Genomic DNA, 71,039 nt, shown 5'->3' with positions numbered 1-71,039 from the left:
CACAGACATGGACGCCGACGACTCTATTTTCTCTGGAAACCAAAAAATACCTTGATGAGTTTTAAACCGTGTGAGAGTGTGAAGTGGCTTTCTTTGTGTGATGGTGTGAAATGAGTTTAATATAGCCTCGACACAGTTGATGTGTCAAAATATATGTCAAAATGTAACTAGTAGTCATTTAGGTAAACAACAACATAGATGTAAATGCATCTCGAAAGTTAGAACCAGGGGAATGGTCATTTATCAAAAAGTCATAGCAGATCCAGCCGTTAAAGTAGACGTTATTTTTACTTTATTGACTTCAATATACAAAAACAATACTTTACGATCAATAAAATCACTCAATATTACATAAGGGCCTTCAATTTTGTCAGCACAGAGAAAAGTATTGCTATGAAATCAAATTTTCATGAGACATAACTGCACATCAAGTCATTGCAACGACGCTAGTGTACTAACATTTTAGCAATAAATGGGTGAATGTGGATAAATTCATGAATGTAGAAAGACAATAAAAGGGGTATGAACAAAGATACCAGAAAGAACTTGAACTTCTTGGTACGTTTAGAGATCAGTCAGCCTCTGAAATGACAAACAAACGGGTACAGCTCGATTCAAACAATGTTAGCTAGCTAGCTAGCTACTGTCGTTGCTGTACACACCTAAAATACACAATAAACACACCTCAAGGCAATAGTTTGACATTTTGAGGAAAAAAAGGTATTCCCTTTCTTTCCAGGAGTTAGATGACATGGTTGATACCGTTCTGTCCTTTAAATATATAATAAGAGCGGTGAGCTAAGCTAACTTAGCTTAAAGACTAGCAGCAGGGGGACCAGCTAGCTGGCACTCTTCAAAGTTACGAAATATGTTTCACAGCAGCTCTGAAGCTCACCAACACATCATATGTTATCGGTTTAATAAGCACAACAACTAAAATGTCAAAATGACCAATTGTGTGTTTACATGGAGTTATGTGGAGTAGCCTAACTGCTTTTTTTGGCAACCAGCTTTCTTGTTTACACTTCTGTTTGTGTGTGGGTTAACAAACAAGATATCACATACAGCAGTGACCTTTGGAAGTGTTGGTAGATGTATTTTTAACTTTGAGCAGAATCAAGTTAGGTGTTACCCCCTCCCCCTCTTGTTTACAGCCTTTGGAGTTGTGTCTTTTGGCTCAACTAACAGTTAAACTTGCTGTATCTTGGCTTAACGCATCATATGAGTGGTGTCAATCTTAATCTTTTACTTTCATAAGTCTGGGTAAGAAAGCAGCCTTTCCAGAAAATGTCTAAAATTAAGCTGATTTTTTACACACATATTGTGAGTTTGAGGTCAGGTTATGAGGATACCTATTCTTTGAGTATTTCCATATTGCCAGTTACTTTTCCAAAATATGAATTAACTACTAAATCATGATGTATTATTATAAATGAAGCTACCCAGCAGTAGTAATATAGTAAAGTAATTCAAATTAACTCCACTTTTACGAACTAAATAAAAGTGCATCATCAATTATAATCCAGTTCTGCTTCATGAGTAGTTTTACATTTGATACTTTTAGGTGTTTTTCTCTGTTACCGCTGTTGTATGTTCACTCTAAGTACGAATGCAGGGCTGAGAGTATTTTGTAATCAATTGAGGGTTGATCTGCAGTAGATTGACAGTTATTTAGGGACTTATAGATTCCTTTTTTTAATCTTCTTGGTCAGTACTGATGTAGTTTGTATCTGCAAATCGAGCCAAATCTTTATTTTATGTGGGGCTCTGCCATGTTTTTCCTCAATAAAACATGTGCTGACGGAAACACACACATTGCCAACGTCAGGGGTCTCGTTGAAAGTCTTTCTTTCAATGTTTGATAGCCAACAGAGTCACGCTGTACATATAGCATATAGCTGACAGTGTTCTGGGATGAATTCCAATCACTACGCCGTCATACGTCCAAATTAAAAAAGCAACGCAAGTGAAAAGCTCAGCAGTCACGGCCATGACAGGGCCTGTGTCTTAACGCCAGGAATGAGCATGACTCACTTTGATATAGTGCCTTTGAAATACAGAGCGGTTTAAATCTATACAATGTGTGACAGCTCTGTATACCGCGGCTTGTTCAGCGGCATAGGGTGCGCTATAGCTGCATTACATTCACTTTCAGTTGTATCATCGCTATTTGTGACTTGGAGCCAAGCCTTTGATTAAAGGCCGCTGTTTAAATTCACTCGGAACTTTATAGCCTTTTACTGTGCCTTACAGTACAGAATGTTATTTTAAGAAATCTTTTCAACCCAAACAAAGTGATGGGTTTAAATGAAATAAAAGTGCCTAGCAGGGTACGGAGATCGCTGGAGCATGATTCCTGGAAAGTGCTTTCCCATGTGTGGGCGGGCAGATCAGTTGGACAGGAGCAAGTAGCAGCCTGTGCTGGTGTTTGACTTAGGAGAGGGCATACTTTTGAACACACTCATGCCAAGTTACAGGCACTCAGAGACCTCCCACAGCTGTCTGCCTCTTTTTTTTTTCTTCTTTTTTACAACAAGCCTGGGAACGCAGGGTTAGCCGCTCACCTGCAGCATGTCTGGACACTTTTTTAATCTGCACACTCCCTGCTCCAGGGAGTTATGGGAAGTATTGTACCTGTGAGATCCAAGCAAAATGTGGGGGGAAAAAGAAGATAAATGAGATAATCTGTAGTGAGGGCGGCTGTATAATATTACTTGATGGGGAGATAAGAAAATGCAGCGACACACAAACATAAAGGTACATGTGTGCACGAACATTAATGTAGTCAACGTGGACCAGATCTTTTCGATAAAAGGATTAAATGACTGGCGGTCTGAGCATTTACTTTAATTGAAGATTTGCTGATGAAGACATACTAATGCTTAATGGGCCTTTTCTATTTTCATCTCACCACAACCTCACTGACCTTAGTAGTAAAATACTCCACCAGAGTCACAGAAAACTGAATTACCTACTCTAATACCATTAAGTAAGTCAGTTTTGTCCTCTGAAATCTTATCTATGGAGCCACAGTATGGAAAATACTGTTGCATACTGTATGTGGCTACACTATCTTAACATTCAGGACTCAATAGATAAAAAGAAATGCAGACACAATGATTTGAAGATCATTGGGTAAAGAACATGTTTTGCTTTGCATGTGTTTTACTTGCATTTTCACAGTAATGAAAAGAGAAAAAAGTGCTCTGTTTTGCCTCCGTGTTCATTTTACGAGCTGCAAGTTATCCGCCGGGCTGAGTATCAGAGGTGCCACTGGGTGCTGTCATGGGTTCACAGGGTGCAAATTTGTGAATGAAACTCCTTCCATTTATGGTGCTGGTGGAGTTGTCAAGGCAAGAGGAACTTAACGTGATGGTTTCCTCTCTTCGGTTTCAGCTGTTGTGTGTCTCCTTGTCAATGAATTGTAAAACCACTGTAACGACTGTATTCATGATTCAGCTGCTCACTGGGATAAAGCAAACACATGTTTCATGAATGTAAATACTGAAGAAAGTGTGCTTTTCTCGAAGCTGCTTAAAAGTGTTTGACCACATTTTCACTTTCCTAACTCTTCACACCGTTGGGTGCCGCCCTTAAAACTGTGATCACAACCGTTTTTTTTTTCAGCATTTCCTGATTAATTTAAAAACTGGAGGTATGCATCGTCAGTGAGTACATCATGGTTTCAGGTAGTCTGCGCTTCTCATGTGATAGAGGTTTCAAATTTGAGTCAGAGAGGAACTTTTCTTCTCGAGGTTCAGTAAAACCAAACTGTGAGAAACCAAAGTGCAGGTTGTTTGACAACAAGCTCTAGATTCCTTAAAGTCTCTCCAATCCAACTAGAAACCAGTGTTGTTTCATAATACTTTTGGGTTATTGGATTAAAACAAATCTTCTTTTGGGTGGTGTCCTACCTGTAGGTCTTGTGTGTCAAATTAACCCGGTGTGGGGTTGATGCGAATCCATAACAGCGACTTTTAGTACGTATAAAACGACAAATCCTTCATATATTATACCGAAAAAAAGCAATTCTGCTCATATTTTTTTCCATTAAAAGTTGAACTTCTGGCACCAGGTGCGTCCTGCGTCACCTGGAGGTCCATCATCCTCGGTGTATGTTCACTGGAGGCTTCAAGCTGCATCTGCAGGACCACGACTGGCTCGTTGACGTGTCACACATCATGCTCACACTTACTCAGATTAACGCTGAGTGCGAAGGAACTTCCCCTTTCAGCAAATGAATGTCAAATTTGACGTAGTCCAGCTTTCAAAATATTGTTTGTTCCCGCTGGATGGAAATAACAGCCGATAATATTGATAACATTCAGCTGCGTAAACAGGACTGAAGGGTTTTAGTAGCATTCGTGACGTCAGTGAAAAAACCCACGTTGGATTTGAATGCAGGTGAGAAGTCACCTGACTTCTGCAGAATGCACTCTGCGGCCGGTCAAGAGGTGTGAACGAGGCCGCATGTTTCTCACCTCTTGGTGTAAAATGCAAACAATGCGGCTGCTGCCCAGTCAGAGAGAGCGAGAGAGAGAGAGAGGGATTTAGCAAGTGTCAGATTGTTGAATGGGAGCGAGCAGACCTCTGGCGCTGGTGAACAAACAGAGCAGCCACATCAAAAGGCCGAGGGCGTGAACCCAGGCCGGCCCAGTGACGATGAGGTCAGACAGTCGGGACGTTTTCTGACACTGAAAAGCTCTGGATGATGGTGATATGAATATTATTAACCAGCCTATGATCAATCTGAATGAGTTGTCCCATCTATCCATCCATTACGGATAGGGCCGCAAAATGTTTTCATCATCAGTGATTTGAAGCTGTAAGATGATGAATTTAGTGGAACATATAGTTGATAATAACATGTATTTGAAAAATATTTGAGATTTTCTTTTGTGGTTCCTATTGGGTTGTAAGATGTTGGATAAGGGTGCGAAATAAAACAATTGATTGTACACACAATTACAAATTTCTTCTCATCTTTATTTATGAATTTAAACTATCTTACGTTCTCAAACGCTCAAATAAAGTGAGTTTTTTTTAGTTGACCAAGTGATAAACCCATAAATATATGAAACTACATGGATTTAAAGGGTCTAAACCTGAAAAAAACATTTATGCTTTATTTCAAGAGGTCACAAGCCCAAAAAGTAGAAAACTAAATCAGAAGATAACAATGTGACTTATGGGCTAGTATTGTCTCTATACGGTAAAAATACAAACTAGCGAACAAGACGATAAAACACAAACCATGAACGCAAACATCGAATTCATATTTTAAGGCTTGAATTTTTGGGAAATATGCTTTTTTTTTCGTTCACACTCCTATATCTGGAAGGTAAATATGAATCTACCGCCAACTGGTATGCTATCTTATCTTAGATTAGCATATAGATTGGAAACAGGGGGAAACAGCCATTGTTAGGCAACCAGCGGAGATTTGAAGCACGAACCACCCATGACCAAGAAATTGTGAAATTTGTGAATTTGTTTTCACATTTTGGTTTCGGTTCAAACAAATCTGTCCATTTTTTTTAGACGCTGGTGAGCAAATTGTGCGACCTTTGTAGGTAGCAATGCGAGCTGTTTCCCATTGTTTCCAGTCCGGCAACGTGCTGCTGGCCATATCTTCCAATTTAGTGTCCAGAAATGACTACATTAATCTATTTCACCAAATGTCTAACTCCTCTTTTTCATAATGAAGGTGATACCTTTTATTGCTCTCTCCTCTCACCTCCACTCGCTTTATCTTTCACTTCACCTTGCTCCCTTTCGTGAGCCAGTAAAGTGAGAGAATGACATGTCAAGCTCAGTTAAATTGACGTTTAAAGGGGTTTATTGGGCCGTAAAGGACAGCAGCACATTGCCAGCACATGCGACGGCTCCACAGGTACCCGTCATTAACTTCACTTTGTCACACAACAGAAAGCACTCGGTTTCCTAAGATGTCATGTTAAAGTCACGGAAATCTTGTATTTATACATCATAATGACTAAATAAGCAAATCTCAACAATAAAGGTTACAAAAAAAGCTTTAGTCATACTTTTCCTCTCAATATTTCAGCTAATTTGCTTTTTTTTTTTTGAGGCGTTTGATTCAAATGTCGCTAATCTCTGATTGGTACCTGGAAATGCCGTCACACGTCCAGCCCCCTTTAGAGTAAGTGCCAGAAGACAAAGAGACGTAAAACGGACATTTCTCATGTGAAATAACTGTTGAAACTTAAAAACAGTTCATGTAGGATTTCATCGCTCCGAGTAAGAAACAGTCTTCAGTGCCTTTAAACGACAAAACAGTTTATTGCAAACTTAAGGAAATGGAGTTCCCCTTTTAAAAGTTTTACATTTCAGCGACTGTGCATGATAGATAATGCAAATTATGATAAACAGTTTCTGTTTTTAGTGCAGACAAGAAAAACTAGACAGAGAAAAAAAAATCCCTGAACCACTTCACAGAGATGAATGAAGGGCACATTAGTTGTGTGTACACATGCCTCACAAGCGCGTGTGTGTGTGTGTGTGTGTGTGTGTGTGTGTGTGTGCGTTAAACCGTCCTGTATGATGAGGTGACACAGTGGTGGGAAACTCAATCATTCTTGACTGATCTGGGAGTGAGAGGGTTTTGCAGTTTCTCTTTGTTTCCTGGTTGCTGGGTGGGCATCCCCCGACCGGTTCATTCATTACCTGAAGTCATGTAGTAATGTGTGTGTGGGATGTGAAGCACGGCACGCTGCGTTCCTGTACCTCAGGGAAGAGAAAAAAAAAGGAGTGGGAGTTGACAGAGGTTTATTTTAATGAGGTTTGTGTTTGTTTAACCTCCTCGCTTTTTCTTCCAGATAAAACCCTGGCTTCACATGAAAGTGAGCGTAACGTGGAGTCAGACAGCTTGACCCGGCACAGTCGTAACCTTATGAGCCTTATGAGCGTTTGAATGGGAAGACGAAGGGGGTGAAGGGAGGAGAAAAAAAAAATGAAAAAGTGACGGTGGCAGAAGGATCTCCAGTCCAGTGAGCATGACTAACCGCTCAGCTGACCACATCCAAAGGTTTCTGCTGGGCAAACAGAAGTGAGAGGGATGTAGTGTGAAGTCCACAACACCAACCAACACCTGCTCACGTGGTCAAACCCGGAGACTGAACTGAACCCCTGAGCAAGGCACTTCTCCACCTGCTTTATCTGCCGCCAGAGTACTGTACCGTCTGTGTCTCAGGTCTGTACGGTAAATATGACGCTATAGCCGGGAGAAGGTTAGCTTAGCTTAGCATTAAGACTGGAAATAGGGGGAAATAGCTAGCCGAGCTTTGTCCAAAGGGAATACAACTCAATACTTAACTTACTATATCTCATCTGAACAAAAACTAAAGTGTGAAAACAACAAATTGCTTTTCAAGGAGGGTCATTCACCACATTCTTGGCCTCATGCATTAACTTCCTTGACTCTCTCTCTCTAATCAATAACATGTTGATGAGTGAACCTTAAAGGTGCTGTTGGGCTTTAGTTGCAGTTTCCAGTCTTTATGCTAAGCTAAGGAGAGAGAGCTAAGTTTATCAAAGCGTATAAGATTTAACACAACATTTTCCCAAAATGTGTGAGCGTTACTTTAATCTTGATTCTATGCAAACTTTGAGGCAGTGTTGTCAGATAAGACATGAACACCACGCCCAATTCACAACCTTTCCAGAAACCTGTGTAAAACAATAAAACCATTACGTGCAATATAGCTTACGGCATGAACATACAACGCTTCATATCTGCATCAAATACCCAAAGATAAAATGTGAGATAAAGACTCAACAAAGAGTGCAGTCAGACAACCAAACACACACATGAGGTGAGTTGATCATACCGATGATCTGATACAATACAAGTCAATCAAATATAGCTAAAGGAGTCAATAATATGAGTGAGTGGACACTTAATTGAAGGTTGTATTCGTTTCGGACCATTAACTGGCAGCTTGTTTGGTAATATTCTTAATAGTTTCTAATGCAATAAGTGAAAATTCTGCAGGAAAGCATCTTATTAATAAGGCGACACCTCTGCGTTGTGGTTAGGCTTTTGTAATAAGTGAAGATTTATTGTCTTGTGTGTGTAATTGACCCTTGGGAGAAGTGTGAGGAGCTGTACAGATTAAACACTTTCACACCCTGCAGCTGTAAACAGGGAGCGGCGATGCAGAACATCCAGCAGCGGCTTCATTGTAATGTGGACGCTTTACTTGCATGTTGGACTCAAAAGAAACACACACACACACACATAGTGGTAATGAAATATTTATTTAAGCACGTGTGCAGCTTTTCAAAACATACAACAGCGTGAAGTAAGAGAAAGGACAGTCAAGGTGCACGCTAGATACGCAAGCAAAAATGTACATGGTTCTACTCAAGTCAATTCCTCTTTCAACTCGCTTATTTACACTGAATCACAAATTCTCCTGATATTCTGGACCAAATTCTCATGAACCAAAGCAATTATAGATTTGTCAAGTTTTGATTTGAGTAGACTTCTCTATTTTCGTTTTCCCAACAGAATTAAGATTTAGACGTTTAAACCGAAAATATATGTATATCCAGAAGATATCATCGTCCTGATGAGTCAGAAACTGCAGTTTTTAAATGCAAAAAATACCCTTCTTCACCGCTAAACTCTGCACAAAAAAATTGCTCGCTCACTATTATGCCGACATCTAACACATCCAGTTATACAGGTGATCGAAAAGCTGAGACAGAGACACACACACACACATATACATACATACACATATATATATACACATACATATATACATACACACACACACACACACACACACACATATATACATACACACACACACACACACACACATATATATATACATATATACACACACACACACACATATATATATACATATATACACACACACATATATATACATATATATACATATATACACACACACATATATATACATATATATACATATATATACATATATACACACACACACACACACACACACACACACACACACACACACACACACACACACACACACACACACACACACACACACACACACACACACACACACACACACACACACACACACACACACACACACACACACACACACACACACAGCACTGTCCCTTTAAGCAGACCAGCATGGCAGTTGTAACACTAGGTACTTCCCAACCACAATGCAGATCGCTAGGGGCCCATTCAGGGTGTATCTATGTCCTTTCAAAGAAAGGGGGAAGTAGATAGTATTAAAAATCATGCAGTGTGTGTGTGTGTGTGTGTGTGTGTGTGTGTGTGTGTGCTTCATCAGGACTCAGTGAAACTGAATCCAACACTAACTGCATCCACCTTTGCATCCTTTCCCATTCAAATCAGTATCTTCAGTTGTCCGACAGCTGCTGCAGGACACGGGCCTGCATGAGGTCTGCGGTGGCACTCCGCCTGCACAGCAGAGAAAGGAGATGTGTTAGTACTGAGTTGACTGTCTGTGAGCTAACTTTTGTCTCATAATGCAAGTAAGACTTTCAACTCTGCAAATGAGCCGCTCCTTTCATGATGAGTTGTAAATTTACTGGGGAAGTCAGATAAGAGCAGGGCGGGAAAAAGAGACATTCATGTGTATTGTGAAGTCCAACTTCAGAGTAAAACACACATTTACAAGTTAGTGTAAGTTGGTTTATCTGATCAATAGGTCAAGAGAAGATAAGAAAGAAATGAAGTATGGCGTTCAGTGGGTCAAAGTTATCACAGAGGTACAAATAAATATATTTTTTTCTCTAGATTATCGCATAAAGTTGCTTTTAATTTCTTCTTTAAACAATTTACAAGTTGACATACAGTTTCCTACTTTTATTTAGCACTTAAGTAGTTTTAAAGCAAAACTTTAAAGTGACATAATGCAAGCCCTGAAGGCATGAGAAGCACCGCTCCATCAACTCACTCCAAAGTAAACTCCAAAAATCTACATCACTAGATCAATTAAATCCAGGACTTTCATCCAGGAGACCACTGTTCGCATCACGTGTGAAACAAAGAAAACATTAACGTATTTTACCTTTTGTTTTGTTACGTAAATCAGTGACGTTATGTCAAGAACGCCACAGTACATAAAGTCTACTAGCGTTAGCCTCCATAAGATGCTACTATTTAAGCTAAAAATGTCCCTACTGTGGGATTAATCTAATCTAGTCATACCAGACCAAGCTGGACCAAGAGCGCACACTTTACTTCTCATAAATTAGACTTTTTTTATTAAATGGGAGGACAATCATGTTTTCTCTCTTCTCTCAAAAGTTGTTTAAAGTTGGAAAAATCTCCTCACATGTAGACGTAGTTTAATAGGCAGTTTATTACGTACTATTTCGAGAGGTGTTGGTCAGACTGGTCAGTTTGGAAAATACTGAGAGCGGTTTCTAATATTGAATAACCTCAAGGATATACATGATGTGGACACGATATTAGAAAAACAACGACAGCATCCAAAACTATTGTACTAGACTGCATTAGCTTAGCTCTCAGCATAAGCTTAGCCTCGGCTCATCATTTAAGCCACGATGAGTTACGCGCGTCTCTTTTCAGATTCAGCCCGAGGTCTCTGGTGTCTCCCGTGTGGGCTTTGACACACACTGGTGAACCTGAACGTTGAATCCACGCTCATTTTAGCCGTAAACCACATGACAGTTCAGAGTTGTAAGGCCAAGGGCAACATTTCAAAGAAGCGCCGCTGACGTCGTTACCGGACAGCTCTGCTTTCAACTGGAGTTTCTCTACGAAGGCTGAAATCCTCCTCCACTTCCTGTCGCTGCACCGTAAGCTGTGTGCGTGTGTGTGTGTGTGTGTGTTTGTGTGTGTGTGCGTGCGTGTAGGGGAAAGTCACTCTGGAATGCGTGGATGCAAAACATGTGTTGAGTCGACTCAAACCACACCAGAGGTTTGATTGTAAGTGGAAGAAGCATAATAATGTTATTTATTACATTTCCTGTAAGCAAAAAAAAAAGAAGCTATTTTTGCATGACAGGGGTGTTTAAATAGAATCCTCGATCCACTTTAAAAAAAAATACAGGTATGTTCTGTATTTTAAGTATGATCTGCGTGGCTATTTTAAGTATGATCTGCGTGGCTTAAACCCAATGACATGACGCCAGGCAGTCATCTGTGGGAGCACATGAACACAGTTACTGGTGGTGGAATTGGCTGCGATGCCAGAAACATAAACGCTCCGTCTTCAGTGAGTGTCTTCCTGCAGCAGGGAACGCGTCAAAGTTTAGTTGCGTATGGACATTACAATCAAGTTTTGAATGCTCCGCTCCTTTAAAAGAGGCACTCCAGTGATTGAAGGACTTGTGAGGGACAGATTAAAAAAAAATTGACTCAAATGGGGAAAAAAAAGATCAGATATCCTGAATTTAAACAAACACTGGATCCTACATTTCCCATAATGAAACAAATCAGTGAAGGGCCCCTTGAAAACAGCAGCATTGTGTTCAAAAAAGGTCTTTTAGCTGCTGAGAGAGAGAGAGAGCTCACTGTCATATCATGGAGGCACTTTGTGGTCCACACAGATGATGACTTCATTGGCAGCTGAGTGGCAATAAAAAAGAAGAAGAAAAAAGCAGGGTAGCTATGTGGCGGGGAAATTGTATTTCCAGGGCCCTAACACCAAATTAAAAGACATGTGGGCGAGGTTGTAACCAACACGACCCAACTGGCAGCGCGCCTCCTCACGTGACCTCAACACTATTCGTGGAGGTTTGATATCCGAGCGCGGCCCCGCTAAAACTGGAGATGAAATCCTGCTCAGTCACATGGACCCTCATAGTGTGCGGCAGCACTTATAGCTGCACACTCGTATCTGCTCGGCACTTTCATTTATGCGCCGCTGCTATTTATACACGATAAGCGCGCGACCGAACTGACTGCTGCTGCAAAAGAAACTGAGGCATGCGGGAGAGCGCTTTCGTGACATTTCCCCCCGCTGTGACTTTGGTCTGCTGGTAGGAAATCCCGTTTCATCTGATGTTGATTAAACCAGGTCACTTGATAACAACGGCGCTCCGAGGGATAGTCTCGTCTGCGATAGGTCACAGGGGGGGAACCGGCTGGCTGCAGTCTGTGAAAAAAAACAACTTTAATGCCACGATGCCGGCAGGATTTCTTGTATTAGAAGCAAAAGTACAAAAGGTAAGGGAGGGGAATCTGTCCTTGTCTTCGGATGCTGCGTCCATGTCTGCGTGCTGGCTTCTCCCTCCGACAACTCACCCTCCCTAAATAAAGCAATCAATTACAATGTCTGGCTTCTCTGTCCACCACACCTTTATACACACACACACACACACACACACACACACACACACACACACACACACACACACACACACACACACACACACTGTAGAGCGTGTTCACACCCCCTGTATATTCTCTTCCTGCTCTCTGTGGTCACCGCCATTGTTTTTTAAAGCAGCCAAATTCACGACACGGTTGCATAGTTTTCTGTTTCTGTTGTCAACTTCAGACACACTACGTTACTACAGTCATTCACAGGTGATGAAACCCTTCTTTAGTTCAAATGAAGAGATTCACACACTCTGGAGGAACTGTTGTAGTCTGGACGGGGAGCTGGAGTAAGAGAGTTAAAGATTCATTTACAAGATTAAATGGCTCAGCGTAAACGAACTCCGCGTCTCATAAGTCATTCGGCGAAAGTCCTCCGTCAACGTCATTGGGAATAGGTCACGGCGGAGGACATGAGATCTGCAAAGAGCCGCTTCCAACTCGTCGAATGAAAGCGGCGTCAGCCCCTTTGAGTCACCAGTTACTAAACTCGTCGAACTCCAGCTGCTTCATATCTCGTCCGTAACGTGAAACCAGCAGGAATGTGCAGCGGCGACGATGCGAGCGCCGGCGGCGGCTGCTGCTGCTGCTTGGACGGTGACCTGCGACCCGTCTTCCGTCGTGAACAATCTCATTACCCCGAGAAAACCTCTTCAACCTGCACTGACAAACACGAGGGCGACAGTCGGCAGAAACAATCCCGTCCCGGCGGGGGTCAAAGGTCGGACCGGGATTGTTCTGGCTTTTTGGAAAGACCACCCGGAGCTCAGTGATCGCCACGATCTCCTGTACACTTAGTCAGAAAAGACTGTCAGTAAACAGCAGAGCCAGACATCCCCGAGCTGCAGCCGAAACGCACTTGTTTACAGAATTTATGTGACGTTCCTCAACGTTTCCCCCTCCTCCCAGCAGAGGGGAGCTCTCCGCTTCGCACAGCGCGATGCCGAGTTCAGGGCCGGGCCTTTCCTCAAGAGCTCCAGCCTCATTAGCGATCCGTGTTTCAGAGATTTACCCACTGACACGCTGACCGACAGCTGCTCCAAGAGGAAAGCCAGCGGGCGAAAAAAGAGGAGCCGCTCTGGTAATGGGGCACTTCCTCAAAATCAGCCCTTTACAAAAAAAAGCGGAGATTTCTCCTCGTTCTGAAACGCGGGCATCCAGTGGAAGTGTGCTACGTTCTTCTCTGCCAAACCAGAAATAAAAGTTGGCACAGATTTCTCAGCTAGCCTTTGTACTGAGTCAGCATTGCTAATGTTTCTCTTCACACAGCTGCTATGGCCTCGTAAAAAAAAAAAGAGAAAGAAAAGTCAATTTTTCTTTTGCCAAGGACCACACATGAAAAACTGGGGGGCATTTTGCTGGTTTCTTCCTGCCCGTCTTTCAGTCACATGAATAGATACAAATGAGACCACAAGGAGAAGTGAATGCACCTTTTTTATTTCCTTGAAATCAGTTAAATCAGATAGAAACTAACAGCTGATGCGGCGGCGTGTCAAATCAGGCTGCTATCAGGTTCAAGGTGCGGGGAGACCCCCCCCACGCCCCCACGCCTCCTCTGCAACGCCTTTTTCTGCACGAGGAGCCAGTGAAGTCATCACAGCTGCTGCGGCTCTCCAATAGAGGCCGAGTGAAAGGTCGTCCCTCCAGCTGAGGGCCGTAAATCCAAGACGTAAAACGGGGAAGACGTACGCTCCATTCAACAGGTGCAAATCCAGAATGAATGCTCGCGCGGTTTTCTCCTCCTCCTCCTCCTCCTCGCCCTCCTTTTCCTCTGAAGAAGCGAGGACAAAGAGGAGCGTGACGGGAGCATTCAGCCTGGAGAACTTACGACGCTTAAACGGCCTTGATTAAAAACAATGACAGCCCTTCATGAAACCGCCGCAAATTAAAGACGGGCGACAGCAACTTGGCTCCTTTCTGAAGCCGTAAGTTGTGAATGCAACGCGTGAGGAATGTAAACAATCGAGACACCTATATATCTCACGCGCGACGAGCACGGGAGATGGATAAAAAAAACAAACCCTCTTCGCGTCCGTTTGCGGCACCGTTGCACTCCTCAACTTCCTCTTTGTAAAAGATCTGTCACATGAGCATCTAATGAAAGTGAAATAGTGACGGCGGTTGTGTATACCTTCTGCAAAGACAACGGGGAGGGTGGGGGACAATGTTTGACGGCTCGTTTTCGAACAAATCTCGTTGCCGCTTGACAGCTCGGCCATTATCCTAAATGAGCGGTCACACTCTTGAGATATTGGTTTGTTCCGTCCTTGAAAAAGCACGTCCAAAGTGATGTTTCCCCAAGTTTATGTGAGGAGAATAGGGCGTGTTGATGTATTGCGGGGGATCTAACGCTGCAACGCGCCGAATAAAGCGAGTGGATTTTGTCCCTCGCGTCGTAAAGAAATCATGACTTAGCATCCGTTACTCTTTGGCCGCACACTAACACTCCCTCACGGCTCAAACACAAGACTCTCATTGATCTGAACTGCTCTATTCTCGTTCCTTTGCTTCCTCTGACAAACTCACTTTCACTAACTGCCTACCAGACATGATTCTCCTTCAATTACAGGGTCCCCCCCCCCTCCCTCAATATGCGTCTGTTCACGTCACGTGGGAGGCAGAGATACAGAGATGGGAGAGATTTATGACTTCCGGAGCATTTGAGTCACGGGAGAACTGGAGATGGTTGTGTTGTTGCAGAGTCGGTCATGTGAGCGCGGTATAATACTGTGCATTGACTGTACAGTAGGGGGTGACGAACCGATTCGTCGGATTATGCATTTCGGGTATTTTTTCCAATACTTTGTTCCTGCTTGGCAAATATAGGGATTTGCGGCTTGGCCTTTGTCTCACATTCTTTCACATGAAAGTTACTTTGAGGAACGCTATGAAACAGTTTGATACTGATGCTTCTGTTTGACCTAGATAAGTAAAAAAAATAACAAAAAAAAAGCTACATGAAAATGTTACTTTAGACTGTGGGAAGGTTTTTGGTCTTTCAGTATTTTCTAACCCGAAACAGACCAAACAATACAAATAAGTTTGTTTCACAACTGCAACTATGCCCTACATGTATACAATCTAGATTTAAGTACATTGAAAAGTACATTGTGTTTAACACCCTCGAAAAATAAACAAGCATCATCGAAAGAATGTGAGGTTTCAGCATTACGTCAAATCTGAATATGGATTATGTCATAGAGATGTGTACCAAACACGGCCCGGCCTGCGCTGTCATCTCATTTAATCCTCGAAAAGGTTATAGAGCTCACAGAGCGGTTAAGGAAGTGAAAATCCCATTCGTATTCACACATATTACGAGACAAAATGTTGAAACCATCAGGCTGTGAAACGGAGGTCTCTCCGGGTCACAAAGTAACCTGATAAAGCTCCAGCGTTGTCCACAATGTGCACTGTTACACCCACTTCCTCTGAGAATAAGTACATTTGTGTGAAATTAGTGGACAGCACAGAAACAGAGGGGCATATGATCCCGACACACAGATCGACGCGCTGATATGCGACTGTTCTCGGCCACATTCGTGGATTTTCACCCTGTTTTACTCTTCTTTCAACTTCCCTTCCAGCCGTTGAGAAACATCCCACACAAATCCAATCAGCGAACAACCGGGACTCGCATTAACATTCAATGTTGATTTCCTCTCTGTAAGAATGACACCATTATCATTCGCAGAGAACCAGGAAGGAAACTTAATTTGGGTCTTTCCACTTTATTTCCTCGAATTAGTTTAATGGCAGAAGCACAGAAATAAGTAAAAGTCCTAATTCGGTTGCATTATCAGGTACAAAAGCAGTTTAAGTGGAAGATTGTAACAAAGTACATTCAATTAAGTGTTGTACTTAAGTACAGATTTGAGGTATTTAACATGATAATTTCCTTTTTATGCTACTTGTACTTAAACATTGCACTTTTGTATTTTAGGGCTTTGGGTACTTTGCAAATTCAGATTGTTCAAATAGAAATCAATGGATGAATTATGATTATTATTATAAGAAAAGCTGCCCAGCAGTAGAGAGAGTAATTCACTTCACTGTTTCTAGCTGTAATGTTAAAGTGATGAACACATGAATGCATTACATTAAAGCTACAAAACACATTTCTGCATAAAGAGTACCACATACTTTTACTCCTCGGTTAAGTTTTGAGTCTGATACTTTTGTTCTTTTCCTTCAGAGTTTAAATGCAGACTTGTAGTAAAAGAGTATTTTTACATTGTAGTATCACTACTTTTACTCTGTGGTTTGAGTTGAAATGCAGAACAGAAGTGACACTTATAAAGTACAGAATAACGTGATGAATAAAAGTATAGAAATGGTGACTTCCAGTTTCACACGGGGAAGAAAAGTCTGCTGGTTTTAGACACGCATGTCCACCCTGACATACTTTCTCAAGCATCACATGGAGGTGCAGGAGATTTCCACTTAACCTGAGTGACTCTCCGAGCCGGTAAAGTGAGGCAGACGATGCATCGGGTATTTCAGAGGTATTAAAAACAGACGTTGAACATGGACAGAGCCAGAGCGCGTGTGTGAGGTTGGACATCTTTGTAAATCTTTAAATAGTTGAGCATCGGCACAAAAAGACGAGCTGTGAACCCGCCCCCAAATATCACCGTCAAGAGTTCAAAGTTGAAAAAAATATGTCTCCAAGAGCTTCAACTTCATTTCTTTTCCATTGACAGCTTTGACATTTCCCCTGATGTCCGTTCATCTGGTCGACCCGACGGTGAATCACCCGATGCTGCGGATAGACGTCCCATTTTTGCGAAATGCCACAAGAAATACGACGTCGTTCTCGAGCCCGGAGGCTTGAAGCTCTGCATGTGGAGGAAGAAACGGGGAAGATACCCTCCCCCCCCCCCCTCCAGAAAAAAAAGGGACACATGACAAATGAACTTCCCCAGAAGATGAAAAGGGTCTTCTTCACAAATCAATAACTCATCAGAGCTCGGCTCATCTTGAATAAACACAACAGAGCGGAAGGACATTTAAACTCAATAAGCGGTTCCCCTTTTTCTCGTGGTGTTTCTTTACATTAATCAAAATGAGGAAGTGGCATTGCATCACATCAACTCTTTCTCTCCGATACTTTGAAATATAATGTCGTGACCTTTCCGACCGGTCGAGACAGCGGACACCATTTTTTTCCACCGCCGCGTCTAAAAGTACATCTCCATTCTCACCCTGCGCCATGACCCCTCATGACCCGCTCTCTCACATATCCCAGCATGCCTCATTTTGAAGAACAACCAATAGCTAACCTGGCATTGCGCGTCGGTGGAGTTGAAATCCGAGGCGCATTAATCAACAACTGGCGGTGGGAAAAACTCTGGGGACAAACAGGAAGCGCCGGTGTCCTACATTAAGGGACAGGTTTGTGATTAACGCCGGCCCTTTCACAATGTGTAGGTTTAAGCTGTGAAGTTTCTTTATGGACATTTAATTCAGCTTTTTTTTTTTTATCTGGGTTGGAGAAGTTGAAGCATGGCCCCCCCTCCCCCCCCCCCCCTCCCCCACCTCTCCTCATTCATTTCTTCCGCCGCCTTTGAACTCGCTCAAACACAGAAGGCTAAATATTTACACGTCGGCTCTTGCTTGTTTAATGTTAAAGGCACACTCACACAGCAGAGTAAATGAATGAAAAAAAAAAAAAAAAGCTTTAGACAAAAACACCTCCAGCGCCTGATGAGTACCAGGCCACTGCTGCAGAGCCGGTCCCACAGGTTCAACCTCCTTTTCAGGGCATGGGAGGCTGGGACCCGAGGGTGGGGGTGAGGGGTGGTGGGGGTGGAGGTGGGGGGGGAGGGGCCCTCGGCGGAGAAGCACAGCCCCTGCTGACACTGCTGTCTCTGTGAAAAGCAGCGATCTGTGCATTTAGAGTTGGCTCGGGCCCAGAGAGATTAAACGGAGGTGGGCTGGAATACCATGTGAGGGTATTACGGACAAAGAGCCATCTGATCAGCTGCGAGCGCACCATTCAGCGTCACAAAAGACGGAGGTGTACAAAGACATGTAGTCGCAGGGTTTTTTTTTTTGTTCGTATTGATTGACTGTTCTCTAAACCCTCCCCCCTCCCCCACCCGCCAGGCAGCGATTGACCAATCACAGCTTAGCAACCGTAGCTATAGGCCTGTCAAGCGTTGGATTTCTCCATGTGTTTGAGAAAATAAATACAACGTGTAGCCTTTATATCCCACACGTGAAGATTGAGTGAAACTCGTCTTCGTCTTGTGATACGGGACTGACCGGCAGAAGGCGTTCACACTCTTTCTCCGGGAGGAATCCCCAAAGAAAAGCACTAAAAACGCCTTTTTTGTTTTGTCGAAAAACACAAGTGAAAAGTGACGTAGCACCATGTGTGTATTCATGTTTTGGATCTAAATCTCTACGTTTTGTTTGGTTTCAAGTCCCTCGTCTCACCTCCTTTGACCTCCTCAGACTTTGATTAAACTTATGTGTCAATTAAATTCACTTTATTTTGTACAGCCCCCCCCAAAAAAAAATCACAAATTAGCCTCGGCGTGCTTTACAATCTGTACACATAAGACATCCTGGTCCCAGGAGCTCACATCAGATCAGGAAAAACTCCCCGAAAAAACAGAAAAAAACCCTTTCACAGTGGAAAAAAAGGAAGACAATCTATTGGTGGTATGTGAAAGACTGTAATCCAGGAGAAAATATGTTCCCTTAAAATATAATTGACGGTACAGCTTAGTTATTCGGGAACAAACTCCCTACGCCAGGAAGTCCCCTTACTTTGGCTTATAAGATTCATAACTCAAGGGCTAACAAGCTTTACTGTAATTCAACAACAACACCGTCTCAGAAACATGTCAGCTGGACACATTATAAAGTAGGAGACCATGTGTTCAAACAACTAAAAGATGTAAAGAATTAACCTGATGAGTCTGAAGTCGATGTCGGCCTCCGAGGGGGAAAGAAAAAAAAAAGGTCAAATCGGTAAATCTGCCGACGTTTTCATTGTAAACTGCTTACGTGAGAACTATTAACCCCGTGGCCTGTATTTAGTGAACGCCAAATGTTTTCAGAGGTGTGAAAATCTGTTGGATTTTAAGCTCTAAGCCGCTTCCTCGCGTAGCCGCGCAACCAAAACTGCCCCTTCGACTTTCTTTGGCTCCCGCCAAAAAAAAACTGTCTCGCTACCAAAAATGCTGTGAAAGTTTTGGCGATATTTAAGATGCGTGCTGCAGGAACAACCGACTGAACCAGGGGTGGAAGAATAAAGGCTCGGGGAGCAGTTGAGGGAAAAGAGCAGCACTCTCTTAATCCTTAATCAGTTTACATTAAGAGATCCGGCTAATTCTCTCACATGCAGCATCTGTTTTACTCCCAACCGAGTAGGAAAAAAAGAGCCCGAGTTCAACTTCAGGAGGGAAAATAATCAGCGGAAGGAAGCGATTACTTTATGTGATCGACTAAAATCTGTCACAAATGCTTTGGACGCGGCCTTGAATCGATGTCACGAGACATAAGAGAGCCTTTCCTTTATATTCCAAACACGCATTTATAATGGGACCAACTATAAATGCCTCATGTTAACGTTACAAGAGGGAAACCAAGCGATCTCATGCCCGGGGACAGCAATCTAATCTGGCGGTGAATCAGCAGCAACTGAAGGAAAAAAAAAAAAAGTCCCGTCCTGTTTCTGCCTGATTGTGAAAAGAAACAACAGCCATCAGCAGGAAGTAGGAAACAATGTCCAATGTCACCGCAGAGGAGAGAGGAGAATGAGACACGTTCAACTCTCAACAAAAATATCTGAGGATTAAAACAAAAGGATTTGAACGGCAGTGACAATTAGCGGGGAGTTTTCCGAGACGTCTTCTCCATCCAAGATGGAGAGTTTTGTCTCGAGTCCGAGACAAACGGAGACAATCTGCTGTGTGAATGAAAAGCTCAGGAGACATGGCACAGACGCTTTTTTTTTTCTTCTTTCCCCTCAGTCTGGTGCTGCATTTGTCTCAGTTGGCAGAAGCTGGTGATTAGATTTACAAGTACAAGTGCAAAAGAGGAAGAAGAAAAACACACATTCTGGGACAAAAACCAGAAAATGTTTTTTAATTGGCTGTTTTACTTTTGGATCGGCCGCGTGCCGCTCATATCCGACAGTTTCTTCCTCGACACTTTGCTGCTGCTGTCTGAGCCGCTCCTGAAACATAATCCCCTGGAGAGGTGTCAATGGATTAAATGCATTGGATCTACATATGGTGGAGAGGTCTGGATGGTTTACAAAAGACGGTTTTGCTCATCAATTTAGCGTTTAAGTCGCGTTTTCAAACTAAAATATCCTCTGGTTTTAGCTTCTCAGATGTGAATATTTACTGAACGTTTCTTTGAGTTTGTATGCAATTTGAATTCATCAGGTTTTGCTTTGGGAAATTTTAATGCTTATTTTAGTGACTATTTTCCGGCGTTTCACAGGACAAAATTGAGACAAAGGAAATAATCCTTTGTTTAAACCCTAATTTGTATGATGACTTTACGATAGATCGTTGCAACTTTTTGCTCCTCTCGAACCATTTCTAACACCTCAGCTAAAAGCATCGGCGTCCCACGCTAATTAAAAAGCTGCCTGCAACAACACCGCGTCTGTGTGAAAGACTTTTATGAGGCTCGGGATCTTAGGGAGAGTTATACGACTGAATGAAACCACTGATAAACGATTGGATTTATGATGTTGACGAGTAAACGGCATGTTGGATTGATTTGATTTGTCATTTCGAAGAAAAAAGCAAAAAAAAAAAATCTACAAAAAAAAATCTAAAAATAAGCAATTCACAATTATATAAAAATAGAAAAGATGGTAAACCTTCACATTTGAGGAGCTGGAAGAGCAAATGTTTGATAAATGAACCTACATGTGATTTATTTCTTTAACTTATCCTTTTAACACTTACGCTAAATGTCCCCAAATACATCCAGGTTGCCTCTTAAAAACCGACATGAAATGTGGATTATAATGCTGTGGACTTGCAGTAGAACATCAGAAATACAATATACACAAGTCTGACATTACTCTACATTAAAGGACGGTGGCGTCCGGTCCGTCTTCTGGGACAGAAAGAGGAGGGACCGCCGGAGTAATGAGCCGTTGTTTCCCAGAGTAACTTTGGTAAAGAAGGACAAGTCACAAAGGTCACCTGTAGGTCAGGTGGCTGCGCTCAGGAACCTTTTTACTGATTAAGATGAAGGATGCCGAGCGCAGAAGGTGCAAACGAGCCGGGGGCCCCAGGGGGCCCATCTGTTGTGGGCAAATAAACGGGGGCTTCGGTGAATGGAGGAACAGCCCTGCTTTTCCCCTGCGAGGCCCAGCTGACAGCTCCATTAATCAGGAGCAGGATGAGCCTGCTGGGCTGGCAGTGACAAGTCAGCGGTGGCATAAAACTATCCTCCCTCCCCCCCCCTCCTCTTCCTCGTCCTCCTCCTCACACTGCATCTCCATTAGAGGCCGGAGGTGTCAGCTGGCTGCGGCTTCGGCTCCTCTGTTGTCACCGTCGATGTTTTCACAACTGTCCTTCAAGAATAACTTTGAGCAGCGACACTGGGAGGAGCAGGGCAGCGTTTACGGGGCGCCATTAATCCCCCCCAATAAACAAACATTTGTTTTAGCGGCTGGTTCAGCACTGAGTGACCAAAGGACTATTGGAAACTCTTAACTTAAATTTAAGATTGACTGTAAGAATGATTCAGTAGTGACAGATATAGTTTACTTAACATGACTTTATTAAAAATGTACAGACCTCTACAAAAGATAAGAAACATCTGAGGGGTCAGGAGGTCATCAAGAGAAGAAAAAACATTGAGACATTCCTCTAATTTGTACTATTTTTCTAAATCAACTCCTGAACAATTTTACCTGGAGTATCCAAAAAGGGAAATAGCATTTCTTGAGCACTTGTTGCAAACACGGTTTCATTTTAAAAGGCAAAGAGCTCCTACAGTAGAGGTCCATTACAAATACCTTTGCAACAAAGCATACGGTACGTATAAGAGCCTTTCAGATGAATCCAATAATAATAATAATAATAATAACAATAAGTACTGACTGTATACAATCCTGTCTCCTCGTCCTCCTAAACCTCTGTGGAGTGTTGCGTTTCATAAGCACCAGATGCATTATTAAAAATGGACCGTGACGTTGGTATTTCATCTTCTCACCGGCCGCTGGTCTATTTTGGATTTGAACGCGGCCTTAGCCCGAACTGGCAGCCGCGTCTCCTGGATCTCCGGCAGTAAGATAAGACATGTACCCTCAGAAAGAGAGGGAGGAAAAGGGGGGAGGCAGAGACAGCGGAAAGGAAGATGGAGGAGCACTTTAATAGTATGATTCAGCAGAGGTATCAATTCCCACAGATGGCAAGCTGGCTCCTATTGACTTACATAGGAGGGGAGCAAAGAGGCAATCAAACCCACCCCGGGGACAGACAGTCAGCACATCAAAAGAGAGCGGGATCAGTGTGTTCAAGGCGCTCCGGCAGAGAGGAAAGAACGCAGACGGAGCTCTGTGTGAATGAACGCGCTTCAAAAAAAAAGAAAAAAGGCGAAGCACCAAATCTTTAAATGTCACCGTAAACACAAACCGCCGTATTGAAAGTATCTCTCCCGTCACCAGGCGATGCTTTTGGACTCCCTCGGCTCTCTATCGACACAGACAGCAGGAGATCCTGAGTGACAACCGGACGAGGACCGCGGCGGCGGCGGCGGCGGCGGCAGCAGCCAGGTGTCAAGAGGACGTCCCCGCGACACCTCGACGCACCGATCAGCAGCCTGCAGACGTGTCGGCGTGCTGCCGGGTTATTTTAAGGCTGGCGGCTTTGTCACTGGGCCGGCTTTGAATAACACAACAAGAAAAGGAGGAGAGGTGAGAAAGTAGCTTCCACCTGGAGATGGAAACCACCTGAGGATCATCTCACCTCTGCGCTTGGAACGCTTCCTCGTTTTGGCGACAGCAGGCCGGTCTCGCTCCAGGACTGAAGCCACGTTAACCTTTTACAGGGACTTTTAATCAGTCTGATTAATTCTAGCAGACAGACAGCGGCCTGACCTCCAACCCCTGATGAGTGATGGAGGGAGATGCCACTGACAAGACACTATTAATATTTAATTAACGGTGCTTTAATGATCATTAAACTGCACCCTGAACTCGGCGGGTAGCATGTTGTCCTGTGTTGTTCCGTCTGCTTCTCTTTGTGATGAATAAGGAGGAATTAGCCTGAATTTACTTGTCTCGACACTAATAATATCGCAAATACAGCTCATGAATAAAAGTGAGATGAGAAAAAAACAAAGTGCTGTTTAACTGACATGGAGAAAGCTGCAGCAAAACAATTTGTTATGCATAAAAAAGGAAAGAAAATTGGTTTAATAAACCACTAAATGATGTGAATTAGCTTTAAGTTTCTGACATCGGCCTATAAAATGTCTATTCATTATATTTTTGTGTGGCAACAAAAGGGAAATTAAACAGAAGTTCTGCTTCATGCTGACTGATTATGCAGCACAAAGCTTTACGGCGCCGACGGCATCGGAGCAAATAGGGTATAGATGAGATTTAGCCTGATATTTTCACTGCATTTGCACTTTATTTCACATTACTCATAAGTGTGATTTTGCTTTGAGTTTGTGGTTTTGCTGTAAATATGACGACATTTTTATCAACTTAAAAGCTGCAAATGTGGCTGCAGTCAATCCACTCGAGGCCTTCACGACCTAAAACTTTGTCACAGTCGTCATATACATTTAAAAAAAGGCACATACGTGACATTTGACCTCTGCATTTAACCCCTCTTCAGCCTTGAGGAGGCCGTAAAACACACAGGAAGCAGCTTGGGATTGAGAATGTCACTGAAGAACACTTTGATATATGGACAGCCGGGAATCGAACCGTTAAAGCTCGCGGTTCAGGGATCGACCCCCAGAATCTAATCAGTTCATCCTCGAGGTCCCCAGATGGACATTTGGGCCAAATCTGAAGAAATTCCCTCCGGGCGTTCTTTGAGATATCGCATTCACAAGAATGGACCAGATGGCATTAAAATGTGAAACGTGGGAGCGACTCAAAAGGACAAGAATCCGGTTAATAAACAACCTTAATGGGGACATTTATTAGGTTCTCTGAGTTGGTTATGGACTAGCGAGAGGCAGCCCTCCAGTGTCCCTTTTGCCATCGGCGGTTCAGAGTCTAACTGAAAAATACATTTAGAAAATGCCTCAGCGAGAGAACTGAAGAGGACATTCCTCCTCCGTCATCTCATTATTTTCCAACTCATTGCTTTTTTCCCCACCAGTGCATCCGTACCTCTACCGATCAGCACATGCCTTGCTATACTCCCACCATCATCGTACCGCATCGCTACCCGATCACAAGATACTACACACCGCGTCATGTCACTGCAGACCGCCACATCCTGGAATAACACACTGTGAGGCTTCATAAATTACTCAAATTAAGAGCTTATCTTTCAAACGTCAAAGTGATAACTTCGGGTATCAACTCTCGTATTATTCCTCAACGTATCAAACAGCCACTACATAACATGCTACATGCTCCTGCTCCTTCAAGACTGTGTTACGAGACAGCTGCAGAGTCAACACGCAGGCCTCAGTAACGATTGCACAAGAACAATCCGTGTTCTCTGCTAAAGGAGCAGCAAACAACTGTTATCTGTGTAAAGAAACAGCGGAGGGATGTCCACCTGAGTCCCTCCCCCTTCGGTGTGATGTCGTCAGAGCTCCTCCTCGCTTTGTTGACATAGCCGGGCCGGCCTTGAATGCTTTTAGTGGACGTCAGCATGCGCCACTGGTTAGCTCACATTGAATTCATATTATTATTATAATAAATGAGTGATTTGCTGCCGGGTGCATCTTGTCCTTCTGCATAAATGTTTGTATTCTAATGCTACTGTGAGGTTCACATGAAGTTAAATGAGCTACAAACACTACATATGCTGGTATTGAAGCTCGATCCGCAACAATTTTCTTATGTTTTTGAGCCGTTGCCAAACCTTTTCCGTCCGTGACTTAAGACAAACACTCGGCTCGTCGCTGAGGGTTTGTCTTCAAGTCGTGAGAAGCTCCATTGACGTCCTTGTCTCAGTTTCAATTGAATGATTTTTAAAGAGAAGCGCTAAATCTATGCACAATTTCACACTCGTAGAAAAAGAAAAAAACATCTCATTTACGACTTCGTGTGGCAAAATGCTGTTTTTTGTGTGTGTGCTGATTTTCCACACTGGTGGTCGTCTCATGAGCCTTCAGATTCATCTAAACCACTGGGAGAAAAGAAAGAAAAAAAAAGCCACCAACGTTACAGACTCCAAAAGGGGGGAAACGGGTTCAAGCGCTGCCTGTGTGGAAGAACACGGTGTTCTGGTAACATGTCAGGTTGCTCACGGTCTCGGCGCAGAGTTGGCACGCATCGGCATCATGGCGCCGCATGCGGGCTTCAGCCTCCGCCGCCGCAGGCGAACAAGAGGTGTCTATCCGCCCGCTCTGTCGGCTCAACAATGATTATTAAATGTGTGGGCATGTTTGCTTTCAAACTCAAAGTCTTTCCACTGGCACAGCGGCAGGACACATAAACACAGTATGTAGGTCAGTCAAACAGTTTGTGTCTGTTCTCTCCTCTCTCTCTCTCCTCTCTCTCTCCGGTTGAGGTGAACTGACAGCAAAATCAAACACATTGTTTGCCGAGTGTGACTCATCTCACCCGGAGAACCTGGGAAGTGGAGCGGGGGTTTTCTCCTCCCCTTGATGTCGCCCTCCACGCTACCGTTGGAGTGGGAATGTTTGGGCCGAACGTCGACCTGTCGGGACGGCGCTGTCGGACATGATCACGACTCCTTCCTCTTGTGATCCATTTTTAAAAATATTTATGTATATCTCAGACCTCCTGCGTGCTCGTAGCAGCGGTGGCATAAACAGATGCTACTTGTGAGAGAGCGGCGCAACGAGAGAACCCTTTTGGACAGTCGGTGCTACATCTTAAAGAAATTAAAAGTTGTTTTCAGACACACACATAATATAGACTAATTATGGTGAGCTAACTAATTCTTCCCCAGCGAAGTATTTTTATTTGACAGTAACTTTTTTTCTTTTTAAAACGTACACGCTAGACTGCTTTCTCTTAGTAAAAACAGATGTGGACAAGTTCATTTCGACCACAAAAAACAATAAAACCCGACAAAGTTTTAATGGAAATGCTGGTGCTTGTTTTAGTTCTGCTGCGGGATGTTTTAGATGTCTGAGAGGTGAAAGGCAGCGTTTGTTGATTGTTACTAGCGACTGGCCCTTTTGAGAAACAACTTTCTCTTTTATTTTTTTGTGGTTTTAGTGTTTTTTTTCTGCTCCGTGTGAGTGAGAGGAGGCAGCCTCCTGAGATCGAGGGTCTGCAGCTCTTTGAGCTAAATGCTAACATCTGCATGCTAACGGAGGCTGTTGGAAGAATGCTGGGACCATCCAGGTTTACCATGTTGCACTAAACACAAAGCACAGCTGAATAGCATGCCTTTTGCAGGTTTTTAATCCCAAACCGTGGGACTTAAATTTGAATTTTGCCCTGATGGTGCTCAAAGGAGGAAGTCAAAGCGATCCCCAGAGTTACTACAGGTAATCCTGCAGGAGTCATGTGACCAACGTTCACGTGGATCCATCCAGTAGATGTGGAAACATTTAACTCTGAACAACAAAAGACAGTCTGCTGTAGGTGCCGGAGGAAAAGTCAAAAGGGAACATACAATAATTGCTGACATATTTCAGGCTGAACTAAAGTGGTGAACAGACGGACCACCAGTGTGGCTAAAAGGGGCAGAATACTGTGAGCAGACTCTCAATTAACTGCATTACAGGAGTTGAATGAATATTTATAATTTTAAAAAAAGCCACTGTGACAAATCTATATCAGGTCCGGATCATTTTCTAGTCATATATTCAGTTTTATAACTGGGGAACACGGCGTTCTGTCCGGATGCATTAAGAGCGTCACATGACATCAGTTTCACTCACTCGCATCGAGTCAAGGTTGGACGTCAGCGTGACTGATTGGAAAACTGGGCCTGTACTTTCTTTTCTTGACAATGTTAATGTTCACTGATCGGTGAGTCCTTGGGTACTTTTTTCTCTTTTGAGGGTAATTCCACTTTAACATGTGCATGCGCTGTACGCCGTCAGTCGCTCGAGACTCAACTCTGCGCCTCCGTATCTTACAAACATAACAAACAGACACGCTCCTCATGCTCAGACCCAAAAGAGAAACTTGGTATTCATGGTATTTTTTCATATACAAGTCACCTGCTGCCGGCAGAGCCATCAATCAAAACTATGACACCGCGTCATCCTGAGGAATGCTGATTGTTATTAAGAATGATTTAGTGCATAAAGCGACAGGAAATGTTGCGAAATTGCTCGCGGAAGATTTTCTTCATCATGATGTGTTTATAAAAAGGGAAAAGCAGGAAATACATTTAAGAGGCTGGAACCAACGAATATTAAGCACTTATGCCGAATGAATTGATTTTTTTTTCCTTACAAAGATGAACATTTCCACTACGCACCAAAAAACAGGAAGCACAATTTCACACGTGCCACAGATTCCTTTCTTTATACCAATCTGAGATGTGAAAAAAAATGAAATTTACAGCTGAATATGGAAGATGATTGCTTTAACATTCGACCTCCCCTTCAATATACAACTGTATTCTGCAGCATTGCTCTCCTCCATCAGGACCTGAAACACTGCCCTGCTCTTGGCCTCCTGTGTGGAGGTCTGCACACATCACGCTGACGGGGATCTCCTGCGGGAGAATTAGCTCTAATCCAACTGGAGCGTCCCGCTTTGATGAGGACCGCCGGTACAATATTGCACATGACAAAGCACTCTGCTATGCACCGACGACGCCCGCATGCAAATAGGAAAAGAAGGGTGGACCGGCTACGGCTTTCAGGGCTGAAAGTTGATACAGGGCGCACAAGAAAAACGTCGTCAGGAACGACTTTCTATGAGATTAAGGTGGTTGGAAGTGAACACTACACCTCTGAGAGGCAGGGTGACGCCCAGTGGTATTGCAGTATGCAGCTAATCTGAAAGAAAACAGACGTTTTTGAATTGGAGTTTTTGAATGCATACATTTTTTTTTTCTCCCCTTTCTCAAATCTTTACTTTCTTTCCCAAGTTATATATTTAAAAAGCATATGCGGTTAGCCAATGACATCATTCACCAGAGGGACCAATACGGTTATATAAAAGCCAGACATGGCTGTGAGCGCCACACACAACTGCTCCAAATGATCTCTTTCAGAGGCTGCAAACAGAACAAAAACCTGCTTGCTTATTTAAAAATCAGAGCAATCATCTCCAGTACATAATTTGCGGCATGGCAGTGAAGTTATGAAAAAAAGGTGTCGAGTAATCCATACATGGTAAAGAAAATGACAGGATTTGTAGCCTCAACTTGATTTTAACAAAATTAGGAAGACATAGAATGAGCCCCATTGAAATTTAAAGTAAAGTGTATGTCCTTGTTGGACCAGGGATGCATCAACAGAACTGGATACAGCTCCTCGTTCATTCCTACACTGTAAAAAAAACGCCTGTGAAATGTACTGTGTGAGCAGTGACCTACTGTCAACTATTTCCCAGTAAAATACTATTTATTCATTTTAATATTACAGTAGTCAAAGCTTTACTGTATTTTTTTAAAAAACATAGTAGTGCTATGGAAAAAAATCACAGTAACCAAGAATCTACTGTAAAAAAATGTATCCAAAAAGTACTGTAGAAAATGACAGTAACTAATTATCTACTGTAGTTATATACTGTGTTTTTGTTGTTTTTTACAGTAAGTTACTTGTCAATGGCCGCCAGTTAATAACTGTCAACTTCACAGTGCGTTTTTTTTTTTATTTTTTTTTTTACAGTGTATGAAGGTTACTCAGTGTTGCATGATGCAAAATGAAAGGTTGGACTTCAAATAAACTTCAGCGTCCATGAGCGTCCGTCCAGGAAGCGTGCAAGCATTTCCTTTAGCCCCGCCTCCCGGCCCCGCCTTCTCATTCACGTGAACAGAAAAAGGAAAAGTCTGGATTTGGCTATTTGTCCAAATCATACGGATTGAAGTATTCAAGTGTTCATTCTGGGGAGTTGATTTACCTCAAACTAAAATATTTATCCCAATGTAAGTCTGTGAGAAGAAGTCTGGCATCATGTGACATCGCTCTTACTCACGATTAAAGCGAGCTAGCTAGCACTAGCTAGCTAAACCTCCTACTTCCCAATATTATTTTATGTGTATAGTCGGGCAACGCTTATGTAATTGCACACATGTCCAAAAAAAGGTTTGATCAAATGGAAAGCTATTTACAACAGCTGCCGTGTCATATTTCCTCACACGCACGCAAAAGAAGTGAGAAGTCAAACTTCGGCTCGCAGTAAAGTATGTGTCGGTGTTGCGTTCAAGAGCACACGTGTCACATTTCTCAGCAACATACTCTCTCGCGTGGTAAAAATTTAAAACGCCGCTCCGGCAGCCAAACACAGCTCGCCGCCCGCCAACAAAAACACGCCGACGGCTCGAGGAAGGGGGGGGGGGGGACGGAGACAGAGCATGCAAATGAGGCAGCGAGTTCCCAAAGAGGAGAGTGATGTCATGCGATAATCGTGATGCATGTAAAAGGAGACGCGGCCAGGAGAGAGAGAAGTCTGGCTGGCGAGCGGCGACGGCGCTGACTTCAGGAGCACGAACCGCTTTAATCTACTCCAGCTCGGAAAAACACGGCTTACATAACAGCAGACTTCCAAGTATTCCTGGGCCTCCAAAGTATATAAAAAGTATGCGCGCTGTCGCTGTGGCGAGGCAGTGGAGTTTGGCTCAGTGCATTTTCCTGGAAAACACTAAGATACAGGTTCACATACACAACAATTAGTGCAAAACCAAATCCAGTGAGGAGTGAGAGTATCCGACAGGCTGAGAGGTGAATCAAGAAGAAAGAAAGTTTTCCTGACGCGAGGAATATGAAATCCACATTATTCATTCGTCAACATCTGCCTTGTCGCCTCTGTCAGCTGCTATCATTGCCTGTTTAAATGATTTAAGTACAACCTTCAGAGGCCAAACCCGCCAGATAAACAGGTTAATAATCATTAAGTAAGACATTTGTGTAAGTGATGCTCCTATTGAGCTACTTCCTCACATGTTCCAGACTAAATGATTAGTTACATCACCAGATTGATCGATAGTGAAAACAATCGTTAGTTTCCGCCCAGCCCCAGTTTGTGTCTGTCGTGTGTTAGCGTTAGCGGTTCATCTGAGTTACAGAGTTCAGCATTGGTTTGTATAGAAGATTAATAAGGAGGGGTTTTTAAAAACTAAACCAGAATCCGGAATATAATTTGAACCCGTTTTCCTTTAACGACCCAAACAAAGATGGCAGCAGGTGGCGAGGTAACAAGTTAATAATGTGCTTTGTGTGCAGCAGATGAGAATAGCTTTGTTCCATATTAATCCAGCTTGTGAATTTGTGTCTATTCTTATTCATTTTTAAGACTCTGTGACTTGAATGTAACGCTAATGCATGAGAGCAGTGATGGAGGAAGTATTCAGAGCCTTTATTTAAGTAAAAGTACTAATACCACACTGTAAAATACTTGGCCACTAGTAAAAGTCCTGCATTTAAATGTTGTTCCGTAAAAGTATGTAAGTATAATGATGAAAATGTACTGCAGAAAAATAAAAGAGAACAATAAAAAGACTAAAGAGATTCAAATAGATTCAAATAATTACAAAGGAAAAGCAGCAAATCACCACAGCTGTGACGCTAGAACAACTTTTTATGAATGGACTCCTTAGTTCAGCTGTTCATGTTGTTAGGTAGTTTAATTTATAAAACATCATCATTTAGTGGCTCTTTGTATGTTGTGTTTACAAAACGATTCATTTTTATAGTAACACAAAGGTGTCATGTCACTACGTGGTGAAGTTAAAAAGTACATTTTCTCCTGAAATTTTAGTAAAAGTAGAAAGCGGCATGAAAAGAAAATACTGGAGTAAAATACAAGTAACTTAAAGTTATACTTGAGTAAATGTACTTGGTTATTGCAGCATTGCATCAGAGGCACAAACTGGTGCGAGTTTCACCTCCATCAGGTTCTTCTAGTTCTGGAGCCGTTGAGTCAGTTTGGACTTGAAAAGACGCCATTCAAGTTATAAAAGCATGAAATATCAGCAGGAGCAGTTTTCAGTAGATCATTAATGCGCAGCGTGGGTCACTCTAGCAGGAAAAGAAAGGCTCTCCAGGTGCTCTCGATGACCCAGAAATCATCACTTCTGCAGGTGTTTTGCAGGTGAAAAGACATTCACACGTCAGGGTGAGAACTGGGTCAAACGCCGCTGTGCAACTGTCAAACGCAGCCGCAGAACTGTGGTTTAAAGCAGCGGTTAATCGTAACCAAAACACATAAACTTTCATTTTTTACCCTTAATCAGAGCCCCGTTTGAACGTGAAGCGCCTCCCTGTCGATGTCTGTGGAGGAGTTCAATTACATGGGCTCCTCACAAGGTTTCAGTGTTTTCCTGGACAAAAACTTCAGGGGAGGATGGATGCACGTTGTCATGGAGGCTTGAACCACCGAGGTCAGCCAGTTACAGCACACTCTCCCTGCTCACAATGCACCGTCCTGCCCACCCAGAAAGTAACACAATGAATCCACACTAATCCTATCTTTTGTGGCGCTGCCGTGTCTCGGTGTGGCTGTACCTCATGTCTCCACCATCTCTGCTTTAACTGCCTTCATGTGCATTCACAGGGCCGGGGGGAGGGGGGGGGGGGAATAAAACAAATATATAGTTTATAAATCTTCTTTAGTCGACACACACACACACACAAACAAAGCTCCACATAAGATATAGCTGGTGAATCCAGGATTAGGGAGCAGTGAGCAGTCTTCAGATGCTATCACACATGTCTTTTATCATCTTTTGTTATGATCAGTGCACTATCACACTGACAGCAGGGATGAAACAATGCTAGGAAGCAGCTCCACACGTTGCAGCTCCGTGGAGAATAAAAGGCTTGGCAAGCACACAGTAGCCTAATATATACACCACTAGACAGAACATGCATGCTAACATCTTTAGCAGGAGTTGGACAGACAATAGACAGTTGTCCTGAGAACAATAGTTTTACATTCACCTCCCATTAAACCTCTGCTAAGTCGCGTGGATCTCCACAGCGAGTATTTCAATGAAGTTTGCATCAGCCACTTTGAGAGATAAGGAGATTGTACTTTACACCACCATTATACAGAGTGATTAAACAAATACTTTTTTTTTTTTTTTTAATTATGAAGGCAATCGACACGCGTAAAGGACTCTTACCGCTTCCATCCTGCGCTCTCGGTGCGGCTCTGTCGCTTTTATATTCCTCTTTTTCTCTCCCCCTGATGAGCAGTCGCGCGTCTCACAGACACAAAAATCTCGACCTCACTTCCATGTGCTCGCGACCAGGACCACGCGCTCAGGGGAGCGCTCGGGATACGGCGCGTGACGTCACGGCGAGACAGGAAAGCCGCTCGGGGGGGAGAAGAAAAAAAAACAAAAACCGGCGCAATATCAACAATAATGCAGGTATTTTATGAGTATATATGATATAGTAGCTCATGTAGAGACTTAACTGAAGGTGGTGCTTCACGAGGGGGTCGTTTAAAGTATTTGATTGGATATTATGGATACGTTTTCTATTGGTATTCCCAGTAAATTATGGTTATGTTTGTCTAATATCTTAATGTATAGTGAATTGTCACACACACAAAAAAAACACATGTGGATTGTTTAGATTGTCTGCACGTGCATATGTTTCAGTCTGTAAACCAGTCTGTTTTGTTTTCACCTTTTTTTTTTATTGAAACGTGATCTGGGGTGTGAAATTAATGAATCTGTGACAAGTAACTGCCCAAGTATATTGAATCATACAAGTAATATGAAGTAGCTGATAATGTACTTACACAGTCAGCATAACAAAGTTCAGGAAGAAAACTATGCAGTAAATGAAGTCTTTGTGCATCATATCTTTGTGCATCATCAGATTTCATTTTTATAAGTGTTTGATGCACATTGAAAGCAAAACTGGTTTTATTTATAAAGTTGGATTACGTCTTTTGTCCACAACACTAAGCAATGACAATTTCTTTTGTGATTTTTGTTCACTTTAGCATCAGAAATGTTCCATCTTCAATAACAAGCACTCACTTAGGTTGTAATGTGCTAACCAGTGCTTTTTTTTTAATGCTTGATGCATAAATCTAAGGCCATGGTCTGAGCTTACCTCGTTTTCTTTACCACCAAAAACTAAACTGTCACATATTCCATCTGCAAGTGAAGATATTAAGTCATTTTAACACTTAAACACTAAAGTCAGAGTAAGCCGAGTGACTTGGGCATCATCACCAGATCTAAACATGAGCATCTTAGTTCATGTCAGTCACTTTATTCATTCATTCGTTCATGTGTCTCCTGCTCTACAGCAACATGTACCTCCAGTGCTGATGTGTGCACTGAGATGAAATGTGTGTTGTGTGCATTTGCGATGCAAGAACAAGAACACAAAGTCAAGAAGAAACATTTTTTTATATTTCAAAAAGAATCTAGGAACATAATGGAAAAAAAACAAACACTGGGTCTGAACGTCCAGACAATTGAGATCCAAAAATACATTTTCTTAGGAAATATTAATTATATACAAAACATAAAAATGTATAGTTTAGTTTAGACACCCTCAACAGGGTAGCCCCATTTTTTTATTTTATTTTTTTTACATTTTATTAATAAAAATAAACTTTTAAATATTTAATCCACCCATAACTTCAATTGAGGCAGTTTTAACATGGAAATCAAACAAGATTCCAAACAACTTAATCCGCTTTGCATTTGCATGCAAAAAACAACTGTACACCCCAAGTCTTGAACTTGCATAAAAAACAACAAAAAAAGGCCAAAAAGTCTATGAGGAATTCAAACTTTAAGCGCGAGAACTCTGCAGATGTGCGAGTCTCTGCTTTAAAAAGTCACTTTTCCTCCTCAGCTGTTCTTTGAGCGAGAGCAGTCTCTGTTCGTCCGTCTGCATGCTGTAAATGCACTCTGTGGCCTTCTTCAGGATCACCACTTTGGCCGCCTTCTCGTTGTTGGCCACCTCGGGGATCTCGTCCCGCAGGGCGAAGAAGCTCAACTTGAGCTCGTTCCTCCTCTGACGCTCCAGAACGTTATGAGTCCTTCTCTTGTCGTAGTCCTCCGTGTCGGACGTCCGCGGGCTTGAACACTTGCGGTTGCTGCTGATCTGTTTGAGGACCCTGCTGTTGCCGTTACCGCCGCTGTTGCCATTGGTGTTGCTGTTGCCATTGCTGCTGCTGCTGCTGCTCTCAAGCTTCACCCTCTTGACAGCCGGCTGCTCGTGCCTCATGGATGGATGGGCGGCGTAATTGTGCTGGTGGGTGGAGACGTGGCACCTCTTCAGCACGAGCGGGCTGGGATGCCTGCTCTCTGCAGGGCTGGGGTCGCACCGCTTCACCGCCTGCCTCTTCTCCACCGTGACCACGTCGATCTCCTCCTCGTCCTCCTGGTCATCATCATCGTCGTCGTCGTCTTCATCCTCTTCGTCATCATCGTCTCCATCCTCATCTTCTGCAAGGCAAAAAAAATAACAGAAAAAAAATTCACAATCTGATTCAGCATCAAGGATGCAAACTCACTCACACTGCATGCCACGGAGGGGAGGGGTCACAATCTCTCCTTCATCAGTAGATTGCTAAACATGAAAGCCTCTAATCACACAGCAGACTAACGTGTCTCGACCTCCTGATGAAAAATCTGACTGCAAATAACATCAATTAAACCGACAGTTGGCCTCTTTTTTTAAAGTCGGAACGGTAGAGGCAATGTTTGCTCACTCAGCAGAGAGACAATCCTAATTGCACAGAGGGGTGTGTCTGCATGATGTGTGCCGTATTCTCCCGCTTACCTGAGTCACTACAACTGCTGCTGCTGCTGCCGCTGTTGGGCGGCGTGTCCAGTCCCAGATCCTTGCTGTCCGGCGTGCCCGCGCTCTGCTTGGGCGTCTCCGCCATCGGATACGGGAAGACCACGGACGGGTCGATGCATTCCGCCGCGGACGTGTTGAGGTCCTGCAGGTAGCTGCTGTTCAGCCGCCACGCAGCGGCGCCGGGGGGCTCCGCGCAGCACTCCCCGGCCGCGGACTCCTTCCTGGCGGCGTGCAGGGAGGCGAGCCGCTCGGACACCACCTTCTCCAGCTTGGCCGCGGCGGAGAAGCCGCTCCACATGCAGTCCTGGATGATGATGGACTTGAGGAAGGTCTGGGAGTAGTCCGCGTCGCAGATGATGCTCTGGTTCACCACGTCGTCGCCCAGGAACTCGGTCACCATCTCCAGCTGATCCGCCGTGGAGGGGAAGAGGCTCGACAGGGACGGCCGGCGGCTCGGGGAGAGGGGAGGGGTCGGCAGCAGTTCAAATTTCTTCCAGATGTCTTCGCTCGGTGCCGGAGGCTGAAGCTGCTGAGGGTAGAAATCCTCCTCCTCGTTGTCGTAGTAGAAATACGGTTGAAGGGAGTCGTAATCGTAGTCATAGTTTTTACTCGCCAAACTTGAACTCAGCGGCATTTTGTCTCTGTTGTCTTTCTCCTTATTGTGAAGCTGATTGAAAAGAAGAAGATAAAAAAAGATAAAACAAATGGTTGATTAGATGTTGATTGTATTGAAGAAAGGGGGGGAAAAAGGGCGGTCTGCAGGTTCAAAGCAGCTGCTTTGGCACTGATCCTGCTCTGCAACGTTAAGTGTAAGCAACATCACATGGTCACTCCAAAACACCGACGCGCGTTTGCACGCCTGCATGCAGCAGCGATGCAGCAGCAGGTGCTCAACGGGGGGAACCGATAGGAAATTAAGTGCAAGAGGGGGAAACCCCGCCCTTACTTAGCTGCTACTTACGATAAACTAACACCTTTTTTTTTGAAAATTGTTTTCACTAAACTGACGTGGGAAAGTGCCGTGCAAGCTCCAGAGAAACCCCCTCCCCTCCCCTTACCTTTTAGAGCGTAAACTGCCGGCGGAAGAAGACGGGGCGAAACCGACCCAAGAGGCGCAAAAAAGGGTAGGAAAGTTATTCCAGTACGACAGTAACATTAAATCCTTCCACGGAGGTGTTGTAGGCGGTTTCTGTGAGGCTGCGTGAAGCATGCATGGAGAGTAGAATGGCTGCACCAGCGACCCGGTGAGGACGAAGTACAGTCTGTCATCAGCAGCGTGAGAATCACAGCTGAGAGCTCCGCCGGCTGCAATAAAACCGGCGCAGTACTACCCTCCTCCCCCGCCCCTCCGCTGTATCCCTCCGCCCGTTTTCCCGCGAAACGCTCGCCGGCCTTGAAAATGTCACATACCTCACATTAATTTCTCGCATTTATCGCCGGAAATAATCCCCACGCGACACAACGGTTGATTAAAACTCGAAACGCGTGCTTTCGTCGGTTCATTTGGTCACTAGATTGTGCGTTTTCTCTTCACGTGGGGTCTATTTCGGGGAAGAAGTGGGAGGGGTCATAGTAGAGTACAGCTTCCATTGACGGGAGACATGCAAAAAATACTAATGCAAGTAGTAGTAGGCGATAATTGGGACGAGTTATTGTACTCCTATGACGCCTAAAATATGGCCAAACATATCATTATATCTGGTGGATGTTTTATGTCGTTATTATTCAATGAGTGAGATCTACTGCCTCAAGGTACATATTATCCTGCTTTGGCACAAACCCCAACTTTGCTTTTTAATTATTGTTTTTGTTATATCCAAAACTGTCTGCAATATAAATAAAAACACATGTCAGGTTTGCACAATTTGTGCAGCGGCAATGCAACGCAACGCTCACAGTTGCGGGAGTTTACCTCGATCCGTCTGCAGGCTCTGACAGCGCGGAATGGGCTGAAAACAGGTGATTTCAACAAGCAAGACACACTCAATAATTGCAGTTTGTGCAGTGAAGTATAAATAAGCATGCGCCAAGACAACAACAAAACATGTTTGTGTGTGATCCTGACAGTGTAAATGTAGCTCTGGCTTTTGAGGCTGGACAAATTGGCACCAGTCAACTACAGGAAGGAAGCAATTAAAGGAATCAGATGGGTACCGCAGTTGGATGGAGTTGCCCTCCTCTGCTGCGACGGGGACGGAGGAGGGATTGAACGGGCTCGCAGCGCCCTCTGCCGGGCAAAGAGCTCCTGGAGTGGCCGGAAGCCAGGTAGGTGCAGGGTCAAACCCTGAAGGTAAACATAGACTACAAACAATCACGAACAGGGGGATTATTGACTGAAAGTAGATTAAATAAGGCTTGTTTGGCGTAACGCTATAAATGGCTCAGTAACACAATAGTGCCGGTTTAGTGGGTTAGTGGGACTTTTATTGGGGTTACTGGGTCATTTCATTAAAAAACAGAGTTCTGGGAAAACATAAAAACTATTTTTACTTCTGAAACTAAGACGTTGCGTTTGATGTCTGTGGTTTTATTCTGTTTCGGGCCCGAGCTCAACCACCACCTGTTTAAACACATTTAGAAGATAACGAAACAAAACAGGTGTAAACCTGCAGCATTACCGTCTGGAACAAAAAAAAGTAGGTGATTGGAGATTGAAGATTTGACTTAATCCTAAAAAAGTTAATTCAGGGAAGTCATGTAGAGGTTGTTGCCACAATTAAGGGAAAAACAATTACAAAATGCATAATATTCCACTTTTAAATGTTGGTCCCTTTATCTTCTAACTCCTTTAAGACAAATAGAGATTTCTTCATTATCATGTGTGTGTGTGTGTGTGTGTGTGTGTGTGTGTGTGTGTGTGTGTGTGTGTGTGGTTCAGTAATGCACATTAAGTGTCAACTTCTTGAGGCATCAGAGGGAGAAAAAAAATCAATTAATCATTGAGTGAGCAAATGGAGGAGAGCAGAAGGAGACAAGTGGATGTAAAAAGGAGAGAGGAGAGGTTTCTCCTGTTATCAGAGGAAGTGGAAAAGAACACCTAAACTGAAAGAACACTCCTTCTCCTCTCTCCTCTGCACTCATTCCTTCTTCCTTTCCCTCCCTTCTCTCCTTTCCTCACTTTGGGATGCTGTGTGCAGGATAGCGATCGTAACCGCAGGACTCATGTGTTGCGGTCATTGTGTTTATCGGCTCCGGATGTTTCTTGTGTTACTCTGTGTTCAGAGCGTCCGGGGACACAGAGGGACGCTTTGAGACCGGCTGGCACCACTTCCTCTGATAAGTGGAGACCCGAAGGTGCTTTGGAGAAGTTTGATCTCAGTAAAAACAACTTTTGATTGACACAGTCGGTAAACAGTGAAGAGCAGAGGTTTTATTCATATTTGTCCTTCGAGGGCAGAGATTTCCACCTTGTTTTGTCAAATGATAAAAACAGCGAAGAAGTGTTGTAACATCTCAGTGCTGCATACACTATTATTATCAGGATTAAAGCCATAAAGATGGATTTGCTGTTTTTTTCTAACATAATGACCAGTAATTGGATGAAACACTGCTGTTAGATAATCAGTCATAAGACAACAATGCACAAGAGAATAGTGCACAACTCAAAGCAATTCTATCACATTTCACATTCAAAGGAAAGCTAAAGTGCTTTTCTACAAGACATCAAATAAGTTAAATGAGAAACGATTAAAGAAATACATTAATAATTTGTGTTTAAACCAAAATTAAATGATATATAACTAAGAAAAAAAAATGAAAGAGGGAAAAGGGAGATTTGAGATTTCCTCTGGTGTTAATTATGCAAAATAATATCATAAAATATGTATGTTTAACAAACCACACTGCAAGCAAATAAAGATGCAATTAGGCGTTCTCGTTATTTATTAATGGGTCGATTATATTTTCAACTTATCAAATATTTGCCCAGTCTAAAACATGAAAAATGTCGACGATAATTTCCCTTGAAATTGTTTGTTTTGTTCAACAAACAGTCCGAAGTTATACCATGTTCATTTTTTATAAAATGAAAAGAAAGCTGTAAAGCTTGTGATTCATCTTCTGATGAACAAGTTATCAATTATCAGGATCACAACACATGAGAGGAACACAATGAGGCGGAGTCTGAAATGACTCCATAATAACGCGCTAGTGCACTAAATTAACTTTACACACATTATAATTAAGTGTCAGTAGTGTTTATACAGATATATTGAACTAAATAAGTTCCCTAGTGGAACAATTAATGTATTTAGGATCCTTCAAAACTATGAACTATGTGAACAGTTATGAAACTACACTTTCCAGTGAAGGTGCAAAAATATTGATGCACAATCAATTTAATCTGTAAAATAAAATGACACCAAAGTCACAATCGAACAGAAAGAAAAAACAAACAAGAAAAGAATATTTATCTTTATTAACTTCACGATTTCACTGCCCTAAAGTCTGAAGATATTGCCCTTGTTATGCTGTAAAAACTGATCTTCGGAAGACTTATGATAGTTTTAGTGCGTACAGTCGATATATTACTGTCTTTTCAAACGAACGCCACTTTTCCATTAAACACAATGAGATAAATGAGCCGTGAGGACGGTTTTCAGAGCACCAGCCGTTGCTCTTCCCTCTGACTCCCCTAATTTTCTGCCCACAAATCCAACTTCCTGTGGCCTCTTATAAAAAAAGCATATTCAGCGTATCACGCCGGTCGTTTCCTCTTCTGCGTCTCGCGTGCGTTAAGTAATGCTGACAGGGGCCCAGAGGTCGTGTGGCAGCGTGTTCACACACTTCAACTCATTCACAGATTGAGGGCCCGTCAGCAGACACATCCAGATGAATGGAGGGCGTGTCGGACACATTTCAGCGTGACGCCTCGGCGTGAGGCGGGAAATCAATAGCCGTTCGGCTTAGTCGGGGAGAGGAGGCTGCCAGCTAAGCAGTCAACAGTGAGAGCGCGGCAGATCTGTCAGACTACTCAGGAGCTAATTGTGTCATTAATTATTGACAGTGACAACAGGCAGTGATTGACTGAGCCTGAAGCTGCAGCACACAACCTGCACTGCCATTGTTTTTGTCCCTCTGTGTGCACCGAGTGTATTTCAAGACAGCTTTAGGCAAATGAACCACATCAAAATGCAATAAGGAACATAAAAAGAGAATTCAAGACATTGTTATATGTTAAGTGTAAGTATAGGACTTCTCTGAAGTTAAAAAAGGGACACTATAACAAACTGAAATGCTTTGTAAACCTCTTTATTGTAACCCGGCTGGTGATAAAGTGCTGGAGAGACAACGTTCAGATTGTTCACCGGCGTCTCAGGGTCCTCTGACTAACGTCTAGTTCCTCTCTGGCTCGTGACTCACGATGTGCTCCTGCAGACAGCTCAACATCAGCTGCTTCATTTGATGCTAAATGTGAACATTTTACTGAAGTTGGAAAAAATCAAGTGGAGGTTTTGATGCAGCTCTGACCTGCGTGTGGATATTAGAACACACAAGAACATACATCTGGATGTGATTCATTGGGACTGTGACAAATTGTCCGGTCCCTTTAAATAAATATTTCTGATAGTTATGAGGAGGAGGTTACGTCGTCCTCTGTGGGAATGGCAGAAAGTGTTGAGAGTTTGTCGGTTAAACGTGATTATAAACTGAATCAGGTGTGTTCAGGTCCTGTTAATAACAGCTGTCGGGCCCCTGATTGGCCACTAGAGGGCGTGTTGTACCACCTGTAAACGTTTAACTAATTAAAAACTCTGCTGCTCTTGTGCCTTTAACATACTATAGTTTCTTTTGTGTGTTGCATCCGGGTCAATTATAAATGCAATGTATTTCTGGTTTATTCAATTTGTATGATTTTTATTTAAAGTAATTAAATTTCATATCTTCTTCAAATCGAATTTGATTCTAGTTATTTTGATGATGCTTTTCTTTGCCCATAAATGAAATTAATTAACTTTGAATTGTCTCTGGATTTAACATGTGGTTATTAAATAAAGTTGCATTGTCAACATTTGTCATTCATGAACATTTAGTAAATATAAATTCTATGTATGACATCACAACAGGACATTACTCAGTACTCTCAAACAAAAAGCTTTCTTAAATCCAAAGTATTGTCAAAATCTAGCAAAATCTGACCTCCTCTGTGCCTCTAGATTACTAATCTCTGTCTGCCAATACTTAAATCGCTGAGATGTATTTTATACCTGCTAACTGTCTGGCAGCCACATGTTGTCAGATAACCTTCTGAAGGTCAGCACACTGTAAAAAAAATCAGAAAACATCGTCATCGTAGTAAATATCATATATAAAATGAGTGTTTAAATAAGTGTTAAGTGACATCCGTTACTCTGGAAAACCATAAAAGAAGCTTTTGTACTCTTTATAAACACTCAATATAATACACGTTGCAGGTATTTGATGTTTATTTACAATCTGGGAAACTTGTAAACACGGTTTTCCAAGTCGATAAAAAATGAATAATAAAACGGATCTTCCGTCTTCACCTTCTTCGGCAACCGCAAGAACAAAAACAACATTGTGTTGAACTACATTGTTATACAAGCAGATACACAACAACTCATGTGGAGTCCTGGCTGCGCAGGCTGCTATACAAAACCCAAAACCACACGCACAAAATAAATCGGACACATGTGAATAGACGCGGCACTAAACACACTTCTATAAAACAAAACAGCTTGTAAAAGTCAATGATTGACTTTCAAATAAAACCACAAAGTCCAGTATTATTGAGATGTAATGAAACACTGACATCATAAAGGAATTTCAATAGTAGCTTCAGGATTTAACACACAAAGTGTACTTTCAGGTATATGGGCTCCATCATCTGAGTTTAGTTACGGCTCTGGAGGGAAGGTGTGTGTGCTCGTAAAAGGTTGTGTACCACAGGAGCTCCTCAGGCACCGCGCAGACACACAAACAACTCTGAGTTTGACTGAACATAACTCACCGCTCGTTCAACAGTAGCACGTTTCCACTTGACATTAACTGTAAACAGACCACAGCAGTTGTGTGTGTGTGTTTGTGTGTGTGTGTGTGTGTGTGTGTGTGTGTGTCTTAAGCAAACAAATGTTGCACAACATACAAATGTAATACAAAACTCAGGTCAATATGTCATAGATAAATATACGCACATATTAATATTCTTAAAAATATTAATAATAAACATGTCAAATGTATTAAATATAATTTTTAATTATATATCTAAATATTTTAAAAGTGCCGCACACAAGTCCTTAATAATATGAGTATGTTTGCCAACATACAAGGATAGTTTGTTGACATTCCTGGTACATTAAAAAGCATTTATTAATTTATTTGAATTAAACTCTATTGGCACAGTCACGTTTCTTTTGTATTCACTCACTTGCTGTGAGATATATTACACAAACCAAAGTAATTGTAGGTATCAACTCACACATCTCTATATAGCGCAATGGGTAAAATAACAACACACAATGCAGACCATTTCAGAGATTAGAGTTAGTTTTGACACACAAACAAACTCCCAGTCAAGACTTTGTGATGTGAATGTGCAATATGTACATTATATCACAGAATTTGGTCAAATATACATACGAGAAATTGATCTAATTCCGTTTTACTGGATGCCGATGTCTATGCTTATTTACATGTGGTTGTGTTTTTCTCAAATGCCATTTGTTACTACGTATTTGCATCATTTTTTAAAAATATATAAATAATAAGCATGACAATAAATAACATGTCTCGGAAAACATTTGTCTAGCTTTGTCCACAAGGGGTCAGTGTTTCCCAACAGATATCGGGCATGTCAGGGTTTATTAAAAAAAACTTGTATGAGATTGACGATATATATATATTTATAACATTATGGTTAATCAGAATGTTAATCCAGTTGGTCATACAATAGATCATATTTCTAGTCCAGTTAAATCTCCCTAATATTTGGTGCTATTCCAAAAAATGCACGAGTGTTTACCAGTCAGAACAATGTAACAAGGCCTCAATGTAAACACATATCACTCAGCCCCGTGTCCCACACAATAATAATAATAATAATAATAATAATAATAATAATAATAATAATAATAATAATAATAAAGCCATGTTTCTTTTTATTTTTTAATTTTTTAGAGTAGCTGGTGATGTCACGGCGGGGACGCCTGGCCCACGTGCGGCGCGGCAGTGCGCGCGCTCCTCGCCTGCGGGGAGGGTCGACGGCAACCGGACCGCGCGCGCAGCGGCAGCACAGGCGCAGTCAAACGCGGCGCGAGAGAACCTAATCCAACCCGTTTCGGATTATCGCTTTTTTTCCCCTCCCTCCCCGCCCCCCATATCCAAATCTCCGGCGGCAGAAAACAGTGGCACGCCTTCGTCTCCCGCTCGCTCGCGCCTCCTCTCCCGGCACCTACCGCCCCCATTGACGATGACTCGTGAGGAAGATGCCCCCGTCTGAAATTTCCGTTGACCTTCGCCTCCGCTCGGCTGCGTCGAAGCATCGTGAAGCGCCGCCGCTACCGGAGCGCCTCGGCTCCTGCCGCTGCCCCACTTAGCGTCTCTTTTACCCCCCTCGCTGGAGAGACACAGGTGCTTCGACTAGCCTGCTTGCACGTCTTTTTTTTCTTTTTTAATCCATCAAGACCGAGGCAGATGCCCCTCGCTCTGTCATCCCGGCTTGTACTATGGTGGACTTTCCATCTCTCACTCCTTACTGGCCTCTCATCCGCTTTCTGGTGCCTTTGGCTATCACCAACGTTGCCATCGACCTCGGAGAACAGGTAACGTCTGTGTTTTTATTGTGTATTATTTATTTATTTTGCCTGCGTTGTTATTTTCGCTCAGTGACACACACAGAAAAAGAAGGAAAAAAAACAGTCGCTTTGCTTTTTTTTCTCGGAGCGGCTAACGGTTTTTAAAGGGTATCCTTCCGCCGCTGTGAGACTTATGTTTCAGTGTCAACCGGGTGTACTTTGGTTGTTTAAGATACAGAAAAGCTCCAGGAAACGGTCTATTTCGAGTGTTGTTGTGTCTGTAAAGACCGGTGGTTTGTGTTGTAGCTCGAGCTAGTTTAGCTGTCAGGCTGAAGACATCCGTTAGGTTTCATATACATTATTGAGGAGGAGGAGGAAGAGGAGGAAGAGAGGGAGGCCCTAGTTTAGTCAGATGTTTCTGACATGTCTGTCTCCAAATGAATATGCTGCTGCGGATAGCTTATTTTTTATTTGTGTGTGTGCTATACAACCTATTTTACTCACCAGACTGTTCCAGACGAGCAGCACACTATTTGGCATTTGATTACTCATTAAATCTGAGGCCTGAGATCATGGCGGCTCAAGTACACAAATCAAAACACACACACCGATGCATTTGATTTTTGTTTCCCTGCTTGGACATTTCCTGTCCTGCCTCTGTCAAAGCACTGATCTGGGGGCTGCCCTCTCCCCAGAGACCTTGAGCAGATAGTGTGGGAGTACAAAAATAAAACACACACACACACACACACACACACACACACACACACACACACACACACATACACACACATTGTGGCTAGGATTACGCTTATGTAATGTCTCTGTTAGCTGGTATAAATAGCACACACACACACATACATATGCATCGCCCTGCGAAGGAAAGGAGGCAGCTGTAATGGTTGTTCTGAATGGAAATACATCTGGGATCAAGTGTTGTGGGTGTTTCCTGATGACACTCGCTGCTCTGCACTATGTCAAAGGTCGCACTCTTTATTGTGCCTGTAAAGCACGAGCAGATCTACAGTGGAGTAGCATCTGGTCAGAGATAAAGTTAGGCTAAGTCATAGTCATGTGGGCAATACTGAACTTCTCTCTCTCTCTCTCTCTCTCTCTCTCTCTCTCTCTCTCTTTCTCTCTCTCTCTCTCTCTCTCTCTCTCTCTCTCTCTCTCTCTCTCTCTCTCTCTCTCTCTCTCTTCTCTCTCTCCCTCCCCCTTCATGTGCTGTCTCACTCCCCCTGACACCTCACCCTCTCCACGCCCATCCCGTAATATCTTTTTGTTCCAGGCCCTCAACAGGGGCATAGCCACAGTCAAAGAGGATGCAATTGAAATGCTGGCCAGCTACGGCCTGGCCTACTCCCTGATGAAGTTCTTCACCGGACCCATGAGCGACTTCAAGAACGTGGGCTTGGTGTTCGTCAACAGCCGGAGGGACCGGAGGAAGGCCGTGCTCTGCATGGCCACGGCCGGCGTCATCGCCTTCGTCCTCCACATCCTGATAGGTGTGTGATGATGATGGTGACGCGTTATGTGTTTAAACCTCATCCTATGTTGGTATTTGTAGCAAACCTCAACTTTCACCATGGCAGCTTTCCTCATCTTCCTAATCTCCGTTTCCTCTCCTTCTCTGTAGCTTACACAGATTTAGGATACTACATCATTAATAAGCTCCACCATGTGGATGACTCTGTGGGGGGCAAGACAAGAAAGGCTTTCTTATACCTGGCTGCATTCCCTCTGTTGGATGCGATGGTAAGTGTACACTACAGCGAGATTATTCTACATCAGCAGCCAGACATTTTTCGTGACGCAATCGTGGATTTACACCCGACCTAGAAATTGCTCGTTTTTAAATCCTCTGTCCATGCCGGTGTCAGCGTGAGTGTATTCCCCGCTTTAAAGTCGAGCTCTGCTCCGTTGTATAACGCCTGTGATCCGGCTGTGGTTCAAAATAGAGCTTTTGTTTTCAGTTTCATGCTTGTTTACCGGTGATAACACGATGCGCTGTTCTGTTTTGAAGGCTTGGATTCATGCAGGGATACTTCTCAAGCACAAGTACAGCGTCATAGTCGGCTCAGCCTCCATCTCTGATGTCGTGGCCCAGGTAACGAGATCCATTCTCTTTGATTTGACGCAGAGGGGCAACGTTTGAAGTGTTGGAAGAAAGTTGTTGTGAATGTTTGGCTGTTAAATAAATCACGGCCGTTGTTTTCCTGCAGATTGTGTTCGTGGCCATTCTCCTCCATAGTAACCTGCAGTGTGTGGAACCTTTACTCATCCCGATCCTCTCCCTGTACATGGGCGCTTTGGTCCGGTTCACCATCGTCGGCCTGGGCTACTACTGTAACGTTCACGAAAACATCCCAGACTCCAGTGGACTGGACGTTGGCGTAAGTGCTGTCTTTTTATTGTTAACAAAGCAAATTATGGCAGGAGTAAACGAGGGGTAGGGACCCTTTATCTCTACCGGATTTAGTCAAATTTGAGAGTCATTTTTTTTAGATCTGTCTCGTTCCCTGCAGGGTGACGCCACGATCAAAAAGATGCTGAGTTTCTGGTGGCCCCTCGCCCTCATCCTGGCCACTCAGCGAATCAGCCGACCCATCGTCAACCTCTTTGTGTCTCGCGACCTCAAGGGGACCACTGATGCCACAGAGGTGTGTGTGTGTGTGTGTGTGTGTGTGTGTGTGTGTGTGTGTATCAGAAATGTAATAAATAACACTTCTGAACTGTTGCTCTAAAAAGCATTTTCCTGTTATTTCTTATAGTCACAAACTGTCATGTATGATTAAGAAGAACTTGTTTGTTTTTATAATTTAATCTGGATGTTATTAATAACGCGGCGTCAAGTCATTTTATAGTAATGCTGGTGTAATTATACAATGCAGTTTGACATATAGGGACTTCACAGCTTTGTGAAGCCAGTGGTACTAATTCCTCCCTCAAGTTGGTGCAGATGAAAAGCCAGATGCCGACAAACTGCCTCTGGAGCTTTCTGCCTCACAGAGACCCAAACGACTAGAGACAATACAAAGCTGTTTACCAGAACCAACTGGAAATCATTGACAACACTGGCTGCCAGCGGTTTGAGTGATTCACCACGTTCACGGGGAACTCAGGGCGTGATTGCACTGAGTGAAAACATTCCTCACGGCCCTTCTGTTCCTGCGTAAAAGCCTGGCGCTGTCAGTTGTTGTTGTTGTTGTTGTTGTTGTTTGGGACACAATGACGAGCTCAATTAATAAACTTGCGGAAAACCACGTGGTCGGGAAAGTGAGAGACACACGTGTTGCTTTTATCTCTATTGTTGGACGGCTGTCATTTATGTAGCCGCGTGGTGTTTTCAACGTTTAATTGGTGGCCTGCTGATGACTCCTAGCCGCTGTGTCTTTGTCGTTCCAGGCCGTGGCCGTGCTCACTGCCACGTACCCGGTGGGTCACATGCCCTACGGGTGGTTAACTGAACTGAGAGCAGTGTACCCGGCTTTTGAGAAGGTAATCCACACCGAACCATGTTAACCGTTTACTGGTAACAGTTCATCGTTCACGCCGCTAACACTTTCTCCCTTCTCAACAGAACAATCCCGGCAACAAGTTGAACGCCGGCACCTCGGTCACCAAGTCCCATATTAAAAAGTTTACATTCTGCTGTCTGGCTCTATCGCTCACGGTAAGATGAGGACACATCTTTTTTAAATAATTTTTTTTTATTTTTCAGGCCCTAAATTACACTCTAAGAATATAGCATGATTTTCTCAGAAAAAAAAGTTGTGGTTAACAGTTTGTTTTTATGGTCTGAGTGGACACAATGCTGAACGTCTGGCTGGATTTTTCTTTGAAAAAAATGAACGCGGTTTGGAGGTGAAGCTTGTTTACATTGTAGATTAGATAGAGCAAAACAGTTGCAGCCCTCATGAGATTTACTGAAATAATCCAGTTTCTTTTCAGGCATTGCTGTCATGTCATCAGTGTTACGCAAACATCTCCAGTCTTTTTGTTTACAGAATGTTTCTAGTGTCCTTACGTTGAGATTTGACCTCTCCTATAGTAAAAAACGCCTGTTTCTAAACCTGCTGCACCACAGATTGAAAGATACTCGTTGGAGAGCAAGGTTCGTTCGAGGACTGGCACAATTGCAGAAACGTGTCTGACAGAGTTTTTGCAAAGTTTGCCAAAGGCAAAGAGTCCTGCAAAAAAATCTCTAAAGCTGACTCTGAAGCTAAAAAAAGCATTCACGTTAATTATGCGGCTACAGCTGCACATTAGTGTGTTTATAGTGAAGGGGGCTCGCGGCGTAGTTGCAGGCATACTGAATGTACTTATTCTTTGTAGTAATGTCATGGTTTCAAGTTGCAGAAAAAGAGAGAGGGAGAGACATTAGGGTGGAATTTGTGAAGAGGGTAAGGGGCTTTTGTTTCCCCTTAACATTTCCACTCAAGCTTTTAGAGCTTAATAATACCGGCACTCACCTAAAACACATTGGTTATCACATTCCAAAAGCTCCTCGCAGGTGTACTTTTTCTGCTAAATAATCAGTGCTGCAGTCACACTGTGTGCTTTGCTGCTCAGTCGTTTTGTTTTTCGGCAACATTTTTGAACAGTTATGTCATGGGGATCGGCAAGAACACGGTAGGATCGGCAGGCTCTCTGATTACACTTGCAAAGGGCACGTCTGTTAAGTAGAAAAGAAGCTTTTTCACCAGTTAGTTGCACTAACAGGCTGAATAAGAAAAACAGGAAGTTTGTGGCAAAGGTTGGGTCTTTTTAGGAGGAGGAGGAGGAGGAGAGTTGGTCACCAGATGTGCAATCCTAGAGCTGTACATGTTTACAAGAGGGTGACTGGGCTCGACTCACACAAGCCGGCAGGTAGGTATGCTCTGTAGTGAGGTTGTACAAAACAAGCTGACAGTCATCATGCCAGGACTTGTTCTGATTGCATGATTACACATGAAGGAAAGACAAAGGAATGTAAACAGCAGAGGAGGCTGACGAAATATGTTGGAGGCGGGCTCTGCTGTCCTGTAAACAGACTTGGCCGTGGCGGCGAGAGGGGATGTCTCACCTCGTTTAAAGGCACCACCGCTGAGTCAGGGGAGACGGCGGTTTCACTTGAGCCAAACAAATTAGTTACGTGCAAAAATAATGATAGGTGGCGAGGCGACACCAAATGAAATCACCAGTTCCGGGTAATCTATTCGTGCAATTTGGTTCAGAGAAGTCTTCAACCATAAAACCACAGCAATGTTTGTTTTGTTTTCTTTCTGCTACACGTGTGTCATTCTTGAAGAAGAGTGAGACGGTGGAAGGTTTATAGAATTACTCTTTCAGTGTGCTTACTTTTCATCCTGTCATCCTTTCTCCTTGCCTTATTTTCCATAAAGTATGACTCAATGTCGGCAACTTTACGTTATTTAACATTTCTTCATTTGGCAAGCATTCTTTTGACCCTTACGTCCAAAGCAACGTACACATGAGGTGCAATACAATTTAGCCTTAAAGCGATTGAGATGAAGGTGGTGTTGTTTCATCATAATGAGCTGCACTGAGGCCATAATGCGCTGTACAAGGTCATAATGCACTGTACTGAGACCATAATGCGACGTACTGAGGCCATAATGCACTGTACGAGGTCATAATGCACTGTATGAGGTCATAATGCACTGTATGAGGTCATAATGCACTGTACTGAGGCCATACTGTGCTGTAGCTGACATTTTTATCTGGAGATGGGGTGAGGATTGACCTTTCTCCACAACAGGGTAAACTGGTTTAAGCATTGTGAGGAATGCACCTGAAGCCAGTGCTCAGGGCGAGTGGAAATTGCGTGGCATTCAAATGAGGAAGTGAATTTCCATTTGTTCATGTAAATTCTCAACTCCAGATACCCGCACAGAAAGCGTGAGTGGTGTAAAGCTCAGCTGGAGTCGTAGTATTTGTTCTTCCAGAATACTGCGACCAGGTTTCAGAGGGTTAGTGTGCATAATGCGTGAGAAGGAGCTTTATTGACAGCAGATGGCCTTTCCACAGACCAACTGAGAGGGAGGCACAAGTGAGCGAGGACTTGTAGGAGGGTTGTTAATAAGGGTTATAAGATCATGTTGAGTTTTTGCATAGGGGGCGAATTTAGCTTTTGCCTTTGAATGCCAAGAACATTCTAGAAAAACACCTTTTTTTAAAATCTCTAGACCCCCCGGTGCTTGTTCTAAGTTTGAAGTGCAGAGAAACTATTTTCATGCAACTTTAAAGAAACGGATGTATTATTCATGTTCAGATCAAACTGGGTTATCCTTCTGTTTAACGCTCCCATAACATGCTTGTAATAGCAGCGTCGCTCCGTCAATGCTGCACGTGCCTCTGCGACTGCTTCCAGAAACAATAACATTGTCTGTGGTGTGTTTGCTCGCTCGCTTGTTCCACATGAGCTTCAAAGGCCTACATTAAATCTGAAAGCCCTCGAGTTAATGAACTAATGAAATCTAATGAGGCGTGCCGGGCGCCTCTATTGTGCTGCATCGAACGCAAACAAAGATGAATTTGTATTTTGTCCATTTTGTTTCCAGCTTTGCTTTGTGGTGTTTTGGACTCCTCATTTATCAGAGAAGATCCTGGTGGACGTCATCGGAGTGGATTACGCTTTCGCTGACCTGTGTGTGGTGCCGCTCAGAATATTCTCCTTTTTTCCCGTGCCGGGTAAGACACTCGATTTTGAGATGTTTTTCAGCTGCTTTTTTTTCTTCCTACTGTGGCTTTCAGACCAGTGGGGTGATTTCCACTCTGTGTGTGTGTGTGTGTTTGCAGTAACTGTACGGGCTCATTTGACTGGATGGCTCATGACCCTGAAAAAGACCTTTGTGCTGGCCCCCAGCTCGGTTCTACGCATCATTGTCCTCATCACCAGTCTAGTTGTGCTGCCTTATATGGGGTAAGTCAACACTTCAGAGAACAGTGTGAGGGTCACAAAGGCCGGCCCTGTGACGCGGGCTCTCTGAGTTTTTATTCATAACGTATCGTGTGATATTCTGCTTCCAATGTTTGTTTGTTTTTCATTCTTCTTCTGATTTATTTCTGAAGCGGATCAAACAGGATGACGATTCATTTCCACGTCGTGATCGTGGTGCTTTGTGTTTCAGGGTTCACGGGGCCACGCTCGGGGTCGGATCCCTCCTGGCCGGCTTCATAGGAGAGTCGACAATGGTTGCCATAGCGGCGTGCTATGTTTACCGACAACAGGTGAGGACACCTGGGTTGAGCTCGTTGCAGACATGAGAGCACGCCGAATTCTGTGTTTTCAACCATTTTCAAACCTGTTTAGTTTGAGTAGGGATGTAATGAAACTAATCCATTATGAATACAGCCCTTAATAAGTACACACTTAAATAAATGCATTCAACTTGAACTTTGACCTTCTTGCTCTTACATACTCTGTGCAGGAAATTGTGGGTCAGTGTAGCTAGAAAAGCATGCTGGCGTGCAAAATGTAACCGGATGCAGTCGGACGTCCTGGTATTTTTGGCACACTGTCGTTGTTTTGGGGCATATTCAATATTTGTCTGGCACACCAAATAGTCTGTTAGGTATTGAAATGCACAAAACATCTACACAGTTAGAACTGTGGGTGTGTTTTACTGTTTTCTACTTACTCAGTCAGTGTTTTTCTCATCTTCCCTAATAATCTCTAACTGGCAGCATCCTGTTAAATAAACCGTCATTTGCTTTTTAAAAAAATAATTATTACAGGGTTATTAGAAGAAACATCTTCTCAGATAACTCGCAGCAAGAAAGAGAAGTGTATTTCTCAAATTGTCGAACCATTTGTTGATCGGAGCGCGATAACATTCTCCATATCTTTTTGTACTTGTGCTCGTTGCATTTGACACATGATGCTGAGCATCACACTGCATTCAGGGTCTGAAAAAGTCCCATGTTTCTATTGCCCCACTGGAAAAATCTTATTTTTTTCTTTACAGCCAAGTCTTCTAAACATTCATCTCCAGTTTGTAATTCCTTAACGCTGATAAGCAGAAGCACAGGGCTCTGCATGCTGCTGGATACTTCTCTGTGTGCTCTTCAGGAATTAGATAAGCACAACTTGAAAAGGCAGTTTGCTACTTTTTTTCCATCTGTGACTTGGAAGCAATTTGTGGTTCTTATTCCTCCCGACTTGCGTTTCTGCAGAAAAACAGCGAGATGTCCAACGAGCTGGTGGTGGAGGGCGAGGACGCCGCCCCGATGAGCGAGGTGTGCTCCAGGGCTCCGATGGACGCCATCGAGGAGCTCCAGGAGGAGGAGGAGGAGGAGGAGCAGGAGTGAACTCTGACTGCAGGGGAAGCCGGCCTCCATGTGGAATTTTGCTGAAGAAGAGACTGCCGAGTGTTGATAGTGCTGGAGAGGGGACCCGGGTATGGTTTGGTTTCAGAGGTTCTCCCCGACAGGATAAACTGAGTAAGAGTGACGCGGTCGTCTTCACGTCGACCTACACACCATTAAAACGCACACTGTACAGAAAGCCATGCACCTCCAAGTGTTGAATCATCAGTGTAAATACCGTGATGTCTTCCGACCTTTTTTCTCATAGTTTTGCATCATCGGCTGGTGTATTAACCACTTTCACGTGTTTACTGGTAAACAAAGGGATCTTTTCCTCCGAAGCAGCAAGAATGAAACGTCTGTCGAGTGGTAGTGGAGTTGCCAAAATACAGAGTTCATTATTTTACGTTACTTTATCAAAATTAAGCGGCAAAGCCTTGCTTGAATTCAAATATAGACATGTTGTGGGACTTGTTGGGTTGTGCAATCGTATTTTACATACAACGTTGTACAGAGTATTGTTGTTTTGTATAGGTAATGCAATGTGTATATTTAATTGCCCAGAGGGGTCGGGAATCCCTGGTTATATCATCGCGTGTGTTTTCAGAATACAATTATGATCGTTCACTTTCCATGCAGTCTCTCTGGGAGTCCATCTACTTTTGTTTTGCAAAGCATTTTCCTGGTAGTATTCAGACTGTCGTACGTACTGTATATAATGTATAGGCATTCTTATTTGGCGAATAAATTGCTTTATTAATGCTCGTGTTTTGTCAACGTTGGATTTCGGTCTTTATTGTGCTGCTGTACACAAAATATATATTTTTCTCTCCCCTTTTTAATAACACAATAGACACAAACCAGGTTTGCACAGTCGAATAATGTGACAATATGATAATGAGCATAAATGTGGGCTATGCATGAATATTCATTTTGCTTGACAAAAACGGCAAAGAATGCTCATGTTACCCTACTATAGTCGGATAGTGAGGTTACTTTAGGGTCAATTTACTACTTTAACTACTTGTGAGACTCCGTTCTGAACTGGGATTTAGGAAAGCACAGCTGTGAAAAAAAAGTCCACACCAATCAGATTTAGAGCTTAGGAAAATCCATTGTATTTAATCCAGTTTTACAGAAATGAGTCTATGAGACCCCAAACAGACTTAATGTGTAATTTTCTGTCGCAAACTTCAGTTCAAATTCATGTTAATAGTTCTCATGAAATAAAAACTATAAAACAAGCTAAATCAAAAAGGGAAAAAAAAAGACTTTTACAAAAACTTTACTTTCATTTTATCCCCCAAAAAATCTGACAGAACATTCCCGCAAATGCCATAATCGATGTTTTACTGTGAACTGATCACCTCCGGGTTAGGGCTAGAAAACGGCCCATTTTCACCAATAACCGACATTCATTCTTATTGTGCATTATTTCTAAGGCAACATGGAGGACCAAGCGAGCGTTAACTACTGAATCCAGTGGCTGGTGGTTGGAACTGCTGCCAGTATTTGCAGCAAGATTGGCACGTTTTTGCCCTCAGAACAGCTTGGTTAAAGGCAACATGTTACACATTTAGTTAGACACACACACACACACCATCACAAATCACACCTCTGACACAGAGGCTGTGATTAATTTTCCAAGTCCTCAGATCGGGTGTAAAAACCTGATAAGTCATCAAACCTTCACTTGTTATAACTTAATTTAAATTGCATTTTTTTCACAATGGGAAATAAATAAATTAAAAGTTCCTAAATTCCAGTGTAAACACGAACCATCTAATCGTGTTGGCGCGTTTGGCAGCTTCATTGTGTTTCGATCAAGAGACTTCAGAGAAAAATGTAGAGCAAGAAAAGTTTCTCAGAAGATGTGGGCTTCCTGAAAGTCAAAATGACACCCTGCTAATTCATTTGGACTTCACTGAGATGATGATATCAGATCCACATACATGTACATTTACCCAAATAGAAAACTCAGTATACAGGACAGTGTGTACAGAAGTGTGTAAACCACATCTTGTACAGGGTCTCAAATCAGCACTCTTTTTTTTTTCTTTTTTTTTTTTAAAGGAATGGAGCAACATTTTGGAAAATACGCTTCTTTGCTGTGAGTTACATATGAAGCTCGATACCACCAATGACCGTGCACTAAATATGACGCTACAGTAAGCAGCCAGTTAGCTTTCCTCAAACACTCCAAGCAGTCCTTCAGACAAGGCTAGGCTAGCTATCTTTGTGCTAAGCTAAGCTAACCAGCTGCTGGCTGTCGCTTCACATTTAAATGGACGGACATGAACGATATTGATCTGCTCATCAAACTCTCCACAAGGAAGCGAAACGCCCCAACTTTCCTTTAACTGGCGTGAATGAATTCACCTTAAATTGACCTGAGGAGTGTTTTTGTTTCTTATGGCAGGAGAGTTCAGCTGGAGTTGAGCGGCTCGTGTCGCTCTTCTGCGGCTTCTGCAACTGGCACGTTGTAGTGGCGATCGTCCTCCGTGACGAGGCACACGGACGGCCAGTCGTCCTTATGGTCGTCTGGGTAGTACGTGACGAACTCCTCCGTGTCGGCCTTGTACAGTCTGTAAACTTGAATGGTGCACTGCAGGGCGTAGCCCAGCAGGAACATCTCCACCTGCACAAGAGATAATAGCACGGTTACAGAAGAAAAATGCACCATGTTTAATCAACTGCTCAAGCGCACTTTATTTATGGGTGGGGTTTCTTTATGGAAAGAGTGTACGCAAAAGCTTTAAAAATCACAAAAGCTGAAAATAACAATTAAAATCACTCAGCAGCTTTTCCTTCCCAAAGCCTCCACCCTCCCTTTCGGGTCTACGGCTCAAAAACAGAATAAAAATTCACAGGCTCCAACATGTTTATAGTTAAGGACTAAAGATTATGAATAAAAAAAAATCACACGCCCACATCTCACGACATCCAACATAAGAAAAATAAAGCAGCTAGTTCTGACTAAGTGTTGTTTACCCTAAAAGGCTTCACGTAAATGCTCCCTGCATGCCGAGAAACTACTGCACGCAGCCAGTAACGCATCACTTTAAACACCGGGGGGGCGTGTCCTACCTGCTCCAGCCCGGCGCTGAGGCCCACGTGGCCGAGGTGGTTGGAGAGGAAGGAGCGCGGGCCGTCGGACGAGTCCCGAGCGAACAGCAGCCAGCAGAAGAGCGGGACGTCCCCGCCGCCCGCCATGCAGCCGTGCAGCTCCACGGCTCGGCCCAGCATCAGCAGCTTGAGCGCCTCCAGCAGGCCCAACTCCTCCTCTCCTCCCTGGAACACTCGCTCGCACAGCTGCTGTCGCTCCGCGGCGGAGGAGCAGTCCACCGCCGCCTGCCACTGCCAACGAAACGAAGGGATTTAAGCAAATATCGTGACGGCGCATTTAAATCACACGAGTCATTTATCAAGTACGAATGGTTGAATTGCTGGTTGTGGCCGTTTGCTGCGGTTTTTTATTTTTGCTTCCTCTTTAAACTGCTGTGAAACGAGTATTTACTGCTGGAATTCCATTTTCCACATTTCTTGCATAAACATTAGTGCACATTAAAATGAATATCTAAGGAAACGGGACGGACCAGAAATGCACAATGCAGCCTGTTAAAAGTGCAACAGAGACCTAGAACATCACGCACAAAACCAGCACACAGTCACAGTACCGCTCATAAAACAAAAGAGGTCTGACATTTAAACACCAGAATTCCTCACTGGTACCAGTGGCCGACTGTAAATCCTGCATGGGGCCCTCCTATGTTATAGTAAAAAGGTCAATGTGGTTTTAACAGTTGAAAACAGTTTATTTGAGACTGAGGGTCCTTTAGGGCCTTACAAGGCTGTGTGTTTGGCACCGAGACGCAGCAGTGCAGCCTTCAGGAGACTACCTCCCTTCAGCATATGGAAGCAATCACATCCAGAAGCTCGGAGGATGAATATCAATACCCTCAGTGTTCTCCGCTGTCATAAATACTCTCTCACTGATTGCAATGTTATGCAATAGATTTGCAGCCAGTACCTTATTTCGAAGAAGCTCCATGTAGCCTTTCAGCTGCAGGGTGGCATCTCCTGTCCCGTCTCCCTGCAGGCAGTCTCCGGGAAACGTCCACTGGCTGATGAGACCTTCCTGAGCCTCAAGTTGCTTCAACAGCTGTAATTAAAAGGCCAAGATGAGATTTCGGCTGCGAGATTAGAAAACAGAGACGTTACAAAAGTTAGTCTTTTTTAATTCGTTTTGCTTTTCTGTGCTGTTTTTTGGTCACAAGAAATTAACCGTTTACCACTTCCTCCAGCAAGTGGCCAATCATAGCTTAGCAACCGTAGCACGGCAGGTCTGTCAAGCTAATGTTGAACAAAACAGCAAATGTGTGAGGAATTAATCAAGCAGTTTGTTAATCTTCACACGGCGAACGTTAACGGGTCGTATTGGATGCTCCATCAGAAACGTATCAATTGACTGAAGTCAATGCTGCTAACTCACCATCAATAGTCGATGTTCACATAACTGGACATGCCAGTTAGCTTTACTTTCATTCCTAACACAGTATGTATTGTTAAAGCTGGGGTAGACACTGTGGAGAAACAGCACGAGTAGCCAATGCTAGATTCTAAAAGTATCCAACTGGAATAAAATAATGGGAGCGGGCCGAGCCGATGGTCGACCGAGAGCATCTCGCCGGGCGAGTCGTTGGTACTCACCAGGTTGACGTCCTGCTCCTGCAGCCATGCGGGCAGCTTGGTGCTGTGGGAGAGCAGCTGGAACAGCGTGGCTCTGAGGGCGCAGTAGTTATCGCCCCGCACTCGCCTCACGCTGCCAAACCTCTGGGACATCTCCTTGTAACCCTGCAGCAGCACACCGGGACGTCACCGTGAGATTCTTTAAGCGATTCAAGCGAAGAGGAAAGAACAAAAAAGAAATAAAACTAATCTGAAGCAGTTCTTCCCAGGAGCTGCAGGCACTGACCTTTCTAATGAGGGCGCTTTTGGAAGTGTTTCCTTTCCACTCTCGCTCACTGTAAGACAGAATCTCCACCAGCGGACCCAAACTGCATCGGTCCTCCACTTTTACACCTGTGGAAGAGAGAAGAAATGAGGAGGAAAACAAAAAGGACTGCTGTCTTGGACAGCGTTGTATGAAATATCTGATGCAATCGATACACAAGGCTTTTCTTTTGCACTGAAAGGACGAGTTTCCCTCAAATGTTCTGCTTTAATGTGCATTAGTGAGCACCTTTTGACCAGATCATCCATCCACGCCACGCGTGTGGCTCATTAACACGATGATTATTACACAGATGTGCTTCAGACTGGTTTCGATAAAAGACCACTTTCAAATGTGCAGTTTTATCTCAGGTTTTGGGGGAGCGTGCCGTAGGAGTGCCAACAGAAGGAATGTCCATTCATGAAATGATCATCCCACGACTGTGACTCATCACCAAAACAATTTCCCAGAATCTGTAGCCATAGTTCTTAAGCCAGAGTTCAAAGGAACGGGTTAACTTGTTTAGGCGCCCCAAAATAAATAAATAAATAAATAAATAAATAAATTACTGGATGTGTTTCGCTCCGTTGATCCATTATTATTCCACTGCACCGACACCGTCGCATTAAATCAGTGTTGTTGAATCTTACATGTGTAATGACATGAACACGACAGGATAAGACACGTTGAGAAGGTCAAAAACTGTTTGGCTTTCCGTCCACACACATTATTCTGTCACCAGGCACTTAATTATATGCACTCTTGCAATAATGCGGCGCCCTGTGTTCAATGCCAGAACTGCATGTGTACATTCACTGCGATTTCCTTTAACATAAAACAAACTACGTCATGGTTGTAATAAATGTATTTGCTTGTATAGAAAAAGGGCACGTCTCACGTGCACAACATTTTAGATAAGTAAGTCTCACACTCTGTCATTGGTTGTAAAATGGAGCGACAAAAAAGTGGACGTGAGAGTTGGATATACTGACTTGTAGTTTCTGGTTTATCGTGTTGTGATGCTGACAGCTCTTCCACTCCTCTGTAAAGGTCTTCTTCACTAAAAAAAAAGAAGCAAAAAACACCACATGAGAAACTGAACTCTGCAAATACAATAACGTATGTCAACAACTCTTATGAAACGACCAAAGCCAACAATTAATTGATTGTATTCCTCTGTGCCGTGTAGCAGCAGGTTAAAATTCATTAATTTCAATGACAATGAGAGCTGAGGTTTATTTTTAGTTGCGCACACACACACACACACACACACACACACACACACACACACACACACACACACACACACACACACACACACTTTTAAAACAATGTCTATGTGATGACGTGTACATTTGTTTTTAAAGCTTAAGATTAACACTGTGGAACTGAGTCTGTGTTGCCTCATTGTTTTAAACCGTCTCTTCCTCTGTGGCCACATGTGTTATTACACAATATTTGAATGTGATATTCACCACAAACCTGTTCCCCATGCCATCTTCAGAAGAGTCGTCCTCCTTTCTGACCGGCATCTCTCCAGCGTTCACATCGGGGGACACGCTCACTGCCGGCGGCTCTTTTCCAGTTACCTCCAGGATCTCAGCATCTTCTCCGGCCTCCTCCTCCTCTTCCTCTTGCTGCCTAATCTCCTCATCCTCAACTTTGGGAACATCCTCTTCTTCCTGCCCTTTTACCATCATTTCCTCCACAATTTCCTGTTTGCTGTTCTCCAAGGAAGTGACCTCCTTTGAGCTGATCGTCGCACGCTCAACATCTGGCTCTGCATCCTGATCAGACTTTGAGCTGGAGAGAGAGAGAGAGAGAGAGAATAAACATGTGGTACTTTCCCGGTTTTATTATATAACTCAAAAGTAAAAAAAGTATTGACGTTTTATATTATAAAACGTACATTTACTGAAACATTGTCGAAAAATATAATAAAGGTGATTAAGAAGAACAAAACAATCAGTAACTCTTTATAATAAGTGCACATTATGAAGCATTAGATAATACTTCATTTACAATAGATGAATCCATCATTTATAAATGATAAATTAAGTGTTTACTCATACTTAACTAATTCTTTATAGTATGCAGTTATTATAACATGTTACCCAATCTTCTAAATATAAAAGGAATCTGTCTGATGTTCAATAGTAATAATCATTAAACAAACAGTGATATTTATCATAACTAAACATAATTTAAAACAATCTTTAACTTGTGGGGGTCCAGGTCCACTCAAGCTAAAGTGAAAGTCTGGCCCTGGTGTGCATTTCATTGGTCTTTCTGACCGCTACTTCTAGTGTGAGACGCATCTGTGTCAAGGTCGTCGTATTGCTGAGGCCCCGAGGAGAGCGCCGCGTCGAGCGTGAAGTTGTTTGTCCGAGTGTTTCTCTCGAGGAAGCTGCAACGCCACGAGCCCCTTCTGGGCAGGCGCTACTGAACCGTCACTGCACTGCTTATGCTGATGCAACGAGCCGTGGTGTTCACACGCCCCCTCGTGGCCACAGGGTGGCTCTCAAAAGCACACTCGGCGTGCGGTTACTGTAAACAAGCGTCTTGTTTTGACGTCACTGAACCCACTGACCTCTCGCTGGCGTCGGGCGGCGCTGTGGGCTCTGGCTCCCTGACACAGTTGGCGGAGTCTCGTTCCTCGCCGGCGTGGTTGAGTCCCGTGGGCTCGGATCCAGGAGGAGACTCGCGGGCCTCGTGGCCGTTTATGACTTCGGGACCGCCCTCCTTGTCCTTCAAAGTCTCTGAATCCTTTGTCACAGCGCTTCAGACAAAATGATACGAGGAAGATATGAATGACTAAGGGCTCAGTTTGCTAATGCACACCACAGATTGTAGAGGGTTGTGAATAGATTTTCTTTTAAACACAACATATATATTATTTTAACTGTATTGATTTTTTTAACAGAAAGTTCAAATTGGAAACTATGTTTTTGTAACAGGTAATCAATAACTTCTTCATGTCGCGCATTGATTGTGTGATGGCAGAGACTTTAGAAAGGCATGATGATTTAAGGGGCGTCGGCCTCGCCACAGCAAACAAGAGCAAAATAAAGCTTTTGGCATCTGCATCTTGTATGGAGGGCAAAACAACACGGTAAAAATACTGTAAACACAATGATGACCTCCTAATATAACATACAGTAAAGGTATCTTTTAAAGAATAAAAAACCTCATAACAGATCATCTAGTTTAAGCTTGAAACAGTCCAACAAAAAGAGTAATTATTCCTTCTCTTTTTTCATCGTAAGATGTTAAAGTGGACTAAAGAGGCAAAATGATTATACACAAAAGTATTTCATTTTAGATTTTTTTTTAAAATTGTGTGAGCTAAAATAGATCTATTTATCCATCCATCCAACCATATATCTATGTGTATATGTTACATAGATATATAACCATCCATCTACATTTTATTTTTTTCTTCAAAACAGATATCCAGTTGTTCAGTTGAGAAAAAAAAAAGAAAAAATAGACATAATTTTGTAAGAGGCCCGGGTTCGTACACCTGAGTGAGAAGCTCCATCAGCGTGCTCAAACGTGTTAGATTACATTTTGACATCAATAAAAAAAAATATTCCCACTAACTTTTAGTTTATGAGCTTTGCTCATCCATTAAAATTGTGCATCCAACATCTCATATTTAACTTGCTACCAAATCGCCATATTTGGACACACTTGTCTATAGATTTACAGCATGTCATTTATCATTAAAAACGTCATAAAATAGGAAGATGCAAATTGAAAGATAGATGTTTTTTGTTATAAACCAAAAGCCCAAATTGCAGCAGATACAGAAACATTTTGTCTTGAAGCGACTCACCAGGTCGAAGCCTCTTCGTCGTCCTCCTGACAGACAGAGACCGACGACGTCTCACCAGCGGCTGCAGAGAGCTGAGGGTTTGGCACAGAAATCCCTTCATTGTTTGGAGAAAACTCCCCTGATGGCTCGGCTACAGTGTTTTCCGTAGTGACTTTGGATCCTTCTTCATCATCAACATCATCATCGCCTTCATCATGAGCAGTGTCCACTATAATGTGCCCTCTTGTTGCGTTTGTCTCAGCAAGGTTTTCAGGGCAAACTGCCTCTGCTGTTGGCGAGCTGCTCTCGAGGGTCTCGTCCTGCTCCGAGACGGGATTTTCTACTTTTTCTTCTGTGGCTGCTGTAAAAACCTCCCAATCAACTGTGGTGCGTTCTTTTGGCAGAGAGTTTAAAGTGCATTGCATGAGTTCAGCTGGTCCACCGTCAGCAGGACAGTCCTTCACGTTATCTTGAACGCCGATGGAGTTTTCTTTCAGTTTGGACCCTTTGCTGGGAGACGGCGCGGCCGTTTGTGTGACCTCCTTCTGCAGGGATCCGTTCTCCTGAGTGTTATTGGGCTCCGTCTCTGCAACCTCAGGACCCTGCTTCACCTGCACAGCCTCCTCCACCTTTATATCGCCATCGTCAGGCATTTTTCTGGATGATGAAACACAGGATGAGCAATGTCGCATTGTACAACAAAAACATCCCTCAAATTGACGAGCAGCTCTGATATTCTGATCAACGGGCTTGTCGTGAACAGGAAGGAGTAGATATGTGATCACGTAAAATATTTTTGAAATGACTGAAAAGAAAACCACTGTGAAGACCTTTGGAAGTCCCCACGCCCTTTCTTAGCGCTCTTTATGATATTCTGTGATTTAGTCACATAATCTTTGTAAAGGGGGAAAACCTTAACGTTATTCTTCTGCCAGTCATTCAGCAGCAGGTCCCATCTTTAAGGGACATTTTATGTTTCACATTTGGCCAAGAGACCACACAACCACACTTTATTAAGATGCAAGTTTCAATGTTAAAAATACTTCCTTCATTAAGCCGACTCACAATTTCACTTTCATCTCAGTCTAATAAAACTGGAATTTTTCGATTGATTGACAGATCGTTTGGCCAATCGCCTGACCAGCGTTTGCTTTTACAGTGCCTTTCCAGATAGTTCTCAGACGGTCCTGTTTAACCATCTGGTGTGTCGGGTTATTGGCGTTTTCAACCAAATATGATTTGGACTCTTAGCAGCAGCAGATCTCTGGCTTCTTTTTGTAGCCACGTCTTAAATACAGTATTTTTCTGTATTATTTTGCTGCTGTCTGGACACTACAGGTTTACTCTGCATATGTGGGATGATCAAAAGATCCTTGGGGTTGTAACCGGCTGTTGGATTGGAGGTCTGAAATAACGTTTATGTTGCCCCTGAAGTTTGCACCCATGTCCCCAGATCATGTAGTGACATAAGTGGTAATGTAAAACAAAAGAAGCTAGAGGTCCCCAAAACAGAAGAAAAAAAACCTGTTGCTTCTCTCACCTGATGTCATCGTCTCCTACGGGCCCACAGGTGCCCACCACAACGGTTTCACCTGAGGGCCCCATGACCTTCGAGTCATCTTTCAGCAAAACACTCCTTTCCTCCGCATTTCCACAGGGACTCTCAGTGGCACAGCAAGCGTTCCCCATCTGCTCGCTGCCTCTGCTCGCGAGGTCAAGTTGTAGTCTGAACTGTGACCTCTGGTCCAAAAAAGCAAACAAAACACAAGCGACCTGATGAGTCGCTGAAGCCAGAAGATTTCAGGGGTCCATGATGATGACGAGAGTCAAGCCGCTGCTAAAAAAAACAGGAAGAAACTGTGTTTAATATAAACATAGAGGTTAAAGCGTCACTGAATGAAGAGTAAAATCAATTCTCACTGTGATATAACATGTTACACTTCATTATGTGACCCATTATATAACCGGCCATGACTTATACCTGGAGCCCCTTGTCAAATATTAAAATACCATTTCATGACAGATTTTACTCAGTCTGTATCTAAACAGTATGTGTTAGTGTAGTATTAAATGGTCTCACATCATCCAAACGCTATATTAATCCATCATTATCGATACACAAACACGTAATCGACTGACATTTGTGTGGCACGACAACAGACTTTGTGCAACACCTGCTCCGTTTACAGTAAACATTTAGAGTGAAACGAGCTTAAATCGCAGCTGCACCCCATTAATGTCAACACGAAACAACGACAACAACGGCAGGTTTCACACGTCAACCGTCACTGCCACGTTATTAACGACAGGAACAAACGTACCTCGGTTGAAGATATCTAGAGACGAGTTTGTATGCAGCTCCGATTCCTGTTCCACTTTCTGTTAGCTGGAAAAACCAGCTGAAGTTAGCCCGCCAGCTAGCCGAGATAAACTTAAAATATGACACACGAGCTACTAAACACGAGGACCGCTGACGTCACCTTGGTTACCTTCTATAACCGCCGAGCCGTTACCGTTGCCTTTCTGAAATAACGGGTGTTTGGCTGTATTTTAGGCGGAACATCTGTCGCCACGGACCCCTAGCATAGCCGGAGCAGCGGGTCACGGCTCGGTCCGAGCGCATGACGTCATACTCGTGTGCGCCAAGGGAGCTTTGCTGCGTTCAGGTGCTCCTCGGAAACTCGCGACTTCACGTTTAACGCTGGCGCTTTTCTCCCGTTGTTGTTGTCGTAATCAAAATATTAATGCTTAAACAGTTAGTGGATTGATTGGTGAGTGGAAAAGTTTCATCTGCAACAATTATATTATACAAAACAACAATGTACGTGTAAAAGTAAAATTACAATGCAGCCTTGTTCATGCTAACCTCTGCCATGCATATATGTACATGGCCATGAGACTTTACTGTACATTTTTGGAGAAAATTTAATTCAAATTCAGCTTCAATGACAAAATGATATTCATAATGTCACAATTTCCAATATTCAAAAAGGGACTTCAGCAGAGGTCAGCATGAACAAGGCTGCATTGTAAGATTACTTTACAATTGTAAGGATCTATTTTTACAGCAGTTTGAATAGGAAATTGTGAATATATGAATACCATTACGTCATTGAAGTTAACTTTGAAGTCACGTTTCTCCAAAACCGTACAGTAAAATCTCAAGGCCATACACAAGTGCATGGCAGAGGTCAGTCTGAACAAGGCTGCATTGTAACTTTACAAATGTAAGGATCTGTTTTTATAGCAGTTTGAATCTTGGAAATTGTGACATTATGAATATCATTGTCATTGAAGCTGACTTTGTTCTCAACGTTTAGGTGAGGTCGTACACAGTGAGGAGGGTGAAGTAGTCCCATGAAAGTCAGCAGTGGGCTTTGCTTGTTAAATTATGCCAATCTGATCTGATAATATACAATAAACCTTATGGTTTTATTAGTTTTTTCTTCTCCATATCAATTTAAAGGACACATTTAGCAAGGGCCAACACATTTGCTGCATATTAGAACAAATTAATGGCAGTTCTACATTAGAAAAATATATGTTCAAACAATAAATAAGAGGTAATGTGATTGTTTTTGTCATCGGGCAACACAGCAGAAGAGACATGCAGTGGGTTATAGCATTTTATAGCATTTTTATTTTCAAACATTCTTCTTCCACGTCATACAAACTATGAATGCCAAAATCTATTTTACATTATATACATCAAAAGCACTTCATCGCTGCATGTAAAGAGTTCGCACTAAAAACCGGTTTAGTGTCACAGTTCATGTGCTCGTTCATTGTCCGCTGCGGTTCTGATCCCACTACAGGTCCTTCAGCTCCTGGACGTGACGGATCAGATCCTCCGGGAGTTCGAGCTCCAAGACCAGATCCACGCAGCGCTTCACAAGGTAGTCCAGGCTTTCGCTGAAGCTGTCGGTGGATCCAGAACGGAGTTTTAGCTGCTGCTTGTCCACGTCTTCTCCCTTCTTGCAGCCGTCCTTTTCTTTACATCCCTCTCTCCCACAGCCTGAACCTGCCTGCTCCACCTCCAGATCCTCCATGCTCTCGGAGACGGAGCTCACACTTGGAGGCGGGTTCTCCAAAGCCGTCCTGATGCCCTCCATGATGGCGTCTTCGTGCTGTGACACGCGCCGCAGGAGGTCGGTCACAGAGGCTGGGAGGGGGCTTTCCGGATGTTGAATCTGCCACCAGCACCATATCGCACTGTAACACGAGACACAAAGGGACAACAGTGTTGATACAGAGACACAATGGCACAGAGAAGTGACTGGGACAGAAACCAGCTGGACACAAAAGCGCCTTCAGTAATGACCAGAAAGAGAGAAGCTCAGGATGCTTCTGCGCAAAAAAAAAAAAATACATAAAAGAGACTGAAAGACTTTTTAAATGTTTTTAAGAAGCAAAGTAATTTACAGGTAAAAAAGTAATAAAAATAATCATAATTTTGGGCAATGTCTCAAACTTTTAACCCTATCGATATTCCAGAGTTGTCGCCACTGCTCTCACACTTCCTGTATCTGAATATACGTCACATTTATGGGACAAATCACGGTTTACCTCACGATTCCTTTGAGGCGGCCCACAGCGACAGTCTGAGCGGCTCCTTCCCTGAAGCCCTGGTTGAACCCGGGCTGAAGAGAGGCCTCTTCTCCGGCTTCCACTCCCTCTACGTACCCGTCCTGTTCACGACATGCGCCAGGAAACTTAGCTTTACGCGTGCTAACAACAGGAATATCAACAGGAAACTGAGGTCCTACCACAGTAAACACACACAGAGTTGAGCGTTTTGAGTAAGACAGGGCAGGTAAAACACATTATTAATATAAACACATTGTTAATACATCTTAGTATGCTTATATCTACCTTGACTCGCTTCTTCATGTTGGAAGTCCACTCTTTGCTTTGCAACGTGAGGTCGTCCGCATTCTCGTCGAAAACATCTTCGCTGTGAGAAGCGGCTTTAATCCAAGACATCGTGAGATTAAAAGAACAAATCTAGCTCTATTAAAGGTTGTTTCTGTGTCACACGCATCTGGAGAACAGCGTCGGGCAACACACGGTGGTTTATTGCCTCTACAGCAACTGCTGGCTCGTGTACGTCATCATCCTGCGACTGAATGAGAAAATCCACCTCAAAACGGGATTAGGTACCGCCATAAAAATATTTAAAGCCTGCTGATTAACATAATCATGCTAATCATGTTTTTTTATTTTTGAGCTTTTTCTAATTAATTTTGTAGATATTGTAAATCCTTTAAATGTATTAGTTTAAAATGTGACATATAACTTTTAAATGGATTAAAAGAAAACGTTGGATTTAAATATGTTTAATTTTGCTTTTGTTGTAGGTTTTTGATGCGCTTGTATTTAGTCATTCATTAATTGTTATTGTTTCATTATAGATACCACTTTGTTTTAATATGTGTATTTTATTGCGTTTTGATTCGGTGTACATTAGTTACTTTTTTTTGTATGTGGACACTTTTTTAGTTGATCTCTTTGAAGCTTGACAACAATAATTTGAATGATATCAGACTCAAGTAGAAACAAACATACCTGCATTGATCTATTTTTATTGTACATAAATAGCATGAAGACTTCTGCAAATTGAAGGGTTTTCTATTTCTACATGAGTGTGTTAAACGTTTTCTAAATCCCTGAAAAATGTCAGCAAACAACATGCAAATGATGAATAACCTATTGCATTACATGTTTTTATAGTTTTATTAGTATCTGCTTAATGACTACACAATTTAAATATGTAAATTAGATGTTTAAAGCTCGCAGAGATGTTTTATTTTAGGGTGTACTTTTCCTTTAACGCACGCTTCTTCTGTGGTGATGCGCACTGCCATCTATAGTCAGATAGTAATATAATATAATCCTGCAGGGGGCGCTCGTGCCTCGCTGTAAAACTTCTCTACACAGAAAATGAGAAGATTTATAAACATCTTCAAGCATCAACTGTGTTCACAGAGGTCACTTAACATAGATCATAAGTGACTGTTTTATATTGTCAAATCAAGACACTGACAATGAATACAATAAAACACATTATTTTCATTTTAGACTTAAGATATGGATGCAAATTGTTTTATGGAGCAAAGTTGCTTAAGTCACAATGTCAACAAGTTGGAAACTAATGGCCTGTATTGGCTATGCAGGTTTATATTTGGTGATTTTTCATGTTTGAGATAAATTGTAGGATTAAATTCGGGCTCTGACAACTGCCCTAAAATGTCCAAAATTAATAATAAAAAACAAACAAACACAATGTTTCAAGGCTTATCAAAAGCTTTTTTTTTTTAATTAAAAGTTGACAATTTGCACTTGAAACATATTGATTTAAATTACTTTAAAATCATTTCAGGCTGTTGTTCTTTATTCTAGTATTTAACTTTGTGGAATAAAAGAAAACATTACAATAAAAAGGAGACAGTTTTTAGTTCCACATAAGGAAAATAATGAGTTTATGTTTCTGTATATATCTGCTGATGAGCAAAACATGTGAGTTAACATTACTGACAAATAAATGCATCTGTTCTAATCAGAAACATCTTGTTCTTGTTCTTCTTCATCTTCTTCTTCTTCTTCTTCTTCTTCTTCTTCTTCTTCTTCTTCTTCTTCTTCTTCTTCTTCTTCTTCAGCGGCTGTTCAAATCACTGTCCAGTGCATCTTCACAGCTTCCTGTTTAACTTTTCAAACCTGAAAATGTCACCCGTCATGATAAACACATTATTCACTCATCAATAATGCACTTTCCCCTTTTTTTGTTGTTGCCCACTCTTGAGTAGAGAGATGTTTTATTTTCAGATTTCCTCATTCTCTAACGCTTTACGGAGAACACAGGAGAGCGTGGACACGTGAGCCTTTCAGCTCGGTGGAAGACATCTGCAGCCGCCGGACGCCATCGGCCTGGAGAATCCTCCTGGGCCGCGCCGGAGTCGTCTCCTGCTCTCTGGAAATGGAGGCCTCATTCACGGCCGCCGCACCTTCGCTCGAGGAGTCAAAACAACCAAACCGGGGCAATCACCTGACACATTTCCATCCAATTTCCACTGCAGAATGTGTTCATTTTCAGGCTAATGGCATGTCATTTTGCCGGAGCCTTTGGTCAAGAATTAATCCTGGAATCAAAACAGATTTTCCGGGGAGCAATCTTCCATCAAGTATTGATTTTTTTACACTCACGGAGCCTGTAGTCCCTAATTTAACCTGACAGCCGGCAGCACAATGGACTGGGAGCACCTTGGCGTCTCACAGAGCGAACCCTCCTCCTCCTCCTCCTCCTCCTCCTTTTCCTCCTCCTCCTGCTCCTTCTTCTCCTCCTCCTTTCCATGAAGTGAAAGAGAGATTGAGAAGGCGAAAAAGAGGACTCCCTGATGTACAAAAACAAAGAGCATTGCTTACAGAAAACACGGAGATAAAGCTCCCATCCCTCTGTTTTACCTCTAATTATGTTTTCTAGTGCGGTGCGACTTGGTTCAGGTAAGGCTGAGAGGGAAAAGGGGAGAGTGTTCTGGGGCCATCAGCTATCATTATGTGCCTGTTGACATCTCCCTGTCTTTGAGTGATTCTCATCTGTGATTTCCCCTGGCCATTTTCCACAGATGCACGAAGAGGGGTTTCATCATGGCCCCATAAAAAAGGGCCCAAAGTGTCCGTGCAGACCCTCACTAATAAGAAAGCAAAGATGTGTCCGACCATGTCACTCCTCTCCCATCCATATCCGCTCTCTCGATGCCTTCAGATATGCAATCATCCCCCCCCCCCCCCTCTCCTTTTGCTTTTCTCTGTGTGCTGTAAGTATACTATGCCGTACGTATAGAGGTCAGCAGGATGAGAGGATGATGGAGGGCAGGGCCGGCTATTTTCCTCTAGCTCTTAAAGCTGCGATGACCCATGAGCAGGCGAGTTGCACTTTGCCGAAGGGTTTTCCATGCGCTGCTTACAAACTACCTGTCGAGAGGGGAAACAATTGGAGTTTTCATCCGCCGCCTTCTACTCATAAATGTCCATTTTCAGGCAAAAAGTGTGGCATGACGCTTCTACTTGGTGGTGTTTTGCTTTAAGCGGCACGTCATTGTGCATCGGCAGAGCCACGGAGAGATTGGGACAGGATGGACTCTGCTTGTGCAGGTTTACTTAACTCCAACTTACCGTTTTAAATCCTTTCCGAAGCTTCTTGCCGCAGCAGATCCACCGACACGTTAAATGCCACGGAAGAGCGAGTCCCAACCTGTGCGGCTCGCGACGCCGCACATGCAAAATGTCTAAACAAGCACTGAGGCGGAGTAGAAAGTGTGTGATGCTTTAGTTTCAAGTCTGTTTAAGCTGATTATGAACCGACATGAGACCTAGAAAGTGTGAGATCTTATGAACAATAATGGAAAGTTAGTTTCGGGAGATGTGCCAACAAAGGACGCTGACTTGTGTCCTGATTACTCACCGTCTCTGAACGTCTGAGTCCAAATGAACAGAAAAAATAGGAGCCAAGAGAAGATATTTGTTTACTCGCAGGTTTAAACAGCCTTTATTGTGACTTTAAAACATTATTAACATTTACAGAACAATTAATACTTGATTGAATTGATTCAATATGAAAAATACAAATATATAAATATTATTTCCAATAAAAATCAAGCAGTATTTTGGTCCTTTTCTCCTTTTTTTTCTCTCCTGCTCTCCTCCGAATCCTCTTCAATCCGTCCCTAAATAGAGATGTGGTTTACATGCAACAGTTCACAAGATAACATTTTATTATTTAAAATACACAACACAAACTCGTGAAGATGATGAAGCACAAAAGGAGTTTGTGGTCAAGTCCAAATTCAGGTGGAAGCAAATCAGAGACTTTAAAATGAGTTTTGATGCTCAAGGTCAACACAAAGAGACACATCCTCTTGTACAGACTCAAAGTGAAGCGCTGTATAGACTCTGCTGTGAATATTTTAATCAATTAATTAATTGAATCAATTATGAAACCCTTCATTCACTCGATGGTTCTGGTCATTATACGCTCACCGAATTCAAAAGAACACATTCAGTGTGTGCACAGCTGCAAGGATGTGAACTTTAAATAAAGTGTTATTCATTACAATCCTTTATCTGCAACTATATAGAAATGTAGACTAAAGACTTGTAGTGGAGGAAGAACTTATATTCTTTAGCTAAAGTAAAAGTAGCAACTGTAAAAATACTCCGTGAGAAGTAAAACTCCTGCAGTGGAAATGTTCCTGAAGTAAAAGTAGCTCTGAAAAGACTCTGATGGCACTTTGTACTTTGACTTCATTGTCGAAATACTTTCCTGATTCTTGTTGTTCTGAGTTTGTTCTCAGGGTTGAATCACTGATTGTGAGTCGCTTTGGATAAAAGAGTCAGCGAAATGAAATGAAACGTAAAGTACTATCAACCAGATGTACTTTCAACATCTGAAGGGCTCAATAAAACAACTAAACTTAACTACCTGTCTGTCTACCTACCTACCCACCTACCTGTCTATCTACCTACCTGTCTACCTGCCTGCCTACCTGCCTACCTAAAGAGCCATGTTTGTTGTTTACTTCATCATTTTTGGGAGCGAGGCCTGAAGCGACGCTGTCAGTGTCGCTGGATTTAGAGACTTTCTGAGCGGCTGCTGCTATTTTTATTGGTGAAGAGTTAACCACACTGTGTTTTTGTTTTTTTAAAATCTAGCTAGTTCTCTCCACTCATTCATCCTCATTTTAATTACCAACAGTAGCTGTA

At 42.9% G+C, this 71,039-nt stretch overlaps 4 protein-coding genes and 1 long non-coding RNA gene across 6 annotated transcripts; 2 read left to right on the top strand and 3 right to left on the bottom strand.

Annotated features, from left to right (window-relative positions):
• Positions 1–34,025: 34,025 nt before the first annotated feature.
• myca (MYC proto-oncogene, bHLH transcription factor a) lies at positions 34,026–36,672 on the bottom strand. Its single transcript, XM_068581745.1, has 3 exons — positions 36,469–36,672; positions 35,390–36,077; positions 34,026–35,052 (listed from the first exon to the last, which is right to left on the bottom strand). Exons 2-3 carry the CDS (start codon positions 36,042–36,044, stop codon positions 34,394–34,396), a joined length of 1,314 nt encoding a protein of 437 aa, XP_068437846.1. The 5' UTR covers positions 36,045–36,077; positions 36,469–36,672; the 3' UTR covers positions 34,026–34,393.
• A 6,943-nt stretch (positions 36,673–43,615) lies between these two features.
• ankha (ANKH inorganic pyrophosphate transport regulator a) lies at positions 43,616–53,233 on the top strand. The gene is made up of 12 exons (XM_068582122.1): positions 43,616–44,190; positions 45,452–45,668; positions 45,800–45,918; positions 46,187–46,270; positions 46,386–46,556; positions 46,689–46,823; positions 47,569–47,661; positions 47,744–47,836; positions 50,727–50,856; positions 50,965–51,088; positions 51,297–51,396; positions 52,342–53,233. Exons 1-12 carry the CDS (start codon positions 44,095–44,097, stop codon positions 52,474–52,476), a joined length of 1,497 nt encoding a protein of 498 aa, XP_068438223.1. The 5' UTR covers positions 43,616–44,094; the 3' UTR covers positions 52,477–53,233.
• A 343-nt stretch (positions 53,234–53,576) lies between these two features.
• LOC137788861 (uncharacterized) lies at positions 53,577–63,906 on the bottom strand. Of its 2 annotated transcripts, none has more exons than XM_068581998.1 (11): positions 63,605–63,906; positions 62,824–63,120; positions 61,305–61,940; positions 60,057–60,245; positions 58,949–59,269; positions 58,459–58,526; positions 57,449–57,555; positions 57,184–57,327; positions 56,504–56,635; positions 55,561–55,830; positions 53,577–55,111 (listed from the first exon to the last, which is right to left on the bottom strand). In XM_068581998.1, exons 2-11 carry the CDS (start codon positions 62,970–62,972, stop codon positions 54,899–54,901), a joined length of 2,229 nt encoding a protein of 742 aa, XP_068438099.1. In that variant the 5' UTR covers positions 62,973–63,120; positions 63,605–63,906; the 3' UTR covers positions 53,577–54,898. The 2 variants fall into 2 exon arrangements, with proteins under 2 accessions (XP_068438099.1, XP_068438100.1); XM_068581999.1 differs by having other exon boundaries at positions 62,824–63,117.
• Positions 63,779–65,701, top strand: LOC137788863 (uncharacterized). The gene is made up of 3 exons (XR_011077791.1): positions 63,779–64,054; positions 65,099–65,179; positions 65,298–65,701. It is a non-coding gene; the product is annotated as an uncharacterized lncRNA (long non-coding RNA).
• otulina (OTU deubiquitinase with linear linkage specificity a) lies at positions 64,942–66,359 on the bottom strand. The gene is made up of 3 exons (XM_068582001.1): positions 66,156–66,359; positions 65,850–65,971; positions 64,942–65,495 (listed from the first exon to the last, which is right to left on the bottom strand). Exons 1-3 carry the CDS (start codon positions 66,264–66,266, stop codon positions 65,093–65,095), a joined length of 636 nt encoding a protein of 211 aa, XP_068438102.1. The 5' UTR covers positions 66,267–66,359; the 3' UTR covers positions 64,942–65,092.
• Positions 66,360–71,039: the final 4,680 nt, after the last annotated feature.

The sequence above is a fragment of the Clinocottus analis genome, unplaced genomic scaffold (assembly GCF_023055335.1).
Source record: "Clinocottus analis isolate CAN_PGR_092001 unplaced genomic scaffold, fCliAna1.0.p SCAF_18, whole genome shotgun sequence".
In the NCBI taxonomy this organism is placed as follows: domain Eukaryota; kingdom Metazoa; phylum Chordata; class Actinopteri; order Perciformes; family Cottidae; genus Clinocottus; species Clinocottus analis.
Note: the sequence above shows the minus strand (reverse complement) of the source record. Positions and strands in the feature narration are given on the sequence as shown.

Excerpts from the sequence above, each read along its gene's own strand:
- myca (XM_068581745.1), bottom strand. The coding sequence starts at position 36,044 with ATGCCGCTGAGTTCAAGTTTGGCGAGTAAAAACTATGACTACGATTAC. Across the intron at positions 35,053-35,389 it reads CAGCAGTTGTAGTGACTCAG|AAGATGAGGATGGAGACGAT; the intron begins GTAAGCGGGAGA and ends TTTGCCTTGCAG.
- otulina (XM_068582001.1), bottom strand. The coding sequence starts at position 66,266 with ATGTCTTGGATTAAAGCCGCTTCTCACAGCGAAGATGTTTTCGACGAG. Across the intron at positions 65,972-66,155 it reads ACATGAAGAAGCGAGTCAAG|GACGGGTACGTAGAGGGAGT; the intron begins GTAGATATAAGC and ends TGTCGTGAACAG. Across the intron at positions 65,496-65,849 it reads CGCCTCAAAGGAATCGTGAG|TGCGATATGGTGCTGGTGGC; the intron begins GTAAACCGTGAT and ends CTCGTGTTACAG.
- LOC137788861 (XM_068581998.1), bottom strand. The coding sequence starts at position 62,972 with ATGGGGAACGCTTGCTGTGCCACTGAGAGTCCCTGTGGAAATGCGGAG. Across the intron at positions 58,527-58,948 it reads GAAGATGGCATGGGGAACAG|TGAAGAAGACCTTTACAGAG; the intron begins GTTTGTGGTGAA and ends CTTTTTTTTTAG. Across the intron at positions 57,328-57,448 it reads AAAGCGCCCTCATTAGAAAG|GGTTACAAGGAGATGTCCCA; the intron begins GTCAGTGCCTGC and ends GTGCTGCTGCAG.
- ankha (XM_068582122.1), top strand. The coding sequence starts at position 44,095 with ATGGTGGACTTTCCATCTCTCACTCCTTACTGGCCTCTCATCCGCTTT. Across the intron at positions 45,919-46,186 it reads TCCCTCTGTTGGATGCGATG|GCTTGGATTCATGCAGGGAT; the intron begins GTAAGTGTACAC and ends TCTGTTTTGAAG. Across the intron at positions 46,557-46,688 it reads CCAGTGGACTGGACGTTGGC|GGTGACGCCACGATCAAAAA; the intron begins GTAAGTGCTGTC and ends CGTTCCCTGCAG.